Below are 69,875 nucleotides of genomic sequence, written 5' to 3' on the forward strand. Positions count from 1 at the left end.
AAAATTATAACTTTGTCTTTTGGCTTTAAATCTTAATTGCAACTAAGCATAAAAGACAAAAGAATAAGTGAAAATCTAAGATGTAGCTTTAATTTACAATCTATTTATTTTGACTTTTTGAGACATAGAGGTACTTTGTATAATAAATTTTTTCGAAACCTTATGTAATAAGTGTACTTTCACAATTATTTTTTAAAAAAATAAAAAATTAAAAGGCCAAGTTGTTAGTAAGTTAGATTAATTAGTTGTTAGTGAGCTAGATTAGCTAGATGTTGGTGAATAATTTTTCTTTAAACATAATAATTTAGAACTATATGCTTCCTTGGGACTTTCGGCTTGAAGATTTAGGTTAGTTGAGTGAAATATTAGCTATTAGGCAATAAGAATGTACAACTTGGGGAATATGATAGTGAGGTAAAACATACATCTGTATAATTTTTAGGAAAACGGTCAAATTGAATGGAAAAGGACTAAAAATTGTATGAAACGCTCAAGCGCACAATATATGTTTTGCATGTTTTGGTCAAACTTGGTCCATTAGGGTTCTTGCTATATAAACATGTCTATGCGTTAACAATGTTTTTCAAAACTATAATTCCACATTGTCATTATCCTACGAAGAAATCTTTAAATTCTAAATAACAAAATTCGTATTTGAAGAAGTTTGTGATGGTTGATTGCATCTCTATTAGAAGTTCCAGTATCCATTAGAGTATAAAGTGTTATGATGGTTTATAACTAGTTTTCCATGTATATCACATATTTATTAGTAATCCTCGTTCTTGGGCATCTATATTTATTAAAGAAAGACAATACCTATGAAAAAAAAAAAATCTAATTATGGAGCATGAACAATCTGACCACCTATTTACCCTCTTCTTCTAGTTAGTTTTATGAATCAAGAGAAACATACTTTTAATTGATATCAAAGCATGTTAAAATTAAAAATCAACTTCTTTTCCGATTCTAACTAATTTTCTTGATTCATAAAACTGCAATGAATGAAAGCATAGATTATTAATCCTTCTTGCTTTGATGGAAACAATTATTTCCATTAGAAAGTTCACCTATAGTTTTTATTTTTCTTTTTAAAATGTAAAGAGGAAAGAGTTTGAAATTCAGTTGGATTTTGATAGGGATGTAGATTAAAATTAGATGAAGCCGAAAGATCAATTAGTGAACTTAAGCCCAAATATAGGGACAAGCTTGACAATGAAAGTAGTAAAGTTAAAGTCATAGTTATAGCATCTTTAATGATATAAAACTTAAGATATTTAGCGAGGGATTGCAACTTATGATGTGTTAAAAAGGTGTGGGGCCTATAACATATGAAGGTACTTTTAAACTATAAAGTTGTCCAAAATCTAAATACTAATAACCAAGTTATAAAATATGATAATGCAAGAGCTAAAAATTGCTCTAACTTCTATGTTGAATTGAGTGACATTTTTAATTCATGCGTCAATTCATATGAGAAAATTCTTAAATCTAAGGTGGTTAAAAAGAATCTTTAGATCTCTTCTAAGAGATTTGAACTAAGGTAATTGTCATAGAGGAAAACAAAAACATTGAACATTATGTCACACTCAAGGATGAAAATATCGGTAATTACGGATATATCGGTATTTCGATTTTACGGATATATCGGAGATATATCGGCGGATATTTTGGAAAAAAATATCGGTAAGCTTAAAATTGTTAAAAACTCATGAAAATGTAAGGAAAACCTCATAATAATATAATTAGAAGTATAATAGACATTTTAAAGTTATTTTATTGAAAATTTTGATATATGTATAACATGATTTATCATATTTGATAATAATATCGTATGGATCGATAAAAATATGAATTTTATAAGTGTACATTTATTATTAAATTACACCTAATATTATGATATTTGATTATAATATGTCTAATTTTAAAATATATATTAGTATTAAAATATGATCCATTTAATTCAATTGTATTAAACAATATAAAATAAATAATATATATATATATATATATATATATAATTTTTTAATATTTAATTAATTATTAATGATATTAAAAACATTATAAAGAAAATTATATAATTTTTATATTTTTGGTAATTAATTAAAAGACTTTGTATTTAATTATAAAATAATTATAATTAATTTGCTCTTTAAAATATTCTTATATTTTTTTTATATAATGAATTTAAGTATATATATATTTGTTGCATATTATGTATCAAAGGGCAACTTAGCCCAGGTGGTAAGTCGCGATAAATCCCGAAATATCGCTACATTTTCTTCCTTAGTCACACTTAAAAAAAATAAAAAATAAAGTCTATAAAACTTGAATCGGATAACATGAAAAAAAAAAAAAAAAACCTGATTTGAACTACTGAAATATTTCATCTAAGGTCTAAAATTTTAATCTAGAAATTAATTGGCAATAAATATGTATTTGTCTATACAAGGTTGAGACTCCACAAGTGGACTTTTCACTTGCTTTGTAGTTGACTAGATCCATAATTTTACATTTATAGGATTTCTATGGGATTATTGAGGTAGCTTTTCTATACATCATGTGTTTATCGATGTGGTTGATTGATTATTCTCATTCTCATTCTTACACATCTAGAATGATTAAAGAAGAAGAAAACCTAAAAAAAAAAGGCTTAAGCAAGAAAACTATGTCTTGACACCCCCCTCTCTTAAGAAGTTCTGCAAATCAAAGATTATAATAGGTTTTCAAAAGTATTGAGTGACAATCCCCCTCAAGACTTTCTTAAGTACCTGTTAATGGCCCTCCTCAGCGACACGAGCTTTTTAGAAAGAGTGTTTAACCAAACAATTAAACTCTCATTCCACACATTTTCAAATAAGAAAGCTATTTTTGGCTGAATAACTTTGATGAAATAAGAGTACTCTCCCTCATTCCACTCAACTTATACCAATGATTTTAAAGAACATTACTTACAAAAGCTCTAGGACGATCAAAGACAACCTGAAAATTGATGCATGTCATTCAAGAAGATCAAAAAATTTCTGTGTTTTAACATGCTAGGCACTCAACAACCACGTCTACTTCCCAATTACATATCAACAATTTATCAATCAGCTATACATTTTTGCGTAAAATGAAAGAAATACAAACCCATGGCAGAACCATCTTTAATTCTCCTTTCCGGCCACCCCATGATCTATTGATCTCCGAATTACCACTCGAGTCCCCTGCCCGGGACTCGCATCACAGTGGACGAGAGGCACATCATTAGCATCGTCGGAGTCATCTTGGGTTTCAATATTGACGCAAGAGAAGCGCTCTAGAGACATGAAAAACAACGCAGCAACGCCATTTACGACGCGCTTTTTGCATGCAGGCACACAAGTGGTGCACGGTGTCTGGGCCTTGGGCTCGATCAACCTCTCTCTCTCGTTGCCAATAATGCCGCTGTAACTCTTCGAAGTATTCGCCCCATCCATGAATTAACTAGACGGGAAGGCTGATCTTGGCCACAGAAAAACTAAAGTTAAAAAGAGTATAGGCTTCTCTTACTTAGGAAATCCCAATAAATGATGCCAAAAAAACAAAAAAATACCAAGGAAGATTCTGACTTCTGTCTAGGATCAAATAAAAATGAATAGGACAGCATATTATATTATATAAGCTCGATACATTCTGTAAGTTTGATCTCAGTATCATGTGGTTAGGATTGTGCTGAATGGACCCACCGCCAAACAACGAGAATCCCGGAAAGGATAACTTAGAAAATAGTTTCACTTAAAGAATTTACATTCCTGGAATCTGTAACACTAAAAAATTGGGTTTGGGTGGAAGCTATGCTTTACCCATAGCTGAATTTAAGAATCGCTGCAAGACAAACGAATCATCATGTTATATTTTAGTTTATTATGTATAATGTACCTCCAAATTCAGAGCACGCAGTTCTTTGGATGTCATGGCAGTTTAGTATCTTCTTTGGATTAGATAAATGAATGAGACGAGTGTTACTGGTCAACCCGTGATTGTCCCAAAAATCAATGTGACTTGTAGTGACAGAAAAGCAATCACTCTCCTACTGCTTCAAAGTTTGGTAGGAAAGGATGGTTCATTTATAGAATGTGTCGAAACAAACATTTAAATAATACCAATTCATCATTTTTGTGAAACATAATCCAATTTTTTTATATTTAATTAGAAATCTTTATTCTTAAACAAGAAATTACTTTAGTCTTTTAATTCGGATATTCATTGCAGGCCTTAAGGAAGTGCCATTTGTTTAAGGATGCCCATTGGGCCGACATTAAAATCTCTCACCAGGTGGGCTTGAGGCCCATTCTCGGCCTGCATATCTCGACCCAAAGCAACATGATATGGAGTTTCATATCATACTTCCTTCTACTGTTCTACACAACTCAGTTTCGCAACACAGACAATAGAGTGAAAGATAAGAAAACGTAATGATGAGTTTTCATTCTTGGGTCCCTAGATTCAAAGGGAGATAAATATGAAGAGATTCTCTCAATTTTATTTTTTTTCATTAGTGATCGACAGTTGACTTGTGCTTAGAAAAGCGCAGGCAAGTGGATGGATATCCATGGCCATCATTGTCCTGTGGATGGATTGTAACACTTGGATGGTGAAGCACACTTTTTCAGATTTTCCCGTAGCAGAGCCCATCTCCTTAGTTGGCTCATCAGATCGTGGCCCCCGCTTTTCCTTTCCTTCTATTATTGATTATCATGTCTTACTTTAGAAGTCCTCAGAATTATTGGATTTTCATCATTTGCACCGTGTTGACCCCAACCCCAGCTAGATGGCATTTCTATCATTGTACGTTGAAGGTGTCATCTCCCTTCCTCCCCTTTGTACTGACACATGGGATCATGTTATTTGAAGGTGTCATCTCTTAGTCCAAGACGAGAATATACAGACAGTTTATCATCTAATAATTTAACCAATAATTCCAGGTCTTTAATAAAATTATAGCTTAGATTGGTATTGGAATTATCATTGATTAGGAATCTTGAGTTTGAGTCTCTATGGGGCCATATGCCATAAATGCCGATTGGATTAACAAGAGGTCGAACTCAATTCTACTTTGACATTTTCAAGCAATTTAAGTTTGAAAAAGTCTAAGTTTTCTAACTCAAAACACATGTTTAATATATTTTAGACAAAGAGAATTCTTTTTTTGAAAATATGTGATTTTTGATAATAATTCTAAAGTTTTTTTTAGCTATTTTGGTATAGTATTTTGAGTCATAAACTTCGATTGAAGAACTTGGAAAAATTTTCCTTTTATTTGAGTTTTCAAACAAAATTTTATTACTAAAAACCATTGAGAAGTGTTTTTAAAAACGCTTGAACTTTTGGATGAAATTGAAAATTTAACATATTCTTCAACTTGATATTTCATAATCTTGGTAATTATGATTATTATAAGTTCACGACCGAGACAAATAAGTGTCAATCCTACTAGGTGTTGCCTCTCTTTTTCTATGCTAATTGATAATATAGGTTTTCAATTTTCCCTTTGGTGTCGGTCGATAAATGTGGTGGGACTAGGGTACGAAAATCTGAAGCCACACAAACCCCACATAGCGTGTCTGGTTCTTACATATCCTTTTCGCCATTATGGTGCGCTGAGCTTTATAGCAAGAGTCACATAAGTTGATGCGTTTATTGCTCAATTCATGCTAACGATGTTCACATTCCATACGACACATTCAGTGCTCTCTTTTTGACTATTGACTCTAAATCTAAAATTAAATTTAGGTATCCAGTATCCTCAAATCTCCTTCACATCCAAGCCTCAATCATTCAACCCTCTCCCCGGCCCTCACCTCATTGCATGTTGATTGTCTCGCTCTCTGCTCTCTGATCATCGTGCCTTCCTCTTAACTCTGGGCCTTTCCTTGTCCTTTATGAGATGTAGCTTCTGATACGGACAAGGGCCAAACTCTTTTCTACAAATCAGCGCTCGAAAGCCATGTGCATGAAAATGAAACACTTGGATGACCACGTACTGGTACTGCCCTCTTCTAGATGAAATGTGGGAGAGAGACATATCCAACAGCTAGCTTATTAATTCATCATCATCTCTGTATGAACGAAGCCATCTTTTGTTCTTGTGTTTACACCCTACGGCCTACGGTCAAATTCCTTTTTGTCGCATTTATATGGAATTTCCTATAAAATTGGGTGGATAAGGTTAAACCCAAACGTTAGCTTAGCAATCGATTAGTCGTCCATATATTCTCCATGGAGTCCACCACAAATACTAAGTTTACGGGCAATGCGGAAGACCTTAACGTTTTGTGACCGAATTGATGTTCAGACAGGAAGCTTCAGACTTTCCTTAATTTGTGTGAAGCTTCCTCCTGACAAAATTAGTTAATTAATTAATGATTTATCATTTTTCAGAAAAACAAGAAACCCAGTCATACGAGCTTTCCATTTTCGCTTCAGTTGTGGGCATTTTTATAGAAATCTTTCCAAGTAGAGAAGCGGGCATACCTGATTGGTAAATGGTAACTTTCATATGAAGATTTGATCCCTTACCACCTGATTGGTAATTTTCATCAACAGACATGCCCTCGCCTACCTACAGCTCTGCCCGCTTTACCTACCGAAAGGGCTTCAACCGATGAAGCTTTTTGGCTTTTCATCGTGAGAAAACCCATTGCCGCAAACAATGTTTGATTCCCTGCAATTACTGCATTATTAAAGTCTCGTATTTCCTTCTTTTCTTCGCTTTTTCCTTAAACAAACATGCTTTTGGATCCTCTGTTGTCTTTGGTCAACCCCAGTAAAGAAATAAAAAGACCCGTTTCTTACATTAGTTGTGCCCCGGATGGGTTTAATCATCTGTATTCCACCTTGTGGGTTTTAAATTTATTTCTCATTCACATGTTTGTACTCGATTGTATTGTCTGTTCCACCGACCGACATTCATGCCGGCCTAATTGGAATCTAGAAGGTCACGAGTTGATGGTATAATGTACATAATTAAATAATTTTAGTTTATTACTACAATTCTAAGACTATTTAGAATCTACAGCGATCTTTGAATAATCTTTTCAATTACCAACTTGTACTTCCTAATAAACTTTGCTCTCACAATCACGATGCTGGCGATGAAGTTTCATTCTAAATTAGTGGCTAAAAAAAAGACAAAAATGCATTAATCAAACGTGATGGATTTGTCTTTCATTACATTTTTAATCATGGTGGTAGTTATAGCATGGTATAATAATCAAACATACATATGAATAAGAATTTTAGATGGTCCTGCATTCATGAACTCTATGTTACGGGATATGATACACATATTAAATTAAAATTTTATAAGTTTAAGCTTTTAAAAAAATTAATAGTTTAATACTCTAAATAGTTATAAATATGATATCAAAGAATAAAAAAGAATTTACATAATTCAATATCATGATCATATCTGTGATAAAAATGATTAAAATTAATTTAAATTCTTATAAAAAGGAGTTCCTTCGAAGAATAAATCATTTGCCAATATTGTTAATGATATCAATTACAACTAACTTTTATCAAAGTAACATTAAAAGAACAATTTTAATAATTTAACTTGTATGGTGTCAATTGATCTTTATGTGTTATAATCGATGAACAATGATAATTGATTTGATATCAATGTAGAATTAAACTTGATCGAGCATTATAGTAAGATGATAAAGAACATTTGAAGCTTTTAAATATATGTTACTGTAACGTTGGTATAGGACGATTCCAAATTTATAAACCAGTTCACCGAATTCAAATACATAGGATATATTATTTATGAATTATTTATTTTCTTCTAATTTCTTCCTCCACCGAAATGATGGTGCTACAGTTATTTGACCAAACCGAGAGTCCTGCACATACGGTGCAATGTCTCATGCTGACAGTTTTTTGCCACCATCATCAAGAAAATTCTTCATAGAGGCTTCCTAAGTCGCATTTTATTAGTGATCAAAGGGGAAGCAACAATGTCAATGAGCTGGAAGTTCGCAAATTCAATAAGGTCTCTAGTCTCTACCAGCACCCACGAGTTAGTAAGCCAGAATCCTACAATTCAACAGCTTCATTTTTTGATCATTGACGTGTCATGGTGAGTTGTAATCAAAGACAAGGTCTTGGTCCATGATTTAAGGCTCTAGCTATGACATTGTAGAATGTACATAAGCCGTTAAATGTTCTGATTTACCTACCACATCCAAGAATAGTATTATAAGTTTTTTTGTCATTCCTCTGTAATCTTGAAATTATGTATGGACTTGAAATTCTTACGTTCGACTTTCAATCTATTTAGTGAGGCGCACACCACCCACCCATTCCTCTGTATCAACTTGGCTAAGTCGTCACTATTTTTAACAAAGAAAACATGTCAAAAGAAATCTGCGGCGACGTCAACTAGAGATTCTTTGGCTTTGGGTGCAGTGGCCTTTTATGATCAAACTCCGTTTCTCTTTTGTTTTGTTTGTCTAAAGTGCAAGTTTCCTTTATGGCTTTTGTGGGGTATAAACAAAATAAATTATAGAGAGAATTAAATTAAATTTGAATTTGTATGGGTAATAAACTGACATAATAATAAAGTCTCCTCTCTCCTACCCAACAATTCACATTTCACACTCCCTATCGTCCTCATCGATCCCCTCTATAAATTCACCTCTTCAGTTTCTCTAGCCCATTCTCATCTCCACCAAACAAAGATGTCTCCCAAGGTTGCCACCTTCTTCATACTAGCTCTCTTCCTCTGCTCCACCCTGACCTACGCCGCCCGCCCACAGCCAGCCTCTCCCCACGATTTTCCTGGGAAAACTCAACACGGGGTTGGTTGAATTTCTGTGCTATTCATCTTGTTCGATTTTGTTAAACAGTTCTGTGATTTTGATTCATGGGTCTTTTGTTTTTGTCAGGGCGTTGAAGCTGAGCGTGCTGAGGTGGTGGATGGAAACTGCGAAGGTGTTGGAGAAGACGAGTGCTTGATGAGAAGAACCCTTGCAGCTCACATCGATTATATCTACACCCAGAAGGAGAAGCCATGAATTTGAGTTCAATTTCTTGATAATTAGCCATAGAACATATGATAGGCGACATGAGATTTTCCAATGATAAGTAACTACATATATAATTAATCTGTTTAAAGTGTTTGTTTCTCGGGAATTGGGGTTCACTAGATTTTTAATCTTTTGCTCCATCCTTGGTTTTCAATTTTATTTTGCTATGGGAAATTTGTCCAGTTGGAAATTAAATATATATGAATTATATTGGGCTTCTGTAAATTTCTTTATATTAATTTTTTTAACAACTACTTTTGAAACAGAGATTGAAATATTTTGAACATCACTCATGAATCTATCATATTGAAATATCAAAACAAACCAGGAACTAAGAAAAAGTGATGGGAAAACAAATGATAATATTCAGAGATCACAATTAATTGAAGGAAACTACTGAGTATTGAACTGCAAAAAACAGATTTGAGGTCAAAGTGGCATCATTGGAGTGTTCTTCTCCCGAAAATATGACCTCAGCAGTCAGTAACTCCAACTATGGAAGGGAGCGCCGGTTTCACTTGATTCCTTTCTTTCTGACGTTCTCACTAGTCTCCACTATTGTTTCAGTTTCATGTACGTAAAGAAAATAGAGAAACGACTGCATTTCTTCATGGTTTTAACTTTTATCTTCACCAATTCATCAATCATTGTACCCTAATTATGGAAATTGTGCTTTCTCCTGTGTTCGGAGTCATTCATTTATTCATTTGTCCTGCAACTGAAAACACTTGTGATAGTAATTTAGACCCCATTTTGCATTGGCCGGTGTGAAGCCTTGGTAAACACGGTAGTGAAGCATTGTCTTGAATGTGATGGCTGCTATTTCCCTTGATTCAAATGCTTTATTCAGTCAAATGTTAGTTCCCCTCATATAATGCAGATCACATAAAGCAACTGAACCAACTGATATCGTAATGAATGTGGCCAAATAATTTTGGTGAATAGGAGTAGCCTGTGGGACTCTCTTTTCCTTTTCAGAAATATTCAATGAAAACAACCACCAGTTTGATTTCAGTTGGGGAAGATGGGCTGATCTTATTGTTGGCAGTGGTTGATGGTTGAGTGATATATTGATTGTAAACCAGAGAATTGGTGGGCAAAAACACCTCAATGAAAGAAAAATGGACTGGGTAACTCAGATTTGATTGTTTTCACTGCCCAAGGCTCTAGAGCTTCTTCATGGATATTCCTGATCTCTGTTTGCTTTTGGGGTTCCTCAAAACGAATATTTGTGGTTCAGAATAATCAAGTAAGATGGGCCATTTCCACCAAAGACCACACACTACCACAATAGTTTTTCAAGAGATCTTTCTAGAATCGTTTTAGTACAGGCGTCTGGGCATCTTAATTTGCATTGACGTGAAGGTGGGTACACACACAGCTGAAACCGTTTATTGCATGTTTATTGCAGAAACCTAACCGAACACAATGGCGGGTTCTGGTTAGAATTCACAATCTCATAAATGCTTCACTTCAGTCTTGTTGCCTTTGCCTGCATCTTTGGATGTTGATACATGGTCAATTGGAATTAATCGAACCCATCACAGACCTAACAATTTTTCAAGAATCCATGCCATGCCAGAACAAACATATCTTGGCCCAACGATGGACCATAACCCTTACCCACCGCCCAGCTTTTGACTATCCATGCTGTCCACGCGCATGGATGCCCACAAGTTTAAGTGGTCCTCAGACTGGTCCAACTGAACATCATCATTATTGATCTTTTGATTGAATCAGTAACAAAAAGATCTAGCTACTTGATACAATATATATAGTCCATGTCCATGATTTGTTTTATGCTTCAGTATCTCATTCTACTTCACAACATTACCAACATGTCCCTTTTTGGAAGGTGGCAATGCCGATATTGTCATGATAAGACCATCCACAAAATATTAATTGAATACAAGTCCTAATGTTAGCTAGATTGCAACAAGATGGCATATATTGATGGTGGAAGGCCACTTTTGAAAGTTATTGTAGTGTGTTGCAGCCCAATCAATCAAGGGTAGTGTGAAAGGCCATATCCCATACACCAACCAGCTTCTCGTCAATGCTTTAAGATTGCTGCGACTTGGCAACTTGCCAGAGTGTTGTGCTATTTTTATTCGTATTACTTCGCTTCATCATACAGTGGGGCAAGCCGCCAGCCAAGGGTGCTGTCAGGGTGAAAACAGTGGGCAACAGCTCTTTCAAAAGTCCAAGGTTTCTAGTGTTCGATATGATTGCCATTTTAGAGGTTGTTATTGCTATTTCCGGTGTAGGGGTTGTTATTGTCTTCTTATTCACACTCGTAAAAGCTCATACGGTCAAATGTCCAACACCAAATCAGGAAATGTGCAGTTAAAAAGCCCTTTTGACCTCATCTCAGATAAGATCACGGCCGAGTGAACCAACGGGTCATTATAACCACAGACCCCGGATATGGGAGCATTGTAATTAATTAAAATATTTGATTAATAGAGATGAAATAAGGTATATTTAATAAAAATATTTTTTTAATAGTTTTATTTTTAAAATAAGTCTTTAATTGATATAGGGATGAAGAAAATTATTGAAGGATATTTTTATTAAAAAATATATTATATTTCATATGTTTAATCACAGAACCCTTTGTAATTCGTAATTAATATCATTTCAGGTCTTTGAAACCTCTGAAGTTGCAGAAGCTCATCATCTGAAAATTTTTCAGTCTAGGTGACGCTTTTCAGACGGGTTAATTAAGATAAGGTGGTCCTACTTTATTTATTTTAAGGGCCGGAGATCCTGGGCCGTCATGCTTTGTTGACATCTCTCAAATGGGCCCTTTGGTCTGGTCTCCGTAATGGGTTCGACCCAAAATTTCCCGGGTCAAGTCGCAGATGAAACCCTAAAACACAGGAGTTGAATTCTGAAGATCGAGAACACGAATCTCACAAATTACACCTCGATTTCGAAGGCTCCAAAATGTTTGGACGCAGAAGATTTCTATCTTTCCCTTTGGTGATCGGAGCAGTCGTGTTAGTTTCTCTTCCCTCAACTCTTACTCTCTTCTTTCTGTGGATTTAACATATTTAGCTAGGGAGCCAATTAGTGTGCAATTCGGAATTGGTTTACTAGATGTTTCTGTCTTTTCTGTGATCTAGTGAATAAATAATTTTATTGTCTAAAAAATTCTATTGTGTTTGAGGATGGTGTTGGTTGGCATATGAATCTGCTTGAACCTGGTGCGTGTTCTGCTAATATCGTGCCATTTCAATGAGGGGTTGATATTGTGCTATTTGTGTGCCTTAACATGGGCTTTAATAACTTCAGATGTAAAGAAATCTGCTTGTTGGTTTTTAATTTTGTGGAATGCTTGACCTGATCATGAGGTGATATGTTTTTCAAACAGTGAATGACTTTATATGGGTTCTGATGTCTTGTAGGATTGGAGTTGTTTCTGGGAAGGCAATATTTGGACCCCCACTTGATGAATACTGGAAAAAGAAGCTCCAGGAAGAGGCAGCAGCCAAGGAGACTGATGCAAGCTCCAGGTAGCAAATTTAGGTTGTTCAACATTTTTGGTTGTTTTAAAAAGTTGCAGAACAGGGATGATCGTATTCTTTCATCCCAGTATTCTTTCTAAAGAGGCTCTTATAGATTCATGTGTTTATTGTATCTGATGTTTTTCAGTATAAAAATTAGAATGGCGTGGAAGCCAATACTTGTGATTCTAAACTGAATTTTTTTTATTGGTAACATTGTGTCTCTATGAGACTCAGAACCTGGAATCTCCCGCAATGTCATCCTAATTCCTTATCACTTGAGCCCGGCCTTAAACCAGGGTTAAAGCATGCTAATTGAGTAGCACCTCTTGAATCAAATGAGGAAAGACCCATGACACTCCAAATGAGGAAAACATGAATGGTCACAAACTAGAAGCCTATTTGCAGTGAATGTGCTTTGTAAGCTCATTGTATTATTTACAGAGATAGCACTTACTATTCTTATTCCAACTGCTCTTTATGAGTCAATTGATGGTAAGGATTTTCATGCAGCTGCCTCCCAAACAAGAAAATGCACCTTGGATGGCCTCCAAAAATCTCTTCTGAGAAGTTTGAACAATTGCTCAAAATCAATGATTTCTAGTAAGATTTAATTAAGAGAGATCCTTTCTCAGAGACCTTCTCACTAGGAACAATCACCAGAGTCAGAGCTGGCAACAAGGACTCCACCAAAACCATCTCTTAATCCTGGAAGCTTCTTTTAAACTTCGGATTCTAACAATCATCCTTCCAGCAATCCAACCCCAAAACCTCTTTTTGAACTGCCAAATTAAACAGCAAAGGAAATTGTTCTTTTAAACAGATGCTCCCTGCACTAATTGTCTTCCCACAACAAGATCCATAGACCATAATCAGCTGAAAAACACATTCCTAGGCACAATCATCCCTTGCATTCCCATTGGCCTTCAATAAGCTCGACCTGTAGGCTTCTCCACCCTCTACAGATTGCCATCCCCCTTCTACCTCCCCTTATGTTTGTACAATTACCTTTCTCCAAAGTCTTTCATGCTGTGTCACAAATCTCTATTGAGAGCCTTAAGACTTCTAATGCCCAAGCGCCTAAAGTCATTTATGAATAAAAAGTTGACTCTTGTGAAGTGCATTTTTCTATCTAAAGGACCTCCTAAAGAAAGTTTCTTTGAATCTTTTCCAACTCTACACCTGATCTTCCTAGAAATAACAAAGATTGACAAAAACTAGCTCGGTAGGCTAGAAAGCCTGCTTCTTAATAGGGTAAACATACTGCCCTTAAACATTGTCTTATATTAGAAGCCAACATGCTTTTAAATCTCTCATGTGCCTTGCCCAAACAGAAGAGGACTTGAAAGCCACGCCCAATGGCCACCCTAATAACTTGGTGGTCTGCTTTACTCCCCTATCTGACTAGCCAAACCCCTTAATCTCCTCCACCCTTCCAATCCGAATAAGCTCACTCTTCTCTGAATTGATTTCTAAGCATGAAACTGCTTGAAAACACAACAAAATCCAGCTAGCATATAACAGCTTGTTAGCCTTACAAAACAACAGGATATTGTCAGCAAACAGAAGGTGCAAGATCTCCCCTTATTGCCTTCCACTTTTGAACCCACTAATAAGCCCCCTTCTACCACCCTTTGGTTAAATAACTTGACACCTCTATCACAAGGATAACACATAGGGAGAGAGAGATCTCCTCACCTTGGATTTCTTGAGCTACGGAAGCAATCAGTTGGAGAGCCATTGACCAACAGAAGAAAACTGGACCCTAGAAATACCAAATCAGATCCAATCAGTCCATTTATGCCCGAATGCCATATTGTGCAAGAAGTCCTGTCACTGAACCTTGCTTATGCATCATTGATATGCTCTTCAGCATTCTAGATTTGATAGGAAAGTTTTTAATGGAGGGAACTTCTGAAAAAAAAAGGAAGGCTAGAGTCCTTTTTACTTTGATAGTCAGGGAATCCTGTCTTATATTTATTTTTATTAAACTACAGCCTCTGCCAATCTCATTCTACCCGATGCTAATTGCCAGCCCAAAATAGCAATAGAACGTAGTTCTTCTGGACGAAGGTAAACTAATGGTGTGGTCTTGAAATATGGCATTTTTGTTTTTGGCCAAAATGGTTTCCCATTTTAAAATTCCTGAAAAGGGGAAAAGGAATTTTTATTTTTATTTTTTTTATTTTATAATTTTAGGGTCACATAAATTAAGTTGAAAAATATGGCCATTTTTAGGTACACAAGGCAACCAACTTCTGGGCAAAAAGGACTCGTTTCTCCATCAGCACAACAGCTTGAGAATTCTTTCAATTTGACTTCAAAACTGGGAGAGGCTGATAATTCCCATGATTTTATGAAAATCAAAATCAATTTGTGAAACAAAATAAAGGGCATAGTATATTTTATACCAATTAACAGGGGAGACAAATGATAGAAGGATCCAAAATGGTTGATGAATTACTCCTACATTAAGACAAAATGAAAATGAAAGAAAAAAAGAATACTTCAATTTCTTTAATGTGAAGTTTGTTTCCAGCTTTTTCTCATTTTCTTTAATCGTCCAGTCATCATGATCTAGAGGAATGATAAGAGAATCATGAAATGGTGATAATACTACATCACTGGAAGTTCTGATCCACCCACAAGGAAGGCAACCAAATGAAGACAATCATTTCATCAAAGAGAAGGCTGGGGAAATATTTCTATAGAAATAACCATTATTTAATGATCAAAGTAGCTACTTTTGGATTATACAGACATTTCAAAGACTGATCAATCCAGATATACAAAGACAACACACATACAGGGAACTTCCCAGTACAGGTTTATATAAAGAATTTGGTGAGCCTCCACTCACTTTAGAAGAATATAGTAGGCCACCCAGCTCCACCTAGTATATGCAAACAGAAGGAGATACATACGGTGACAACGGAGCACTTTGCAGAAACATATCTCACCACTTGGAGCCCCCCATCAACAAGTGTCTCACGAACAGCATTAACGCTTTTCTTCAATCCATCATATAGTTTCTCCAGCAAAAGCTCCAAGAAAGATTGGACTGTTTCCAATGTGATTGTCAGTGTCATACTGATGATGAACTTTCTATAGCTCGGTACAGCCAAGGTAGACAACAGTTTCCCCAACCACCCACCCTTCTCAATCTCATCATACAACTCCTCTCCTTTCAATTCAGCTGATAATGCTTCTTGCCCGAAAATTCCATTTCCAAATGAACCTTGGCCTTGATCTTTGCCGAGGTAGGAAGAACCTGAACTGGAACTTGTCAGCACCTGGTAGGATGTTTTGACAAGAGTTTCCACGGCTCCATTGCAGACTGATAACAGCAAGTCTCTCACCTCCTTCTCATGCTTAGGGTTAGTCAGTCCCGACAAGATCTCATCATAGGTGTTGATATCCTTCGTCTTCTCTAGGTAAACCGCAACGGCTGTGCTGACAAACAGCTGGATGCAGTCACCTATGAGCTCTTTGCACTTTTCGCTGCATATCACATTGACCAATCCTGGAATACAAGTGACCTGGGAACCAGTATCATCCACACAAGACTGCCCTTCTGAAAACAAAGCCATCACCATGTTCTTAGCAAAGCTTCCAACAACAGCTGAAGCAAAGCCAGACCCAGCAGGAGTAAGGAGCTTGTCCACAACTCGGTCCAGAAAACTAGAAACGTCGCTCATTTCGTTGGATGTTGATCCATAACCGTTCAGAAATCCCACCGTTACAGCTTGTGTAACACCAGTCATGGACTCCGAAAACTCCTTGGAACTCATTATTTTAGAGAGCTGCTTCAAACTCTTCGGGATCTGATCGGAATCCGATTCAAGGAACGCTTTGAGATCCCTTGAGACAAGCCCCACCGTCTGGGCTGAATCAGAGCTCGCTTCAACAATGGACGCCAGGGCTTCCAGAAGCTTACAGAGCTTGTTCCTCTTATCCACCAGGGAAGGCGATTGATAAACCCTATAGACACCATAACTGGTGAAACCAAAAGCTGCTAGTACAACAGCCAACTTCCTCTTCTGGAAAAAATCCAATCCTTCGTTCAAAAGTTGCAGATCCATAGAACAAAGTACAGCAGAAACAGGAAGTGAAAACAAGAACAAAAGAACAAAATAATTCAGAATCTGAAAGGTGAAAGACTAGGCTCTCTCAACAGTGGAATCAGGCCGGCCCAATGGGTTGGAGGCCTTTTGTGCCATGAAAAATCATATTTTGCTAGCCATCTAGCTACTATTTCCCAAGAACCAAACATTGACTTATTTAGGGTTTGAATCATCCCAAGAGTCGGTGAGACATTAATGTGGAGGAGGGATTGAAAGAAATGAGAGAAGTGACGTCAAAGCCGTTTCAGTGAAGGTGGGAAAGGGATGAGAACGGTAGAACTCAGCCTCATCCATTAGAAGAAAAAGTGAAGATAATTGATGTCAGACTGGTGACATTGAGGTGGTAATGTGGTATAAGTCTTCCAGAAATATGTCATGTACATGTTGCTTCCACGGCTGACCGAATAACTTCATTGGATTTTTCACACGTGACAATCCGAAGCTGTTTTTTCCCAGCCCGTAATTTTCCCATTTTTCCACGTTACATTCACCACTCGCCTTTTTACATGCAATATTAAAACCTTTTATTTTATTGTTCTTGAACTTTTTGAAATTTGTCCAGTATTAATATGTTCTGTTCTTTTTATTACAAGTGGCAAAAATTAAGATCTCGGAAGAAATCATGGACTTTTGGGCCTGCACCCACCTATAATCTGGAACTATATCTGGGCTTTCAGGTTCCCAAACAGGCCCATTAATATACCCTGTTGAAGCCCAAGTCTCGATTTTGAAAACACATGGTTTGACAGCAGCGAAAGCGAGCCGCCGCCGCCGCAAATCGAAGATGATGATGGGGGATACCAGAGGAAGCGGCCACGTAGGTGGTTGAAAGCATACGTGGCAGAATCTCAAGGAAAGATTCCCATTGCTCCTAACTCCTCACGCGCACCCATCAGTCCCCCATCAGCCCTTTGCAGAAAGAGAGAGAAAGGGACAGATAAAGATTGAGGCGGTGTGGTGAGTCTAGGTATCTCAATTTGCAAATCTGGCCACGAAATAAGGGAGTAGAAGAGAAGGGTGTCCAGCCCTGTCCTGTACAAGGTATATTGATTCCATGTATTTCGGGTGTCCGTTGAATACGACTCTATGGCAGACCCCAACAATGCGCTCCGCTCCTAAATTTTTCTTCCACCTTTCTTTCCTTCCACGCCCCTCCTCGTCTTCTCCTATTGAGCTTCTCTGTCCACTGATTTGCTTCTTTCCTCTATGGGTGAGTGATTAGGGCTATGCGTTTGAGATGGGAGTTTGTGTTGATTCCTGTTTCTCTTTTGACTTTCTAGGGTTTTACAACGGTTACGATTTCTCAAGGGTCTCTTTCTTTCCTTCATTTCTGTACCATAGCTGAGGTCTCTCTTTTTATCACGGGAAGTTCGTTTCATTGGAGATCTTTTCTTTAGAAAATCCAGGCCATATAAACCTTTTTTTTTTCCTCGTCCACGCATTGATTGACTTTCTTTTGTTTTTCGCATTCCAAGCATGTATAGCTGTTTCTTTAAACTAGTAGTACACAAAAGTCATCAATGGTTTATCTGAATCTGAGTTGGAGACAGTTTTCTCCCTAGGATAGACCAGAAGAAGAAGTAGAAGAAAGTTCGTGGCAGAAGTTCTAGGATAATAGTCTTGAGAAGCAAGCAAGACGCGCCAGCTTATCTCTTGCATATTGTTGGTTTACGGTTTACTTACGTCTTATTGTATTTTTGTATTGAATATTCTAAAACTCTACTCTATATATATATAAACGCAGGCGTTGCCGCCATAGACTTCATTCCAAGAAGCAACTCAAGGCAAAGTTCAGAGGATGGAGAACTTCTACAAGCCTTATTTTGATCCAGACTATGAATCACTCATTGAAAGAATACATCCCCCAAGGTATCTAACTTGGATCATTCTCAGTTTAGTTTCCTCCATTGATTTAATTCTTTTAATGTTTGATAGCAAATAGCATTGGTACTGTTGCAGGGTCTGTATCGATAACGACGCATGCCAAGACTGCACACTTGTTAAGGTTAGAAACACTATTAAACTACGAAGTACATATGTGTCTGGGACTTTTTGTTGTTTAGATGACCAGAGATAGGAGAAGTTTATGTGAATATTGATGTCTAAGTATTATAATTGAGAATGGCCACTGCTGTGGAAGATTCCACGTATGAAAACAGTAGCAGAGATGCCATTAACAGAGATGGTGGATGCTATAATAATATACTTAGTTTATATATCCGCATTAGCATTAATTAATCTGCAGGTTCTAATCTTTGATTAAAGTTACAGGGTGTAAAGGGTATTCTGAGGCACCGAATGGAGAGCCTCTAGGAAATCAGAAAGGAAAAAAGATGGGTATGATTATATGTACATTTTTTCACTTTAAATTTGTCAGGGTAACAGTCACGACTTAGTTGGTTATGTGAAGGACAAGACTCCCCAGGATCTTATGGTAAACAACCCAGATGACGTAATTCTAGTTTTGTATGGGAGCCATGAGAAAAAGAGCAGTATAGTCTAGAAAACCCTTTTATCTTTAGTAACCTGCAGGGTTCCAAAGTTTTTCGTTATGAATGAAAAGTAGTAAGAAAATGACATGACCTGTTAAGAGGAAGAAGCTTTATTTCACATAAGGGTTGATGTCCACAGGTTGATAGCGCTAACAAGCACGGGATCCTGCTGGAGATGGTCCAAGTTCTAACGGATCTTGAACTAGTTATTTCCAAATCTTACATCTGCTCCGATGGTGGATGGTTCATGGACGGTCAGTGTCTCCCATCATCTTCTCATGTCGTTTGCTCCATAAATCCATTTTATTTATTTATTTATTTATTTTGTTTTATTGAACCTTCTCTATCCCATATATATATATGTATGTATATATGTATGTATGTATAGATGAGTCATCCCACTGACAGTTGCGGTGGTTCACTCATGTGGGGTTGTTTTGATTGCATGGCGTGCAGTGTTCCACGTGACGGATCAGCTTGGGAACAAACTCACTGACGAAAGCCTCATACTTTACATTCAGCAGGTTCTCTCTTAGTGTCCACGCTCTCCATTCTCCCTCTAATAATTCTAATACTAGTCAAAATAAATGACTGATAATAATTTACAGGCGTTATGTGCGAATAGGAAGCAGGGAATTTCCAAGGAGTTGCAAGCCCGCCTTGGAAGAGAGATGAATCCACGACATGTTTCAACAGAGCACACAGCCTTTGAGATAACCGGAACAGATAGACCTGGTCTCATGTCCGAGATATCAGCAGTTCTGGCTGAGTTGTCATGCCATGTCACTGCCGCCGTGGCATGGACCCACAACTCCCGAGTTGCTTGCATTATCTGCCTGGAAGATGAATTGAAAGGTGGACCTATCAGGGACCCGGAGCGCCTGGCCCATGTGGAAGAGCAGCTTGAGAATGTGGTGGAGGCCCGCCACCAGAGTGGGGAGAGGAGGAAAGTGAGGTTAACCGCCCCTGTTGCTGGGCGAACCCACACTGATCGTAGGCTGCATCAGTTGATGTTTGCTGATAAGGATTACGAGAGGTGCTGTGGTGGGTGCGACGGTAGCAGTGATAGGATTCAAGTGTCCATAGAAAATTGTAAGGAGAAAGGGTATTCAGTGGTGAATGTGAAGAGCAGAGACCGTCCCAAGCTGCTGTTTGACACTGTGTGCACCCTCACGGACATGCAGTATGTGGTGTTCCATGCAGCTGTGAGCTCTAAGGGCTCCATTGCTGTTCAGGTAGATTCACACATTTTACCACTCAACTAAAATCCATGTGGAACCATGAGAAATTGTGTTTATGTTTGTTTTGCTTGTAAAAATTGCAGGAGTATTTTATCCGGCAAATGGATGGATGTACTTTGGGTACACAGAGCGAGAGGAATAGAGTTGCCCAATGCTTGATTGCTGCAATAGAGCGGAGGGTCACCCATGTATGTCCCTGAAAACTATTACTATCATGATGTCTATCATTAATCAATAAAAAAAATGACATATGGAGTCATGATTTAATCCTTGTGCAGGGATTGAGGCTAGATATACGCATTAAGAACAGGTTGGGACTGCTCTCAGATATCACACGGGTGTTTCGAGAGAACGGGCTGTCGATAAGGATGGCTGAAATTGGGATACACGGCGAGAGAGCCAGTGGATCATTCTATGTAACAGACGTTTCGGGACGCGATGTAAGTCCCAACACAGTAGAGTTGATCAGGAAAGAGATCGGGGGAACAATTATGGCAGTTAATAAGTCCTCCGTCCCACCTTCCCTGCCTGCCTCACCCAGCAGAGACAGAAGCACGGCAAGCAGCGTAGAAAACAGGCCAAGATTCTCATTAGGAACCTTGTGGTCTCAGATTGAGCGCTTCTCAAGCAATTTCGGTCCTATAGGGATGTGAGGCTTCAAATTCTTGCCAGCCGCTGCCTCGGGCTGCTGTAAATAGTAGTTGCATTTGTAAATACATAGGGTGTGTTGTTCTCTCATAATAGCTGTTTGGTGCCCAAATCTAGTGAACTGTATATACAAGGTTATTGGTACGGTAAGCATTCAATACAATACATGTCTAGCAAGCTTATCTGCACACGATTTGTCCTTCGGTACATATGTTACAACATGTCACACATATACCACGGTAGCTCATTGATATGGTATTTGCGCATCAAAATCTGTACAAATAATGTCATTTAAACCTAAAAAGAAACCCAGAAGAAATCCAAATACGTTTCTAATTCTATCTTTGCTTTCATTTATGCTTATAAAGAACCCGACCTATCCAACCATTTACCATCTCAGCCATGCTAAAGAGCTTCGCAAAACACATCCTCTCGGCCATTGCTCCCCTGCCCTTCAGTATTTCTTTGTTGGAAGGGTCCAAGGTCAATATCAACTTCTCCTTCAGAATGGTATCCCCCAGTAGTTCCCACTTAAGCCTCTTTCTATGGTGAGGCCAACTCCATGACTGCCAAGGTATGGGACAGCGAATGGTGACCATTCAGTCTCCTTTGATTTAGCACTTCCTACCTCTCAGGATCGCTAATCAGATGAACAACAAAGACAATGCTTGGTAACCCTTAGTGCACATATACAGCAACAACATTCCACATAAACAGCTTTACAGTATTGATGATGATCTCAAGAAATCATCTCAAGTCGTGTTAGCCACAAAAGAATTCTCTATGACTTTGTGCATCAAAACAGAGCACTGAAGCTCGGATTCCTTCCTTTTTACTTGGAATATTTTTCCTTCTTTTGTCTACTTTGCCTACTCCCTCAGAAGCTAAACTGCAAATGGCAAACTTTTCTGAAGGGGGTTTCATCCGAGGTAGAGGCAAACTCTAAGCTAAGCTGTAGTATTGTGCTCAATGAGATTGAAGCAAATTCAGGACCCAAAAGAGGGAAAAAAAAAAAAGGTTGGTGCTTCGGGTCACGGTTAAAGGGGACAAGTTTTCAACTCGTGTACTGATAAATGCCAATGGACAGGGGACTTGAACAACCATGATAAGATGGATATTGGCTAAAAGCTTTGGGACATGAACAAACATGAAAAGATGGATATTGGCTAAAAGCCTTGGGACATGAACAAACATGATAAGATGGATATTGCCTAAAAGATTCCACCACACCCACATCTACGGATGAAACTAGTTGAAATCAAGAACCACTACCCCAGGCTGACCTTGATTAGTGCAAGGTCTTTTACGACCTGTGTAAAACTGGTTCTATCTGGGTCCAGAAAACAAGGTCATTCTCTATTACAAATTAGTTTGTAGTAGACCAACATGGACCTAGTCTGGTATTTGATAAAATCATGATGCAACCATGCATCATGCTGTAAAATTACCCATGTACTATGACAAATTGTAAAGATATATGCACAAAATATAAGATGCAACTTACAATAACACGGACCTAGTCTGACATTATATGGGTCATCAGATGTGTAACAAAGACTTGGCCATGCTTTGACTGCCAGTACATGTGTAGGGGTCCAGTCTGCCAAACTTCCACGAGTCAGGAAGCCTAGATAATGGTAAATTGTTTTAGCTGTTCAATTATTTTTCATCCATATTCTGGAGGGAAAGAAGTTTCAAGCATAAAGCTCTACTACATGGAAACTTCACTTGCATTCACATATTCATGCAGTACTATTATTTGATGACCGGTTGGGTACATGTTGGACAGCAAGCACGTTCTAAATAACAATCTGTCATGTCTAACATAAGCGTTTTACATGCTGTGAAGAAGAAGACAATAAACAACAGTTTCAATCCACTCAAGTTCAGCATCAACACAACCAATATTTGACCTTTTAAAATCTAATAGTAGCTCTGGGTAATATCCCATAATAAAACATAAGTCTGCTGTTTTTTTAATCCATGAATAAAATACCCAGGCGTCTATGAGGTTTAAAAATTTTCTCTCAAAGCTTTCCCTTTACAAAAGAACCAAATTTCAATGATAGCATCTAAACTACAAAATCTTAGACACATTGACAACATTCTGCTAATATGACACATAAAATAGTTATTCCATACTTAAACCATCAACATCAGGACAACCAAATAATTTCATTAATACAGCTCCCAAATCCAATGACTGATGATGGTTTATTGGATGGTTCTCGATTCGCATTTTCTGTTGTCAACATTGCTACACATAAAATTCCCTTTTTCATATCCAGCTCAGACACAGCTTTATGCACAAAGATAGGGTTTCCAAAGCCTAATGTAGAGTAAGGAAATCATATACAGGTTATCCACAATATAAGATAGACAAAACGTCATCATACTATTAACATGCAACACCCAAATCAGATTATTATGATGACGGTTTATTGGATGGTTCTCAATTTTCACTTTTTTCTGTCATCAACGTGTCTCACATAAAATTACATTTTTCATATGCAAATAAACATCCAGAGGGCTTTATGTACACAGATAGGGTTTCCAAAGCCTAATGTAGACAAAGGAAACCTACACAAGTTATCCACAAGATGAAGAAAAAAAAGTGGAGGATAAATCACATTAGCCAGAAATTTTTAAGGCTTTCACAAGTGCCATCAAACAACATCAATATCATCAACATCGAGCCAATCATTGGATTCCTTGGTCTCAGTGTTATGAGCACTTACCTTCTCAGATCCAGTAGCATCCTTAGCTGAGTCAGCAGAGCTGCTACTAAGTTGAACCCAATCTCGCGAGTCTTTGGTTGAGGAATCCGAGCCATATGTTACTTTCTTGTAACTTGTAGGCGCATCTCCATCATCCTCCTCAAGATCACTGAATGATACATCCTCTTCGTTAACAAGAGGCATGGTAGCTTTGCCAGCACCAACTATTTCTGAACTTTCCTCCTTCAGCCAGTCATCACCATCATCCTCATATTTCTCATCCAATATTCGAGAGGAAGAACCAGATAGTGAATCTTGATTTTTGATCTCTTTTACTGGTCCTTCCTCAACAACAGACTTGTCAACAATCTGAACTTTAGTACTTAGGACTGTATGTTTCTCAGTCGGAAAATCAGATGCAACTATGGAAGTAGCTGATTCAATGGAAGATGTCTTCAATGGTAATGATTCAGATTGAGAACTAGATGGCACAGAAGGATGCTCTTCATGAGGTGGATTAGTTGTTTCTTTCAAATAAGTGCCCCTCTCAGACTCTGGTTCTGGCTTTGCCTTAGTTCGGTTCTGTAACTCCTGTGTCAGCTTTGCTCTTGCCTTCACTATCTGCATGCAGAACACAAGCCATGATGTTACAATAATGATGGTTAGCAGCTCAACTACTTGGAACAAAACTACAAATATTTGAAAGTTCAAATATATAAATGTGCTAATGGCCATACTGCCACACTTCTAAGAGTTGACAATTGTTTTCTGCTTCCTATAGTGGAAGAGGAACCTTAACAAATTTAAATTAGTGTAGTGAATGAAACCTTTTCCATCAAGCATGCTTTTATTAGGAATAAAAAGGCACAAATGCCAGCCTCCTAATCCCAACTATGGGATTCAGAAGCATGTCCAACAAATTTAAATTAGTGAAATGAATGAAACCTTTTTCACCAAACATGCTTTTGTTAGGAATAAAAGGCACAAATGCCATAAGCGTCCTAACCCCAACCATGGGATTCAATGGTATGTCCATTTCATGTGGGTATGGGGTTTTGGGAACATGACAATGAGGCCTGAAAGCGGGGTCTTAAGATTAACGTAGGCTTATCTAGATTAGAAATTTGACATAGCATAGTATGTAAAAGGCACACTTGTATATCAATATACTGCAACAAGGGCACAATAAATTTATTTATTGTTTTAGGATAGTTGTGGTACCTTTATTCTTGCTGGTCAAGTCATAAAACATGACGGTTATGTTTGATATATGTATATCATTGAATTCTAAATTTTATTATTGATGGCCTTGACAATTTTTTTTAGGAATTGTTAGTAAGAACCTTTGCTTTTCACTTAGATGATTTTTGGATAAATAGATAGAGATGTTGCCATGGAGATTCTACCTTATTTTGGGGAATAGCAGAAATTTGAAAAATTATTCAAGTTGGATTTACTTTGATAATGCCCTAACTCAAACTTATGGTTATCATGAAAATGATTACGAGAGAGTGGATTCTTATTTTTAAGGTACACACTTCTGTTAGCAGGTGGACAGATTATGAAAATACTAATAGGCTACGGTTGTTAGGGGTTGGAAAGAAGAAGGCAATAGGAAAACTCCTTCAATGTAAACAAAGCAAGGAAGAATCAAGACCCTTAAGTTTATGTAATTGGAAGCAAAAAGAAACATGTAATCAATATATAAACAGTATATCATATATGTTTATATCTGTACACTTCGTGTGTACATTGATGTGCCTTTTGCACTTTTAATATATTCACTTATTTATCTATCCAAAAAAAAATATGTTTATATCTTACAAGTGAGTATTAGGATATTTATATGATAAATCTGATTTAGATAAAAAAAAAAAAATGAAAGGTTATGATATTGGATTTGAAGTTTTTAAGCCTGGGAATCATATCTCTCTCTATATATATATTTTCCGCACCAGTGTTGGGTATGGGTTTAATTGTTTAATCTTTCACATGTCAGGATTTAGGATATAGGGGTTTGACTGAAAAATGATTTTAAATGGTACTTAGATATGACATTAAAAAAAAAAAAAAAAACTAAGAGCTTGGGTAGTAGAAGTTTAGGCAATTAGTAGCTGGAAATGACATATATTAGGCTTGTGCCCACTTCACCAGCATGTGTTAGCTTGTGAGGACATGTGAGTGGCCCTTTTGGGTTAGTCTTCCACCAACACAGGCATCTTGAAATACACCACTAAGTGGACTCATCTTGGGTCTATTGATTTAAATAATAAATTATATTTATTATCAATTAAAAGTGCTTAAAATTCATAATAAATAAATATGCATCCAAAATTACAATGTCAAAGATAGTAATCCTAAAAATCATCCTTCACAAATTGGTGATGATGGTGAGTTAATTGTTGAAACCAAAATTTGTTTTCTTCATCTTTTGTCTCTGTTATTTAGGGTAGAATGGCATTTATTTTGCTTTGGGATTCTCCATTTCACTTTTAGCTTTCCAATCAAAGGTAGGGAAGCATAGTATAGCCTTGAAGCGAGGTAGATGTTGGTTTAGTGTTGATTAAAATGTTAAAGGCAAAGTGATTGGTAAGGTGTTGTAGAGGGGACATGATTTCTCAAGTTCTAGAGGGAAGGAAAAAGGGGTTTCAAGTTGAATTTTCATTACAATAACGCAGAGAGATTTCCAAAATGTTCCTCTTCTTTATTGGAAGATAAAAGATCCACTCTAATTTTCTCAAAAGGCAAGGATCTTCCAAGGGGATGGAAGGTTCTAGTTTCGAAGTTAAGGAGCTTAAGGGTGGTTCCTCTTCATAGGTTTGAGCAAAAGGATCAAATGGTCAATTCACAACTGTGGGGGAAAGGCAAGGGACCCCAAGTAAGGGGGTTTTCAGCTTCCTTTGTAGAGATGGTAAGCAATGACCATGGCAGAGTGAGTGAAGCATTATGGATTCAAATGGGAAGGGAGGAAATAACAATATTATGGCAAGGCTTCAAAGGTGCCTTATAGGTAGATGGGGTGATTCTTCTAATAAGTTTTCGGACTTGTTCTCACTAAAAACTTGGGTAGTGTACAATTGACATTTGAAAGGGAACCTTTGTTTGGCTTTCCTTAGTGGCTCCCTTGTATTGTTTGAGTTCGAGGAAGGTGTGGAAGCTGAAAGGGTATTGCAGATGAGATTGAGATTTTTCGCAGGAAAAGGGCTAAATTTGTTTAGATGGTCCCTAGAAGAAGGATTTTTAGACATGGAGTTGGTGCCCAAAAAGTGTGGGTGAGATTAATAGGGTTGCCACTTCATCTATGGATAAAGGAGATTTTTAAAAAGGTAGGAAACTCCTGTAGGGGCTTCATAGCCATTGATGAGAACACAATGTATTGAGATGAATTGTAATGGGTGAGGATCCTTGTTCATTCCAATGGGGGGAAGGTCCCATGTAATTTGCAAGTGGTGATAAGGCTTTCTTGTTGAATTCAACTTTGGTGGGAGATTCTGCCATGGATGATTACAGTAGTACCAAAGCAAGGTTGCAATAGGTTGGAAGTTGGGGAAAGAATGGAGGTGTCTTCAAGAGTTGGTGGGAGCGTAGGGAGGAATGATGTGTTGCGTGAAAATATGGGAGAAAGCATATCCATCAAGGGGCCAAAGAAGTTTGAAGCAGGAGTAAGGGGCCTAACTTCCTTAGAGGCTGATAGACAAAAAGGGGCAAGGTCTGGTAACAAGGTGGGTTCATCTCCTCTAGTGGATCATTTTGGGCATAGCCTAGGTGAAGCTATCTTGCAAGTCAGATGGGCCTTAGCACTATACAAGTAAGGGATCAGGCTATGTTGGCAAGAGGAAGTAGGTTTTAAGGCTTCCTTTTTGCCTTCAGCCTATGACAGTTCTTTGGTGGAAGCCCCTCTCGTAGGCTAAGCACAAGCTAGATGTAGCTTCTTACAACCCATCATCTTTTCCTTTTAAAGTGGGATGGGCCAAAGGTCAAAAAGCTAAGCCTAAGGCCGGTTCTAAAAGCAAAGAGAACAGAGTTCTGCTCCATAGTGCGTAGGAGGGCAGTGAGTCACCTACAATTGAACCCTGCATGCTAGAGTTGATCCAAAACTCAAGGGGAAGGTTTTTTTGGCACCAAAGAAGCTTTCTTACTCGAAGCTTCTAGATTAGAAGATCTTTGTGACTCGATTAAGGTGCAGACTCTCATCTTCCTCTTCTCCTTCTAAGGATGGACATTTTGTTCTGAACCTAGTCCCCATTAGGGTTTTTTTTAGGGAGTCAATAGCGGGAATTGTCAATAGGCCCTTTGGAGTTGAAAGTTGGTCATTGTTTCAACCTCCAATTGACTATCTTATGCAACTGTTGAAAGAGGGGACTTCTATTGGAGCTCAAGGGGCTAAATGTGGTCCCTTAAGGATGGTATTCCAAGACGACACGTCATTGGTGTTTTCGGAAAATTGTTCAAGTGAGTTGGGGTGCCCAGAGGCCCAGGAGAGGCAGAGGGAGAGGGAAGTGGACGAGGTGATCCCCAAAAGCGTTTTCCGTAAGCTGGTAGTTTTTAGTAGTTTTATGGGAATGCCAATTGAGGGTTTTGAAAAGGAGGTTATCTCTCTATTGAGGAAGACACAAGCAAGGAAAGGGTGCAATAATTCATCTTTGGGGGAGAAGAGGAAGTTGACCTCAACAACCTGCTTTAAGGACCTTTGAAAGTTGGAATTCTAAGTCAATTATAAAGCTCATGAGGAAAAGGAAAAAAGGTCTATGGGAGTGGCAAGGAACAGGTTATCTTGTTGTATAATGAAGATAGAAATCAATTCTTGGAATGTTAGAGGGGTTAATGATAGGGAAAAGAAGAAGTTAATAATCGTTGATAAGATCTAAAGGGGTTGATTTAGTTTGTCTTCAAGAAACAAAGGTGGCGCAGCCACTTAGATGACCATGCAATTGGTGAGGAGTTTAGGAGTGGGAACATAAAAGGGGGAATAATGAAAGATAATGGGTTAGCAAGAGAAATCCCAATTCAACGAAGTGTTGGAACTGATTTGTATGGAGGTAGGAGTGTTCTTTATGTTCCGTTAGATCAAAAACTGTGCAGGTGAGTTTATCTGAGTGTTCTCAGGGGTTTATGGTCTAGACGTAAGAACCAATTTACATGATCGTATGTCTTCTTAATATTAGGTGAGATGGATTAAATGGTAAATTTCTATAGTCAAATTCTCTATTCTAGTCAATGGAACCCCATTGGTTTAAAACTCCAAGGGTTTGAGGCAAGGAGATCAACTATGTCCCAACCTTTTCATCTTGGTGATAGAGTCTCTTAGTAGGATTTTTTTTTTTTTTTTGATACATAGAGGCTCTTATTAGGATTCTAATGAGGGCAAGGAAAGAGGGCTTCATCTTAGGCTTTAGAGTAGGTGGGAGAGAATGGAAGTATCCCACTTGTTATTTGTTGATGACACTAATTTTTTTGAAAATGTAAATCAAGAGAAATTAGAGTATCTAAGCAAGAAATTCATGTGGTTTGAGATTATATTAGGCTTTAAAAATAAAATGGAAAAACATCAGTTAATACCAATAAGCAAAGTTGCAATGCGGAGGGTCTTACTTTGGTGTTAGGTTGTAAGGTTAGAATCCTACCCACTACTTCCTTGGACCTCCCCTTGGGAGCTCCTTACAAATCAGTGAGGGTGTGAGATGTGATGGAGAAATTTTAGAGAAGGCTTGCTTTGTGGAGGAGACAATACCTTTCAAAAGGAGGAAAACTAACCTTCATTGAAAGCACATTCTCAAGTCTTCCTATTTATCTTATGTCTTCTTTTTCAATTTCAAGAAAAGTGAGCTTAAGGTTAGAAGTTAGAACATATGCAAAGCGATTTCCTTTAGGGAGGCCAAGCAAAAGTCCCATTTGATTAATTGATCTATGGTTCACTTAGACAAAAAGAATGATGGCATCAAAAGTCTTCATTTTTCTAAACAAGACTCTCCTTGGTAAATGGAGTTGGAATTATGCTCCAGAGAGAGAATCCATTTCAAAGCAGATCATAGTTGGAAATTTGAGGCTAATGAAGAGGGATGGAGTATGAGGGTTGAGAAGAATAGCTATGAGGTGGGGTTGTGGAAGTCTATAAGAAATGGATCGAAGATCTTCAAAAGTAAATGCTACTTCATAGAGGGTAATAAAAGAAGGGTAAATTTTTGGAAAGATGATGTGGTGAAATTTCATTGGAAGAATCCTTTCCGATGTTATTCTCTATAACTGTTGATAAAGATGTTCAAGTATAAAGATGTAAGAGCAAGTTAGGGAAGAGGGTTAGTGAAACCCTCAGTTTCACAAACAATTTCAAAGACTACAAATAGCCTCAATTAGAAAGGATGAAAAGGATAGACTAATTTGGAAGGAATCCAAGTGAAGCGAATTCTTGGTGAAATCTTTCTCAACCTCATTAACCTAAGGAAGAAGCAAGCCTTTCCTTGCATGCATGGCATGAAACCCTTTAGTTCCCATGAAGAAAAGTTTCTTTGCTTAGGAAGCTCTATGGGGAAGGATTTTAATACTTAATCAACTCAAAAGGAGATGATGGACTATACCAAACAGATACTACATGTGTAAGGAAAAGGAGTTAAGCTAACAAAAAACTTGTTCACTATCCCAATGAGAGAATTATGCGGCAATTAGTTTTTCTCTTTTTGAAGTGGCTTAAGTGATGCATTCTTCAGTAAGAGGAAACCTCCTAAGTTAGCATGATGCTTTTATCAGAAAGAACTACAAAAAAAAAAAAAAAAACATGAAAGGCCACCCCTTTGTGCTTTTTTTGAACATTATGGATTGAAAGAATAGGATTCGATGATACAGAATAGTTGAATCAAACAATCAAATCTTCCTTTATGCTTCAAACTGAATTAAGTGTACAAAGATGACAGCCCCCTAACCATGAAAGGCTTTGTAGAAATTATATGGAATTAAACGTGTTTCACACTTCCTTTATTGGAAATGCCCACTAGTATGTTGTGTCATATATGACACCGAAACTTTATACCAATGTTTTCAGAACTCAATCAATCATTGAATTGAAAATATTACTAGTTTACAGTTCATTGGTTGAACCAGCAGTTCATTGGTTGAACCAGCAGTTCAACCGCGATCGAACGGATGATATCATAAATTTATAATTTATATATTATATAAAATTAAAAATAATTATAATAAATTATATATATATATATATATATATATATATATATATATAATTAAAATTTTAATAATATTTCATTTTTTATATTTAATATGTGAAATTAAACAATAAAAATAAATATAAATGTATTAATATTTTAAATTTTATTAAACATAACATGTATAATATTTAAGTATGAAAATGTATTTAAGATGAAATAAAAATTATAATATTTTATTTTTATCTTCATGTCTTTGTATTTTATTATTTTAAAATTTTAAAATTATCACATTTATCATAATTATCATTACATATTTATTATTAAAATAAATGTGAACATAAATATTTATATTTGTTCAACGGTTTTATATAACAAAAGTTTGAAAAAAAAATATTAATATTTTGATAATCGAGAAACCTTCCATGGCCAAGCTCTTAAGACTCTCAATGGGAACCCAAACCTGGGGGTGTTGATCACCCCGCAACAACTAGCACCAGGTAAATTCAGGAGGTTGTATAGCACAATGGTCTAACCATCACTTTTACAATGGGAGGTTTGTAACTGAAGTCCTCTAGCATGCAAAGTTAAAGTTTTTTTTCCATACCTATAATTAGTCTCATGTCGGAAGAACATCAATTGTATGTAAAGTATAAATACCTCGCAACAACCATTGCTTTCCAAGCGCATTAGTGGGTTGGGCCATAAGTAGTCTAGGGCTTGATGACATGGGAGCCCATTATACCCTACAACCTTTGCAAGCTTGATGATGTGGCAGAGTATCATTTTGGGCTTAACTAGTTCTCCATTCAATTCGACAACCCAACCGATTCAATACTAGTTCAACAAATAAACAGTTCACTTGGGCCACCTGAACTAGAGAGGTTAAAAAGTCAACCGACAACCTTTCTAATCCAATCAGTCGGACTGTCGACTGGCAACCTTTTCAATTTGGTTTGCACCAATGAACCATTTTATTATTGAACCGACATTAAACTATTCGAACTAGCAATTGGGTTGTCAAACCAAAGAAACTATTCAACTTCCTACGAACTGGTCAAGCCCAAAATACTTATGGGTTTCCACTTCATAATGAACCTTACATTACTAATAGCCCAATTCTCCACCAAGCCCAATCCACCAACAAGCTTGCATGACAAAGTTTATTGCAAGGTATTTGTAGAGCACATACAATTGATGCTTTTTTAATATGAGACTGATTACAGGATTACAGATAAGGAAAAGAAACATTTGCATGTGGGACGACTTGACCCATGGACCTCCAATTATAAACCTAAGGGTTGGACCACTGAGCTTTGCAACATTTTTGTTTTATATCAATGTAAAATAAAATATATAGCAATATTGATTTTTTTTTTTTTTTCAAAATGTTATCATATAAAGCCTTTGAACAAATGTAAGTATTTATGTTTATTTTTTTAATAATTATTAAAATAATATAACAATTTTAAAATAATAAAATACAAAAACATGGAGATAAAATTAAATATTATAATTTTATTTTCATTTTAAACACATCTTCATTCGTAAATATTACATGTATTCCATTTAATAAAATTTAAAATATTAATATATTTATATTTATATTTATCATTTATTTGATATATCAAATATAAAAATGAAACATTATTAAAAAAATTAATTATATATATTTTTAACTTCTTATAATTATTTTTTATTTTATATAATATATAAATTATATTTTTATGACATTATTGTTCAACCGTAATTCAACCACCAATCCAACCAGTGAATGTGAATTAATAACTTTTTTTCATTCAATGATTGGTCTAGTTCTGAAAACATTGTTTATAACCCAAAGAACAAGTGGAAAAAATATGAAAACCAAAGAAATTGACTGTTAATGATGCATGAAACCAACGTACTTGGGGAGTAGATAGAAGTTCAGCATCATGTTTACTGAGTCTTGGATGCAAAAGCACAAAGTATATCTTCCAAAAGCAATCCTCAGTTAGACAGCCTGGGCAAAGTTCAATCCTCAGCGCAGCTAATCTTGGTGCAAGACGTTCAACAGCCAAAGCATGCTCTTGTTGAGCATCGGACATATCAAAATCTGAAAATGTATATCCCAAGATGCTTGAAATCAGCATGAAAACATATTAAAAAAAAAAAAATCCAACCACTGGGGAAAATTCAACCAACAAAACTTTCCACAATGGCATCCATGGGGATACTTTCAATTTTAAACTAAATTGACAGAAAAAGGAACCACAATAAAACTTTTCAGACTACATCTTAAATGATTGGCATCATATAACACCTACACATCAAAGCCTCAGCATATTATCCTGACAGAATTTCTGATAAGCATATGAAACTAGAGTATCCAGACCTAGAAAAATATACATTTATGTCTTATACAAGAATAAATTGTCCCCAAAATTCAATTACTATGGCTCTTGGGATTTGACAACAGGATCGTGCCCATAAGGGTGTTGTTATTCATAGCGATTACTTAAGAACTTAGCTCAAATGGGTAGATTTATTCAGAAAAGAAGTACAGAATTGATTTTAGTCCATATATAGCTCCTATGTCACCACAAAAGAGTAATCAGAGACAATTAATCCTTCAAAATAAGATCCGAGAACAATCTTGAAGCCCTTCAACAGTTCATATATGAATTTTAATGACAAGAGTCATAAATAACCTTAAAAATGTAAACGGAACTTCATTTACATCAAGCTAAACTTAACAAAACTCACAGCAAAAAGGGGTACATTCTTACCATAAGACTAAATCGAGAGCAAGGACGCATGCACAATAAGATAGTTCCAATTCAACAAACAACTGACACAAATACGACACACGCAAAAAAAGCATTGAAGGTAAAGCCAATACTACATACCATCTGAATCTTCATCATCAACCAGAGGAAAATCCAACCACGTTTCTGGATGCATTGCTATATTCCTCACGAAAGCCATCACTTCCTCGGTAACGCCGACAGCACCTCCGACCAAATTATAGTCCACCGTTTCATGTTCCGATCCAAATTGGAGGAAATTCGAAGCAATCTTGGTAATCTCCGAAACAGCCATGTTATTCGACAGCTTGGAGATTCCAGTCTTAAATTTCCCCCCAATCTCCGATAAATCGCTGCGTATTCCCGCAATTCCCACTGGATCGGAAGATTCTTCCGGCGAGGATTCATCGAACGGAGCCTCATCGGACGGTTCCCGGCTGTTGGAATCAGAGATCTGATCATGCCGAGGGGAGGTGGGAGGAGGAGCGAGGAAGGAGGCCACGCCCCAAAACTGGCGGGTTAGGGTTTTGGTGAGCTCTGATAGATCTTCTTTGACACCTCGCCCAGTAGGAGTTTCTGGATCGATCTGCTGTTGCTCATCATCCGATATTCTATCGGACAGTGATTCTTTATCGGTGACATTACTGGTGGCACCGTCGTCATCATCGTCGAGCTTCAGAGAGTTCGCCAGGGATCTAGCCAACCATGACATTTCGATCAGGATGCAAGCCCAGTACAGTTGCGACTCGCGAAGTTTCACCACTAGGTCGGTGATAACTGATAACCCAAGACAAACAGTCGTGACCCGGTGTTGGGTTTTCAAGAAACGACACCGTTTTAATTAAGTTGATTTATTAAGAAACGACGTCGTTTACTGAAAACCCGGGCCTGCTGGACTATGTTTCATAAGGTTTTGCGTGCGGCTTCCAACAAAGCGAAACACTGCAAAGATGTTGCTGCTGAGGAATCGTGGTTTGTTGAGTCTCCAAGTCACTTCTCTCTTATCGTCCTCTTCTTCTTCATCATCTCAAGCAACTCCACCTTTCTTTCTCTGCTTTAAAAACACTCTCTTTCACTCTACTCACCAAAACCCTAGCCCTAAACCCAAACCCAAGCCCCAAACCCAACACCATGTCTCTGCTTCAAAGACTGAAAAACAAGCCATTTCGGACACTGCCCGGTTCGCGCAAACCTTCCTCTTCGTACCGCCAGGGGTCGATCCCGAGGAGGTGACGGACGACATGGTTCTACCCGGTTCCAACATCGTGCTTGGTCCCTATGCGGGTCACGCCCAGATAAAGGAGGTGGAGTTCGTGAAAAGCAGTAGTAGGCCAAAGGATTGCCCCAAGGATGATCGCCCTGAGTTTGCCATTCTTGGTCGGTCCAATGTCGGTAAATCTTCGCTTATCAATGCCCTTGTTCGCAAGAAAGAAGTAGCCCTTACATCTAAAAAACCAGGTTTTGATAGCTATTTCTTTATTTCTTAATTGGAATTTGGATCCCTGTTATTGCCTTGTTATTTTGGTGTTAAACTTCTGTGCAATTTATGCAGGGAAAACTCAACTTATTAATCATTTCTTAGTGAACAAGAGCTGGTATATCGTGGATCTGCCTGGTTATGGGTAAACCCTGCATTCTCTGTTTTTCAATATTTGCAATTCCACATTCTGCTTCATAGCTCTTTGCCACCTTATTGTCTTGAAATCAAGCAGAGGCATGTAAAGCATTCAAGCACAAAGGTTAGTTTTGAGGAGTGAGGAACTCATCCCCTAGGATAATTGCATTCACTGTGACTTTTATAGGATTATGCTGACTGTGTTGAATATGTTTGGACTTCTTTACAGTTTTTAAATTTGTAGTGTGGGTATGTCTCATGTGACCACCTAGATTGGGAAGGCACCTTGATTTATGATTACAAGGAGCTTAATATATGATAACAATTTAAAGGCACTCTCAATGGCTGACAGGGTTTTAAATTGTCAGGTTTACAAACTGCTGAAAAAAGTCTGAATTTGGTGGAGCTGGTACCATGCTCTAGTTGGCTTGAGCCTTATTATAATGGAAAATTTATGTTAGGTGTTCTTTTTAACCCAAATCATTTTGCTTAAGTTTTGGAAAAACATGGAGATGTTCTCATAATGACTAGGAACTTTTGATTTCAGTGAGTTATTTCCTACTCAGGTACTGAGGCTTAACTGATGGATCAATTTGGAAAAAATATACAGAGACCACATATCTGCAATATTAACTTTTATCTAAACAGAGCCGATATCATCTTCATATTCTGATACTCTTAGTTTCTTACTACAAAAGATGAGATACTCAGTATGTTTGACCATATCATCCTGCATTGTTAAGTTCAATTTATCTTGACATTTTATTGAAGCACAAAACTAAGAAAAGTGAACTTTTTACACTGCTCGGCAGAGCTACTATGTTATAGAAGTTGATGTTGCATATACGTGGTTGACATGTTTTTGTGCTTTTTGGACATTGCCAATTGATATTTACCAAATTGAAGAGCCTAATATTCCCTAGTGATTACCTCAAGAGGCACCTACTCTAGCAGTGTTGTAACTTTAGTTTCATGTGGAGTGGGCCTGCAGGGAATAAAACGATTAAGCATTCAATTCACTGTCTTGTTTGTTATCCTAGAAAAACTACTGTGTAAAGGTGACATTGTTCAACACAAAGAAAACGTTGAAAAAGGCTAGACTGATTTTTAAATTCCAATGTTTTGGACTGAAGTAATCATATCTTTCTAGTAAATTTTTAACTATGCAAATTTAATGATAGACCATTTGCCCTATGTAATAACTTGTATTTCATTGTCTGCTGTGTAACTTAATTGTTTAAAATATCATGGCTTAGTATTCTGTGAGATTGTTGTTAATCACAGGGTTATGATAACCTGATATGTAGATCAAGGTTTCAGCCAATCAAGAGAAGCCTAACAATTATAGTGTCTAGGTCTGCACAGGGTGGGCCATTTCTAATTATCTCGAGATTGCTATTGGACCATGACTTTGATGATGTACATGTGGCCTATCAATCATCTTCCATGATTATCCTATTCCTGGGGCCACTTCAGTAGTAGTCACAGCTTTTTGTCGTAACTTATTTCAAATTAACATAACTGATCTTAGTTTATGTTGTGGAATATCAGGACATGGAAGTTCATCTGTTTTGGATTTTGTCCATGTTAGCAGTTGAGCTTCAGATGCTAGGCTTGCTGGTAGTGTATAACACAAATTGCACAACTGGGTCTGTTCTGGAATTAAAGACAGTATAGGGCATTACCCTTCTTTTCTTTCTTGGAACTTGGGATGAGGTTTTAGGACATTCGATAGAATTTTTATATACTTTTGCTCTCCTTTTGAACTCATTCTTTGGAATGTGCACAGACTTTTCTTCAGTTTCTGGTTGATTATCTTTTGGCCATAGAAATCAATTTTGATCATGAATTGATTGGTTTGATAGTTCATGAAGGTTAAAAGTGTCCAGATCAGGTAAATAGAATTTTTTATGTACATTCTCTTTTGGTGCATTTGGAAAGAGAGATAGAATAATTTGTGAGTGCTGATTGTAAAATATGAGTAAATTATATTGAAAAAGGTTTATCTATGGGTGTTTGAGAAGGCATAAGGAAGGGAATCACACCCATAATTTTTAGTGTTTTCTAAGCTTATGTCTTTGTTTTAGGTTTTTAGTTCTGGTTCATAGATTTAATATCAGATAGCTAATAAATAATACCTTTTGCATCACTTCGCATAATCCCTTTGATGAGAGTTTTCAATAAATTTTCATCAATACATCTTGAATAAATAAATAACAGAACTTCTTCTGCTGGTGACTACCTTTAAATATCTCATTTGCTGTCTCTAATTCCACGGGTTTGATAGTGGTGCCTTGTGAAATCATGAAATACAGGTTGTCAATGCAATGCTTAACAGTGCAAGTAAGCTCAATTTTTGCTGAAGTTAGCTTTGTTTTCAGGTTTGCTAAGGCCCCAGAATCTGCCCGGATGGATTGGTCTGCCTTCACCAAAGGTTACTTCTTAAACAGAGCAACTCTGGTTGCTGTCCTCCTACTCATTGATGCAAGTGTTCCACCACAAAAGATTGACCTTGACTGTGCTAATTGGCTTGGTCGCAACAATGTATGGTACTCCCAATTAGAAACTGTCTGATAGTCTTTCTGTCAACTACTTCTAGTTGCAAAATGCTAAATCCTGTACCGCCTCATTTTTCTTAAGCCTTCCATTATGAATTTCAGATACCAATGACTTTTGTTTTCACAAAGTGCGACAAAATGAAGGGGGGGAAAGGAAAAAGGCCAGATGAGAACATAAAAAATTTCCAAGTGATGATGGGACAAAACTATGGAAAACATCCCCCATGGATCATGACTAGCAGTGTTACTGGTTTGGGCAGAGATGAGCTTCTTCTGCATATGTCTCAACTGAGGAACTACTGGGATAACTAGGAGCCAAGTTGAAAGTTAAAACATCTCCCACATGTGACTCTCCATAAGAGGTACACCAGAATATAGTATTTTGACCGAGTTGCCAATAAATTATGTATTGTTTTCATATCAAATTTTCCAAGGAAATCTGATTTAATGTAACCAACTGTTGTCTGTAAATTTGTTCTGATCTGTGGAATGTTACTTCATCTGTATATATATATATATATATAGCTACACTCTGCAGTCATTAGTCAATACTGGTACTCTACTCTTTGGAACTTAAATTTTGTAGAACCATTCTACTGCAGGCTAACTTTAAAGTGGAGAATCTGTTTGGCTGTGAAAGGTATAAAAACATTGTGTTTTAAGAGAACAACTGAAACCCTTTTTTCAAAACAGGAGGAGATTTTCTCAAGCCAGATGATCTCTTGGATTTTTTATGTTTATAAAACTGGGTTGTATTTTGTCAAGAGTTTGATCACAAAATGATCGAGTCATTAGATCTGTGCTTTTCAGATGTATAATGAGTTTTCTTTTCCTGGACATTGTTTGTTGTGGTTTTTTTGAAAAATGTTGGGGTTTTTTAGCACTGAGATGACACTTTTGTGGGTTTGAGAGGGGTTTCTCAGTTTTCATCAAGGTTAGTGTTGTTTCAGGCTTCAGCCAAAGTGATTTTGAGCAATGGATTGGTTTTGTTAGAGTCCAAAAAAGGTTTGTGGAGGTAGTAAAGGGAGTTCCCAAAATAAGATATGCCTGACTGCCAGTTGATGCAATGGTGTGGCCTCGGTTATTCTTAGTGACTGAACCAAAGTTGTTGCCAAGATTATTGGGAAAACCTAAGTTTGTTGGGTCCTTTTTCACTTCACACCCATCTTGTGCTTTTGCTCCTTATTCATTTTCTGCTTGTTTCTTCATGGGTTTTGTTTGCCTTTGTAGTAGGTATTACCCATCTGATGATATTACTCTTTGGTACTTGGTTGTTTATTCAATTATAGTATTCGTTGTGAAATTTTGATACAGTTTTAGTTTGCTTTAAATGTCATGTTTGCCTGATTTAATTTGAACTAACAGGAAATCTTTGGGCATGCTCACTAATTCAGACATGGTAGATCCAAGTGCCCAAAGATGGATTGGTGCATAATGGAGCTACCTCAATCATCCTTACGCCCTCTTGCTGAATTCAGTCCCCAACTATGGATCCACGAGCTCCATTAAATTTCTTGTTTGTCACAAAGCAAAGGCCTGAAAAATGCAAAAAAATAAAATAAAAATCCTCATTTGGTTTATATTTCATATTTTTCTTCACAGCAAAAACTCCAAAATTATACACGTCTGCTTTAGAGGTTAAATAACCCCACAATGCAGACTCTCATCCATGTATTCTCTGCAATATGAAGATCATCGTATGGCTTTGTTTCCCTAATAAGCTTTTATGAAGAAAAAAATCCGAAATATCGCTCATATTTTAGGTACAAAATTGCAAATCTTACTTTTATGCAATTTGCATGCATCCCTGCAATAAGAAGGCTAAAAATGTTTGTTAAAATATAAGCAGTCTTATTGATGCAATGTGGATAAAAATTCCTTAAACATCTAAGCTTTAAGAACACATAGAAGTAAGAAAATTATTTTCTAATATTTAGTTGTCCGATAAAAAATATCAAAAAATTAAATATAATTAAAATTAATTCAAATTATTTAATCTTTCTATGGAAAAATTAAAATAAATTAAATGAGCACATAAAATATAGTGGTCATACTTAGGATGATATGGTCTTGCCTATTGCATGAGTTAAAAGAAGTTGTGTGTATACATATGGCAACTATAGGTAACAAGTATCGAGAATGGAGGAATGTCAAGTATTAATATAAAGAAGATATTTATTAACGTAATGAGAACAAAAGTTATCAAAGGTAGCATAGAGAATACTATGTTCAATAGGTCAACTTGAAAAAGGATGTTACTTGAACAAAAATTTAATAGACTATGTACAAATCAAATTGAATTGATCTTTTAAACAATATTGGATTTCGTTGGGATACTAAAAATAACATAATACATGCTTTAGAGAAGACTAATCATTCTTTGATTCAAATATTCCATCACCATGTGATTCTTTCTATGTTGATGTAAAGTGCATTGATTCTTTAGGGGTTATAAAGGCAAGAAGGAGACAATACTATATATATCTAATGTGTGTTGTTTTGAAAGCTTGTGTTGAGGCATATAAGGCTATATATGAGGTATCTAAGGCCAAAATTGACACTCTTGGCTAGAGCTAAAGGGTTTGAGAGTGGAACTAATGCTAAGACTATGAACTAGTTCTCTAAATTAACACTTACGAATTCAACATGATATCTTCAGACACAATTAGATGGCTTGCAAATGACAAATATTTGAACGTGTTAACAAATTCAAGTCTCCAAGAGAGATTTTTATGAACATGCTTGATAAAAAGAAAAAATATGAATTAATAAATTTTAGATATGATAGTCACATCTTAATGGATTATTATTAGATTAACACTATATTATGTACAATTTAATTTTTGTTTAGAGTCTTTAGACTACTTTTATTATGTTGTTTAGTTTTTGCATGGATTCAATTTAGACTTATAAAACTTAAATAATATCTATTTTAATATTTGTTGAATGTTATTTTATTTTGTGTAGTAAGATAAGTAACGATTCACATACAAATGATAACACGTACAAATGAAATATTTATTGCTCACATAATAAAAAAAGTATAAAAATAAAACAATCATTTTTAAGCAAGACATCTTGAAGAACATTTATGGCAAGTGACGCTCACTTTATAATATATATATATATATATATATATATATATATATATATATATATATATAGACGGTCAACCTCAAATATGTTATGAACTTATTAAAATAAATAAATAAACAAACTCTTGTTAATCTTTATGATCATCTTAAGAAATATAAAACTTAATGAATACATGATGAATAATCCTGAAGAGGTAGTAGTTATATTCTTACTAATAGTAGGATTGAATGTAAGAATAAAAGTTGTAGTAGAATTATAGTCAATTGTTTTCAATACTCAACAAAGACTATTGATCATCAATTTAAAGAAGTTAAACAAACATTATGTTAACAAGCCAAAATCCTTATGTATCTTGATAATATAACTAATTAATGAGGTGACTTCATATATCTTTAATAACCTAAGTATTTTTCATGATCCAAAGCGAGATTCTATACATAGTATTTAACTATTTGAAGCTACATCCTATCAATGCATGAGTTTCAATCGATATTAAAGCTAATTTTAAAGGTAGAAAATTAGTTTTAATACAAAATGTTTCATAAATGTTACGTTGATATGTGATTTTAATATTATCTTTACTTTTGGTTATATTAGTTAGGAAGAAGCAGAAACATTTTATTTTTTTAGAAAAAAAACAAAATGTTTTTACTACTTTTAAGAACCCAAAATTTTAGGGGTCAAAAACATAATTCTTATTTCCTAAAATAGAAAATTGTTTTTAAAAATTAAGTTTCTAAACAATACTTTATTCATGACAATAGAGCAAATCTAATTTTAAGAACGGCTCTAAAGTAACGATCTTTTTGCTTTTATTTTTATTTTTTAACTGTTACCAAAAAAAGTTTCCATACAAGTCAAAAATTTTGACCAGTTTCTTCCACGTTCCTAGAATCCATATCTTATAATTGTCGGCCACACAGTGGAAAATTAATCATGCATCTAATCTTCTTGATTCCCCATAAGATTTTGACCCAACGAGATCATTACTTGTTTCTATTTCTTTATACTTTCACTGGTCAGGCTTTTTACTAGTAGCGGTTTCAAAACTGACCAAGATTTTGAGACGTCTTGGATCCCCAAGTGGCACCTTTTTTTTTTCTCCCATAAAATACATACGTCACCTTCAGTGGTTCTGTTTTCTTCCTTCTCGATTCTTTGAACTTAATTCTATTGGTCCAATCCAAGTATGGATTTCTATTAACAATTTTTAAGTTCATAAGACTGATAGAGTGCATTCTCTTCCCGCCTTGGTGCAATGGATTCCCATTTTTTATTAAGTATGCTGCATGGAGTCATAGGTTTTTCCTCTGATGCTTCTTCAAACTCTCTATCAGTCCAACTGCGGATTTCCATTAACAGGCTCTCTCTTTCAGTATTATTAGGTGCATGCCATGGCTCCCATCTTCCTAATTACATTTCTTCGTAGGGCACCATGTCGTTCCGTCATAATATTGCAAGACTTACCCATTGTATAACTCTCTACCGAATGTTTAATCGGTTGGCCATTTTTTCTAATATTAAAGGTATCTGTGTATCCTCATCGAAAACATGAATACCAAGACCAGAGCTTTACCAGAAAAAGTCAAAGCAAAGCCCGTCATGCCCATGGGAGATATCCTTTAATTTACGATCTCGTTCTCAGGGAGATCATGAACAAAAAAGGTTTGACTAATTCCAATGCATATACAATGGCAGTCAAATGTAGACGGTTGTACATTTGTTGTTCATCACATCATGATTTCAATATAATTTATTTCTTTAGCATTTAATACTTTTGGAGAGGTTAATTTGATGCATATTCTTCATAGAGAATGCATCTCCTAGTCTGCAATCACAGAGTGACAGGCAAGAATATTGCAATTTCCCGTGAAAAGGTTAGAGAATGACATTAATGGCACATATATAATCTTTAAAAGTTGCCGCTGTTTGGTGTGCATTTTCGTACTAATATTAGAAATATAAAGCAAGCCATTGAAACCCATTCATTTGAAAATAACGATAATTTACATAAAGTAGTAACCCTGACTGTAACTTTAATTTCCTCTACAATTTTCTCGCATGATTGTAATAACCTAATGACCAACATAGACCTTGAATCTGATAATAAAAGAAAAAATGTGGCAACCGTTCATCCTTGAGCTCCATGGTATCTCAAGTGAAAAAGGAAAAGAACTTGTAATTTAAATTGAGAGAAATGCTGCAGAGGACTATTGGGATGGTGGACAGCCCAAATCACGGAAAGTAAACCTAAAGAACTGTGCTTTGCTCCAAGGCGGATAGAGTTCCTGGACTCAGAAGAGGGAAAGAGCACCACGGATAAGAAGATGGAGAGAAGGCGAACCCCAACGGACTTGATATCGATAGATTGTCACATAGTTTCGGAGCTGCTCTTGTCTCCAATGTGTCATTCATCAAGTCTTTGTAGAGGGCAGACAATGGTGTCTTCTCCGGAGAAGAAAACAGCTGCAGCGGCGCCGCAGGGCCAGTGGAGTCCACCAATGGGGCTGCGGGACTAAGATTAAGCGGGGGAGGTGCCACGCTCTGGAGGCGCCGAGACTGGAACTCTGGTGAACCTGTGAGCTGTTGGACCACTTCCCTGAAGTTTGCGGACTCTACCTTGTAAACCCTAGGCGGGGTGGGCGGCAGTGGCGCTATCGGCTTCTTCCAGGGCTTCATCTGCTGCTTACGAACGGAATGGAGCGAGGATTGAGAAGGGTAGGGCTGTTTCATCCTCTTTGTTTCTTGGGAGTTCAGAGACAAGTAAGTGGAGATGGAGGAGGAAGAGGAAGAAGAAGAAGAATAAGCTTCCATATATTCGCTGTGGTACGGTTTCCAGAAAATAAAGGAAGGAAATGCTGAATGGTGTGAGAGAAAACAAGAGAGGAGATTTTGATCAAAAGCGTACTTTGATTCTATATATATAGACTTTTATATGCATTAGGTGTCTAAAACAATAGGGAAAATTGAATATGAGAGATAAGAGCACTGTGGATACGAAGAAAATAGAAGGAACAACAACGAAGAGGTAAAGCCGTTGGAGATGGGGAGTCATCACATCCTGAAACGGATATTCAAACGTTGTTTTGTCGTCAGCCGTCGGCTCGGTGTGCGGCACTACAGTATGTTCAAAGGACGACGTTTGACCAGTCATTCCAGAATTAAAAAATTAATTTCCCTCCATTATTGTTTCTTTCTTGGGTTGATTTTACGGGTGTAGATTAGAGAAAGAGAGAAGGTGGGGTTACATGATGGAGGAGGAAGACGAGGAGGTGGCAAGTGGTGGGACCGTGGGAGGCAGGAGAGTGAATTGTTTATATGGACTAGGTGGCTTCCGGTGGAGGCGGACACGCAGCCAGCCGCCTCCAGCCTACACCCAGTCGTCACCCACATAAGCTTCCAAAAAATATATATAATAAAAAAAATAACGTCACACGTGCTGATGCGGGACCCATTTTCTCTATGTATGACTTTGACTATAGAATTATTACCCCTGGTGATCCTGATAGTTAGTGCCCTAGTGCCCTCTCATCCCTCTAATTCTTCCGTCTCTTTGTTCTAAAATTGGCATCATGCGATGTGCTGAAACTAGGGATAAAAAGCACAAGCATCATCCACTCACGTCATCTAATTTTTATTTTTTATTTTTTTTTATAAGAATGATGAAAAAAAAAAGAATTTTTTAAAATAATTATTATTAAAATAAATATAAAAACATAACATTTTTTTACCACTTACTTTGTTTTTACACTACTATTTTTTTTTTCTAAAGGTGATCTCATAAAAAAAATGAATTCTCTTATATAAACATGCTTTAATATTTTGATTATTTATATACAAATTTTAAAAATAAAAATCAATTTTACATTAAAAAAAAATATTAGTTAATTAGTCAAGCAAATACAAATGTGTGATTTCACATTATTATATTTTACACACTTGAAAGCACACATTGGCTTTTAATCCTTAAATTTTTTATATTTAAGTTATTTTTTAAAATATTAGTTTATATTTTTCATACTAAACCCGTTTTTCTAAAAGAAAATTTTTTAAATATAATAATTTTACAATTAAAATTTATTAGGTGATTTTATAAAAATAAAATAAAATTACCCTAGGCCAAAGGCCAGGAACAATGGATCTCCGGGCATAGGCCGGAAGGAAACAAAGAGGGACACTCTCAATTGTCCGTAAATCCAGCGACAGACACCAATTATTCAATGATTGTGGGCTTTTCTAGGTGTAGAGTAGAACAATAATTGGGCATTAGAACAGGACTTTAAGCGTACATAGTACAACTTAACAAGATAGGTTCATTGTATTACTTCTTTTTTAAGTAAATAGGGTGACATGGATGGATAGGAAACATATGTATTAATATTGGTTCTTGGTTTTTATTTTTATTTTTTGAAGAATTTTTTATATTTCAAAAGTGGAATGGAGATAATGACTGGAGGATAAAAAATTATGATAGAGAAATTCCATTGTCGAGCAAGTTGGGAAATTTCAAACCACGTTATTATGGGTCACAGGTGGTTCCAAGTTCCAACCACTCATGGATCGGATCTTGTAAAGAAAGATTTTTTATTAGTAAGCACTGACGTCAAGGTTTTAATATTCTACTCAATAATCTTGTCCTATTTCTCACATTTGCTCCTTTCAGAGAGGGCCCCACTCATCAATTAATAATTTCTCTTAATTTCCGCGGCTTTGAGGTGTGCCATGCTGGACTGGACATGCCCACGAGGCAACAATCCCATGACCCAATCATGGAAACACGTGAGTCGCACAATGAGACTCCACGGCCCCGTGAGCCAATCACGGGTCACGAGCGCTTCTGGAAATTGCTCTCTGGGACCAATTTCTTCACCAGATCTTTTTTTTTAACGTCCCGAACGCCTTCTCTTAATTGTGTATATAAAACTCAGGCGGTCTTGTTTTTCAGGCCAGAGCATATCTAAAAGTCACTGTCGGTTGCCGTTATTCATCATGGTTGTGTTCACAATGGTGGAAATGGCTATTAGTTTTAGCCTTACGGGAGATACGTATGTTAGTGAATTAGATTAGCGTACGTAGGCATTCCATTTCGCCTCAAAACATTCTTGGATTTAACTTAATGTATTCCTTGGATTTTGCATTGGCTTTGCAAGCACAGCGGAATTATCAACTTATAGACAAAGTTATTCAAGTATGAATAATGACATTTTAGATGATGATCGGCTTAAATGAATGATAAATTTGATTTTCAATTGAAAAAAATTGAAAGTATAAAAAGCATTAAAGCGTTATCCAAGAGAGGTCAAGCACCTTTTTAAAGTTAGGTGAGCATAACAAAATTTGCATCATTGTGGTTTTTTATTATCATATATTTTGATTTTAATTATTATTCTCGACTCATCCATTAGGGTGTTTACAATTATAAATATATTATATTGTTGTGATTTTGAGACACGTATCCTAAAGTATCATTATTGTTGTTCTTTCTACATTCCCAATATTTATAAAATCTTCACTTTGCTCGACATTATTTATAATGATTGATCACTAAAAAATTCACTAAGAAACACATGTATGTTGGATTGTGCATGCGCAAATGAATATAAATACTATTCAATTTAACAACCTTATGATAAGATATAAGGTTATGGTAAAGGAAAAATTATATATTTGATCTTTCAAATTAACGAATACACTTTGCAATCAATTGACTCATGATTTTTATATTTATTGAATTTCTAGGAGACTCTATAGATGATTTTCCACGTTCATCATATGTTAATCGTCCATAAATTACATATCTTCAAACCTATAATGAAAGTCATCACTTGTAAAATTGAAGAAAAAAAATAAAATAAAATAAAACTTATATAGAAAAAAAATACTTAATATGCCAAAAGTAATTTTTATTATTTCTGAGATAATGTCTCCACATGATAATTTATTGCATGGTATCTAGATTTTTAGTCCAAAATAATGTCTCCACATATTCAATCTACAATATATACATTAAGAAACATGTTGATCACCTCGATATTAGCTATAGTTATTAGATGTTATCATTGTTATATTATGTTAAATCTTGAAATATATTAGTCTTTGATTTGCAATTAATATGTTGCTATGGATAATTTGTGTGAAAATTTTGCATGATGTGAATTCATTTTCTTGTTTTATATGAATTATTTATGATTATCATAATTTAGTATTGACAATGAATTTTCTAAGTATAGAAATCATGTGACCTTATAAATTTTTATCCTAGTTAATTTATTTGGTTTTTTGTATCATTTTGGAGTGGATTTACATTAAAGCGAACATTTCATATACTCAAAGAAGTGCTAGAATGACCCTTAAGTGGTACATATCGAATATCCTTTCAGTCTTAGAGCATCCTTAGTGATTATTATTTTTAACGTTCATGTGCCCCTTTTAGAAATACTCACAATTTTTATCATTTTTCTCATTTTCACATTCTTTCGAAGTTCAACTAGTTTTTCCTATGTCATTTTTTTTAACCTTTATACAATTTACTTGATCCATTTATTTTCATATCTAACTTTGTAGGGTCGTTCTCACAATTTTTCAAATCTCATTGAACATTCAATTCTCATTCTTTCGAGGTTCAACTAGTCCTTCTTATGCCATTTTTTTTTTAACATTTATATAATTTACTTAACCCATTTATTTTCATATTTGACTTTGTAGGGTCGTTTTCACAATCTTTCAAGTCTTATTGAACATTCAATTTCTTAGGTCTATGAGATATCATCACCACATACTTGTCATAGAGATCTCTTCCTATATTTTTCCTAATTAGAATATTATATTATATATATATATATATATAAGAAATTAATTATCAAGAAATTCATTGTTCTAATTATCAAGATGCGAAAATTTCACAATAAAATTTTTTTGGAAGTATATTTTTTATAAATGTTTTTCAAAGAGCAATATATGATTTTTCTTCACAAATATATATAAATATAAAATCACGATCAAACAAACTTTTAAGTGATAGCATGATAATCATAGCGAGGGATCAACATAACCCCTAGGTGTGCACATCCTTGCTGAAAATTCTAAACAAAGCCAACCAAAAGGGGAATGAGCATTGGTGTCACCAATGGAAATGTAAAGAGGCCTATCACATTTGATTTTGTTCGTCCACATAAATCGGTCATTCTTTACCCTATACAGAGATCGTGGCTCCACCACCGGCGGCCAACATTTGTATTAGAAATGGGGTTTGAAGTACTTGATGTATGGATAATGTGTTTCTTAAAAGCAGTTCAGAGTTCACATGCATGTATCTGCTTTTAAAACCAATATGCCACTTTCCTTTGACTTAGATTATCGAAGGACTTGAGAGCTTCGTACCAATGATATCTCCATCACCACTTTTATAGTTGGGTTAGTAATTTAGTGGGTTAGATAGTGGTGTTAAAAAGTAATTTGAGGTTTTGATTTAGACACACGCATGGGATCGAGTCAGTATTCGGTACATACAGTCGCCCTCAAACTCAACCGTCATATTCTTATATCATTAGTTAGACTAAGTATTTCTTATGGCTGATTTTTGTGGGGATGATTATGCTGAAAGGATATAATATGGGGTTGGTAGTGCTGATGATGGTTTAGAAATAAAAATCAGGTGGAATAATCGAATCACATTCTTCTTCAACCCATTGAACACGACTAAAGCCCCATTACGAATTGCTTCTTCTTCTTCTTCTTCTTCCTCTTCTCATTTTCTCCCTTTTAAAACCCTAGTATTTTCTCATCCCACTTCAACTTCGCTGAGAAAAAAATGGACAAAAAAAACCAAATAAAAGTTAAAGCACCATGACCAGTTCCATCAACCATGCCCAACTACAAGGATTGCCGCCTTGTTTGGAATTGATTTTAGCAACTTTAAGTCTAGTTCTGCAATAATTTTCTTATATTAGTGCCTTGGTGGAACAAATAAAAAGTGAGTTTGTTGCCAAAATAAGCTTTTCTTTAAGAAAAAAAAAAGATTAATTTAGATTTGCTTTCAAAATATTCGTTAGGGTAATGTGTTCATGCCATGTCAACGTCTATACATTATTATTTTTTTTTTTCATGATAACTACAATTATTGACTATAGTTTTAACTTTAATATTAAAACCGTAGTCATCATTAATGGTTTTAAAAATTGTAGTTGTTAATTGTGGTTTTAATCTTAAAGATAAAACCATAGTTTGATGATTGTGGTATTATTAATATTTTCATAATCGATGATTGAAGCATAATCAAATCGATAACATTATAAATATATAATTTATATATTGTTAAAATTAAAATAATAATAATAATAATTTATATATTATTTAAAAATTAAAATTTTATTTGAAAATCATTTGAAAAATAAAAAATTAGTTTCAAATTTAAAATAAATAAATAAATAACTTATTTTAAAATCTTAAATTTATTTAAAATTATAATGTTTTCATTAATTTAAATTAAAATCACAAGTTTTATATATATATATATATATATATATATATATATATATATATATATATATATATATAATAAAATAAATAATAATGGAGATGGACTTATAAGGTAATAAAAATAAATAAATATAAAAAAAATATGGAAATGAAGGGGAAGGGGAGGCAACCGGAAAAGGAAGGGGGCCATAAATAAATTAAATAATAATAGGGATGGACTAATATTTAAAAAACCATTGAAAAGGAAGGTGGAAGAGGTGGCAACGGGAAAAGGAATGGGAGGCGGAGACACCACCAACGGTGGCAGTGGGAGCTGGAGGAGGGCGCCCCGGTAAATAAAAAGTCTTTTATACGAAGTAAAACGAAGTTGTTTTGATGGGGAAATAAAAATAAAAGGGTTAAATAGTTATGTTCGAAGGGAATCAGTCCATTCATCCTATTCGTCGATTTGATCATCAATTCACCCGATTCAACCCCATTTCAACTTATGATTGGCTCAATTAATTGGATCAAACCGAAAATGTGGCCAGTCGGTCCAATCCGATTTTTAAAATTATGAGTTTTACTAAAAAAATAATAATAAAATGAAAATTAAAGGGGCTAAGAAATTAATTTGGTAAATATTTTGAAAAGTAATCTAAATGTGATTTAAAAAAAAAAAAACTTTTCTCATAAACTCCATCATATAAAAGACTTGTTGAACTTAAGGTGAATTAGCAAAAAAAAAAAAAAAAGTAAATTAAGAAATGTTAAATGATATAGGTATTTTTTTTCCCAAAAAATAAATAAATTAAGAAATGTTAAATTGTTACTAGTTTCATTTTCATTTTTTTTCTTTTTATCTCCCTTTGCTAACTCTTTTCCTTTTTATAGACAAACAAGAATATAAAAGATGTGGATCAAATAGAGGGGACATATCCCAAGAATACGGGAGGGATATAAAATATTAGAAAATAAAAAATAGAAACACCTAACTCAATGATGAGGTGCTTACATCACTATCTTCATGAACGCATTTGTTCAAGACAAAGAAAATTTGATTTCCAATGCCTATCATCTACGATTAAAAGGAATATGTTTTTTTTTTTTTTATTTTTACATTCAACAACAAAAGGAGAAAATCATAGGACGAAACATACATTTCAAATAATATTCATATCAATTTAATAATTGATTTATTTTTAAATTTTCTAAATATTTTAATTTTTTTTATTTTTTTATTATATAGCAAAACAAATCAAAATGGGGAGGAGTACCGAGACAAGAAGAGCAAGATTAATAATCAAAGTTGTATGAATTTTTAGGATCATGATTTGTACAATGAGAAAAAAAATTAGAATATGTCTGATAGTAATTTTACTAAACGTTTTTAATTTTTTAAAAATTGTTTTTAAAAAACATTAGAGTATGTTTGATAATGATTATAGAAAACGTTTTTTATCTTTTTAATATTTCAATGATAAATTTTTTCAAATATTAAAAAAGTTAAAAACGTTTTCTAAAATCATTTTCAAACGGGCTTATTGTTCATGATAAGTGTTTTTTAAAGACATATTTGATAGATGATTTTAAAAAAATCACTTTGAGTAAAAATACCGTGAAATATGTACAATCAAAAAGCGAGACTCTCTTCGGATGGCCGTGAAAAAAAAAAAACGGAGAATCCTACTACATGGATTGCATCGTCAAACCATTCTCACTGTTTCAGTTTAATACAAGTGGGCTTACAAAATAATACCAAGTGGGCTTGTGAAGAGTGAAGACTTAAGACCAAAATCCATCAAAATCAAACTAAAAGTCCAAACTCACAACGCCGGCTAAATAAAGTACATATATTTACATAACTGTCACGAGGATGATAGCTGGCATTGGGATCTAGATTTTGAACATACACAGTCGTTGCTTTTATATGAAAAAAAAAAAAGAGGACTCGGTCTAAAAGCTGGAGAATTATTGGGTCAAGGCAGTACCAATGCATTGTGTGTTTCAAGCCAAAAAATGTCTATTAGGCTTATATGGCATAGGATAATGTTTTTAAAAAGCATTTTTAATCATAAAATTGTTTTAGTAGAAAAATCGCGTATTCGATCAAATTTAGAAAATGCTTTAAAAAAATTTAAAAATCATTTATAATATTTTATAGAAAAATATTTAGAGTGATTTTAAAAAATATTTCTAATATTTAAATAATAAAAAATTTTAAGTATTAAAAAAATATTAAAAGCGTATCCTAAAATCACTATTAAACGGCTCTTGATACATAACTTTGCTAAAAACACTTGAACTAAAAAGATTTCAATATATATATATCATCAAACACAATTTTAGAATGAGTGTGTTTGTAGTGACTATATGAAGCGTCTTTAGTCCTTCTAATGGTTGAAAAAAAAAACTAAAGAGGCTAAGAGTGATTAATAATGATTTTAAGAAGTATTTTTAATCTTTCTAACATTTAAAAATTTTTATCTTTTAAGTTTTAAAAATATACTAAAAACACTTTCTAAAATCATTACCAAACACATTCTAAGAAGTGTTTTTCAAACAGACTTATATTTGACAATGATTATTCTAAAAAGCGTTTTTAACATATGTGACACTTGAAATATTTTTTATACAAAGTTGCTTCTAGTGCTAAAAAGTTCAAAAATGATTTCTAAAGTAGCCATTTATAAAAATATCCTCATTATAGTAATGTGAAACAATACCTAGTAATCATGTTCTCAAAAACATGAATCAAAATGTGTTCTTGAGAACACGAATTAAACATTGTGTTATCAAAAACACAAACTAAGTGTCGTGTTCTCAAGAACATGAACACTTATAACCGAAAGAGAATCATTTTTGTTATAACCAATAACTATAATAGGATTATCTCTGATATAAGAAGTTATTATTTGTTTCAATCGGGAAACAATATATGGACTCTTAATAAATATAAATATCAAAGAACACTTAAAAAAAATGATAACTTAAAATTAGTGTATTTACACTTTCTAAATTTATTGTCAAATAAGCTCTTAAAATATGTTTGGCAATGGTTTGAAGAGTTTTCCTGTCAATTTTTTTTTTTTAAAAAAAAAACCACTTTCAAAATTTTGAAAAATCACTTCAAGTAATTTGTAGGCAATTAATTCATAAGTGATTCCTCTTAAAATTATTTTTATGCTATATAATGCATTATTAAAAGAACTATTAAAAACTTTTATTTTATATCAATTATTAAATGATCCTCTTTAATAATGTGTCTAATAGGAGTGTTATTAATAAAAGCTTTACAAATAAAAACATTTTAATGAGAAGCACTTCCACACGGGCTCTTGATTATGAGAGAAGTCAAGGCCCACATGGGAAGTTTATTATGTTGGAAATCCCTGTGTATCCCCAGAACTTAAAGTTGGATTTTTAGAAAGATCATGCTACAAAAGAGGGTACATAGGGGTAATTGTAATTGGAGATGAACTCATCCCAACTATGGTGAGCCGTGACTGTGAACTCAATTCCACTCAACTCATGCGGGATTGGGTCTCAAAAGAAAAATACAAGCATTATGCCCTCGAAGAATAATTTAATCATGTCCAAACATAGGACGTCTTCCTGAATCATGTGGAAAGAGCTTTAACAATTACTGAAATTATGGCAGGAATTCTTTACTTCAATTTCATGGTTTCGAAATGGACTAATCACTGTGCTACCTGGGTCCACTGGATCTGACTTTTGGCTTGAGCCCACAATGATACGCTTAGCTTTAAATATAGATAGATATAAATAAGCAAATACAAAACAGAATTGTAAAGGCAAGAAGGAAGGCCCCACAGAAAACCAGAGGGAGAAATGGGTGAGGGTCACTAAAACATCTGCAACAGAAAAAAGTGTGGAGGGCTTCTTCTATAATAAATAGCTTTTCCATGATTTTGGGTTAACTGTTCTAAGATGCCAATGCCTAGGGACTACTCATTCACTAAGGGCCTTTGCAAAGGCAAGCAAGGTTTTTGTGGGGGGTCCAGGCTTGCTTTTTTTGACGTTGAGAAAGAGAAGGAAATGGGTTGATGAAAAAGAAAAGCAGTACAAGCCAAAAGTATCAAAAGTGCAACTATAGTTTTTGTCTCCACTATGGGGAGACTGGAAAACCCCACTTAACATCAGAGACCAAGGAGCTCCAAAGGAGTACAGGAGCAAAAGACTAATCAATACTTGTTCATTCAAGAAATACAGTAAAAACAAAAGAGAAAAAACAAAGATCTTCAACGTATATATAGATTTGGTTGGGAAAACCATATTGATTTTATTTTATTTTTGAATCTGATAGACTTCTCACATGTTGGTGCAGAGGCATTAGTTGCAGTGGTGGGTGGTGAGTCTGGTGACTGAGTTTCTAAGATTTGGACCTACTGTTGATCGCAAATACCAATTCAAATAAGTGAAAGCTTTCAGCTTTCTTTTCTTTCTTTTCAGTCCAGCAGTGATTGAGTGAGAGGTCATAATAGGTCCTGTCCTCAACTCCTCCTTCAAAAGGATAAAAGAAAGTACACAACGTTCACCTGGGTGTCACAGGTCATCCCGAAAAATAGAAGCAACTCTACATGCAGTGAAACTGGGTGTCACATGCAGTGAAACTTTAACTGAGGCAATCAATCATCTCTCTGTCTCTCTCTCTCTCTCCACTCTCTGTATGTAATCTGACACCCAGACAAATCCAATATTTGGAAGAAAAGAAAGGAAAAGAAAAGAAAAGAAAAAACTGAGTTCACATGCTCCAAAATGGCTCAGTGCAAAATAAGAGCAAGTGAAAGATAAAAGTAATTTCATTGTACACATTGAATAATATTGAAGGCCAAGAGGCCCCTGATCTCTACATTTGTGGGGTCAAAACAAAACTCCCACTGAACTAAGAGGAAAATCCAGGCCTTGAGACCCCTGCGGGAGAACTAGATAAAAAAGAGATGGCATGGAGCAGAGCAAGTCCTCACCAATTACAATTACGGTTGCAAGCTCCAAATAGCTGCCTAGAATTCCATCTTAAAATGAGAACCTTCATCCAGTAGCAGTTTGATCTCTTCTCACATAATTTGACCACAACACATGGTGTACTGCACTTGGGCTGTTGCCAGGATTTATTTGAAGAACTTCAGGAGTCAGGAGGCTAGGGTAAGCAAGGTCTGTTGATGCCCATCTTATGGTTCTTCATGTATATTGAATCAATTGCCTGAATTGAAGTACTTGATGTATTTACAGCAGAACGAAGTCTTACCTCGGAAGCACCATTTCATAATTGTTGCTTTGCATGGTTGATTTGAGATTCATTGTCTCGGACCAGGTGGATAATTCAAGTCCATCTCCACAACAACAAAGGGATAATGCATGATAGCAAATAATTTATGCCTTTCATTGGATTGTTTTTGTAAGCTTACACTTGGAAATGAAGGTGGTATCTGTATAATTGAGACTGCACAGTTTCAAGAGCTCTGCAGATCTTTGCTTCAAGACAGGATTGCAACCACTCTGGATGACGAGAAGGAGCTTTGCTGCAAGACCAGCCTCCACAGCAATTGATGAACATTCCTCAGGAGCCAGTTTGCATACAGACCATAAGATTGCTAAAGCATATTGAGTACAGCTCTCCGAAACCCTCATCAATAGCCTCACCATATTCGGTATAGTGTTCAGACAATCCCTCAAAGCCAACCTTCCCTCTGGTAGAGATGACAAGGTATCCAAGATGAAAAGGGCTGATTCCAAGCAATCAGGATTCAAGGCAGGCAACAATTCTACCAGTTGAGGAATGGCCCCAATGCTCACAAACAAGTTCCTGACTTGTTTATGTAAGCATATTGTTCTTAGGAGAGTAAGCCCAGGCAAGTTTCCATTGGGATGCCTCTTATCCTTCACTAGCCTCATTAATCCAACCAAAAGACTATGACTAGAAACAATTTCTGAACGAAAATCCTTCTCCTCCATCAACATTTCTATCAATCGAGTAGAGTTGATCTTTGTCTCGATCGATCCCTCGTTTAACAGGTCCACCATTAAAGAGATCTTTGCTGGTTGCATCAAATTTGCTTTGGATTCTGAATCAAGTGTCAAGTTAACAAGTACCCCAATTACTTCAGAACCAACAGCATGGGAGGTAAAGGGGCCCAATAAAGCTGAAATCAGAGCAACTCCACCTTCTTCCACTGTCTTCCTTGCAGTAGCATGGGCCGCCACAACCTGATGAAGCTCCTTAAGAGCTTGAACTCTGGCCTGACCCTTCACCTTCTTTAGCGTCTCCAGAAGCTCTGATGCCCGTCCCTGTACATCTTCTGATCTCTTCTTCATAAGCAAATACTTCTGTGAAAACCAACTGTAAATTAGATGGTAAAGGGTCTTATTCGGCGTAACCGAATCATCCCAGAGCTCTTGCATCGTTGTGGGGCAAGTGAGGTGCCCCAAACTGAACCATTTGAGAATGTTAGACCTCTCATAGGTTTGGCCTGTGCAAAGGGTTACAGGGTCCTGCATTGGTTCAAGAGAGATTGGGCAAATAAACACTGAAGGAATTTCCGACAAGTCAAGCTCTTCAATCATCCTCTTCAGATCCAGTTTCTCAGCAATACCTCCAACCACCCCACCACCACCGCCGCCCAAAACTCCATCTTTAACGGCAGTGTCCAGATCTAGAACATGCCCATCACCACCACCGTCAAACCCCACAAGCCCATCCTTCTGATAATGCTGAAACATCGGCATTTCTGAAACCCCTTTAGACCAAACTCCCCCCAAACCTCAGAAACCCCCAAAAAGGAGAACCCTCAAAATCAGCATTCAAGCCACATTACATCTACCCTGCACATGAGATGTGTGAAAAAAAGATAAAGAAGAATGAAAGCAATCAAGTTCTCTCTCGTTCACAACACAGCCAACAATACTCTCTTTATTGTACGCATCCTTTATTTTTTTAGCTTTATCCGATCTCTTTCCGTGGTCAAAAGACTCATCACCATCATAACAAACATCATAACCACATAATCAACCTTCTTATCTTCCCCAACACTAAAGCTCACTCACTATTCATAGCTTGAAAACGGTTGCATCATCAACCCAACAACACAACAGCAAAAAGATCAAAAAGAAACCAAAGAAAAACTTATTCCACTCAACAGACCAACACCACACTACAAATAAATCAAAAGGCCTTGGAATCAGAGAAACGTTTGAGAAATTGAAAACAAAATATAATAACAACAATAATGAACCCAGATCATTAGAACCTGAGATAAGTCTGAGTACTCAAGGGAAGTTGAAGGCCATACCACCACACAGAGAGGAGAGAGAAGACAGAGAGGACATGCCCTACAAAGGCTCCTCTGCTGCCCTTCTTTTGGTACAGCCGCTGAAAAACTCCTCATGGAAAAATGTAAATTAATAAATAAATAAACTCTAGAAAAACAAAATTAATTAAAACAATTGTTTGTTTTTGCTGAAAATATCGGTTTACCGGGAACCATGGGCTGCAGCCGGTTATTAGGTCCCTCGGCCCGCGCACCACACGTGCAGTCATATCACCTGCCGTAAATCTCCCGGTTCCCAGGTTCTTCATTCCGGTAAATCAGAAAGAAGAAGGTTTTAATATTTTGATTATTCTTAGTAATTTTTCAATCTTATTTTCCCAATAATTTGGCATTTATTTATTTTACCCGAATAAAATTAAATTTATTTAAAATAATAAAATTGATATAAATATTATTTTAATCGAAATAACACCTTATATAAATTATTTATAAGGGCAATTTTTAATAGTTTTTTTACTGTCGTTAAATAAGTCATAAAGGATAAAATCGTCTTTTTAGTTTTGTAAAAAAAAAAAGGCCGCACGAGTTAAAAAGCAGCCCCCACGTGAGACAAGCGACTGGGTACGCGCCACGAAGGGCTTCGACTTTGCAGAAACCCATTTTTCTTTTCCTCCGAATAATAAAAAGAAAATGAAAGTTATTTTAAAAGGAATTTTTTGAAAAAAAGGATGGTGTGGGGCCCTGCATCGGGGGCCTTTTTAATAATAGAAATATTAAAATAAAGAAAAAGTGCCAGCAAAGCAAATTGACCATGACAGTTTTTGCTTTGACTGTACGCCTCGGGGGGGCTTATCCGGTCTTTGCTTTGACTGCTTTGCGTGTGCACACTACCAGACCCACCTCTCTCACCCAATCACTTTCTGCCACGTCACTCTGTTGCTCTGGTTTCTGTTTTTCTTTTTTCTTCTTTCTAAAGTAATGCTGCCCATAAATATTAAAAAAATTGGATGATGTCATTCAACACACCCAATTCACTATTAGAATTATAAAAATAATTATTTTATTTATTTAATTTTTATGAGTATTATTAATAAAATCACATGACTTAGAGACCTGTGTGAGTCTTTGTGGGGTAGCTTTTGCTTTTTTACTTTAATTAAAAGATAAAGTTGAACTGAAAATTATAATTTTGAAATAATAACATTCATATAATAAAAAAAGGTTTTTATTTTTAATTTTTATATTAATATTATAATTAAAAAAGAGTTTTAGGACTTGTTTGAAAAAAATTATTTTAAATAATTTTCTATTCTTAAAAATAAAAAATAAAGAATTTTTTAAAAATATATTTTTATTATTTTCACTTATTTTATAAAGACTATTTTAAAATATTACATATAAAAATTATTTTTAAAATATATTTTAAAATATTAAAGATAGGTTAAAAATATTTTAAATTTTTAAAAACTTTTGTTTTACAAAAATAAGAGAATTTTTTCAAAGCTATTTTTTAGAATTTACTAAACAGGTACTTTAACTTTCTCAAAACAGATGGAAACAGACTCTACATCCAAGAAAATTGCAACTTTGCAAGACTCCTTCTCAACATTTAGCCCAATGAATGAATATAGCTTGGGCCTCGCTAAAATCCTTACCTTCTTGGGCTGAGCCAAAGCCCGGTAAAACCAGAATTCTAAACAAAGACTCCATCCAACTCGTTAAACATTGGCCACCTCCAAGACTGGATTATGAATCTGTGGCTTAAGCCAATGGCTACCCCAGGTTCAGATTATTGGTATCTTTGCAGACCATGTGGAAGCCCTGGGTTAAAACCCTTTTAGACATCTGCCGAGCCAGGACCAAGCATGTTTTTCGGGTTGGTCATGGCCCAGTGAGGTTAAACTTATTCATTCTCAGCTTCTATTTCACTCATTTCATCAGCTGTGATTTCCAAATTGCAATGTCGCAGGGTGCTTTTTGTCAACGAACCCAAGTAATGGTTGGAATTTGGGCCTCAAGACTCAAAAGTCAAGCTGTGGGATCTTCTCGTTGAAACTAATATGTTGCTTGTGAACGGGGTAGACATGATAAGACTGGACCGTTTGTAAATGTACGAACCTTAGCTTGAAGTGTTTGCATTGGCCTGAGCTGTATTTGGATAACCATTAAAGTTTCCTGATTTCTTTCTTTTGAAGTGTTGACCACTCCTCACGGTTTGCCACCTCACATTGATATCACGATGGGCCATTTACGCTTTCTGGTTCCAGCTTTCCCTGAAAATTTGAACCAATTTTCTTCCCTCCTTGACGAATTCAAAGTGCTGTGGGGGGACGCATTAAATTTTTTGCCTTTCAAAACGCAAAGGTAGATGTATGACCATGGTTGCATGACACCATACACCATATCTCCGATTGTTGATTCAACCCTATAATTTTTTTTTTTATTTCTTCTGCTGCCTTCCGACCACCCGTAATGGAATCAATTGGTAACATGGAGCAGGGCAGTGTGGTGATGCAACATGAAGGATCAGGAGCAGAGGGAAAAGTTAAAACAAGTAGAGAGGGTTAATGTATGTTGTCATCTGATTCAGACATTTCCCTGCGCGTGCGCATGGGCCATGCTCCCACTTGATCAATGGGCACAGCCCAATTCACTACTTTCCTCCGGCGTGAACCTCAAGCAAATTCTTCACTTTTCTGTTTAATTTTTTGGGATGGTCCATCCCTTCACAGACGCCTTTCATGCATGAACCAAGTAAAAGCATGACTCTCCAAGCATCGATTACTTTGGTCCCCTGTTTCCTGTTGACTTTATCCCACAGCTGGTGGGTGGTGGTCAACATTCTCCATTAAAACACATTCCAAAACTCGGCTGCATTTTATTTTAAACGTTCTTTTGAGGGACATCTGTAAAATTGTTAAATGAAGGAGAGATGCTGATGCAGTTCCTCCCTCCCTTTCCAAGTCTAATTTAAACTAACCATTCTCTGTAGGGGAATAATTCTTCATCCACTCACAGTTGACTTGGCACCGCCATTCGAATTCATTGGTCAGCCGCCTTTAATAAGATTTTAGAGCAGCAGGGCAGTTGAAATTTGGATTGAATTGGGTGAGTTAAGAATGGTTAAAAAAAAAAACAAAGAAGAAGAAGAAGAAGAAGATGAACCCGATCCATTCTTCTTGGAGACCAAATAATTTGGAATCTCGAAAAAAATATATTTTTAAATTATTTTCCAAAATAGTTGAATGATATTATCATTTAGAATAAAAATATACCTTTTATAGGTAATATTTTATTTTTAATTATTCTTTATATTTATATAATTATTTTTTTTAAAAAAAATCCAAAACAATTAAAATATTTTATAATTTTTTTTAAAAAAATATGAAATTATTTTTAAAAAATAGTTATCAAAACATACTCTTTAACTTTTGTTTAACTTCAATCAATTGTAACATTTTCACTTAATTCCAATGGAACAAAAACTTTCTTCAAATAAATTGAGCAAAGAATCAAAGATGAGACTCCCAATTGGTCAATATCTTGGTCATGGGAATTTTTTGCAGACTAATTAGACAAGTGGATGGTTCCATGTTTCGGGCTGTCCACATATGAATTTCATTGATTCTCTAAATTTTTAAGATTAAGGTCTGTTTCATTGTTTGGAATTCATTAAATCTGTACAGAACATGACAGTATATGAACAGCTCCTTTTTCAATTAAGTATTAACTGGAGGCAGACTTTGAATATTACTTGTTAGTCAATTCATCATATTTATGAATTTTTTTCCTTTTCCTTTTCCTTCTTTCCAAACAGACCCCCTGAGCCCAGCTGATACAAAATTTTGCCGTGAGGGCCACTGAAAAACTAAATTCTCAGAACTACACCTATTGAAGGCTGTCATTTATTTGCATTAAAAACAAAACCAGTACAGCAAAATGACTTCCAAAAAGGCAACAACACGGTCTACCAGTGGGGCAAGCAATTTTGTGGATCATACTCCACAAACTCCACATACCATAGAAAAAATATCAGGAAATTTTCCCATAATTTTCACCCTCCAGTGAAGTCAAATGACAAGATGATTGATTAAAGATAGCAAGGTTGGTCTGGACTAAAGATGTTAATTCACGGGTTCCTGCTCAAAGTTCTTCAATGGTGATCATTGTGACACTTTCAAAGTTAACTGAACAAACATTATCCACACCCGACAATTCCGCACAACTGGCTTGCGCGATTACTGAGCCATTAAGTAGCAAATATGAAAGAAAGTAGGCACATCATTTGACCGTGACAACAATGACTATCTAATAAGATTATCAAATCTGTCGCGGGTTTGTCCCTGTGATTATTGAAAGCTCATTCTTCTTTATAAAAAGGAAAAAAAAAATGAATGCGAGGAATATGATGTATATACCTGATTAGTAAGGGATCAGGTCAATGTTAAAGGTTCGCCAATTTAGCTAAGTCTTCTGCTCGACTACTCTAGTTTGTTCATATTATTTAAAATCAAACAAACTTGGGTTCATGAGATGAGGACACATATGTTAGAGACATTTTTTAATATAATTTTGACGTCAATCTCACATAGGGTGGCCCTTGACTCGGTGATACCTATGAGTTTTGTTAAATTATGATGAAGTAATCCATATTGTGAGGAGGCCAGAGAGGACGGCATCCTGATATTCTTTACTGTTACTGTCCTTTTATTCTCTTTTTTGGGAACACTGTTTTTGTTTTAGGATAGTGATTTTCTTCATGTTGGTTCTTTTAACGTCTTTCCTAGTTCAGGCAAATACCTTTATACCAGTCCTGCTTTCCGTTGAAATGGTCTCCACACGTACAGCCAGCAATTGAGTCCTTAACTGCCCTTGGACCCTACCACGAAGAAAACCGTTCATCTCTCTTTCTCTCCATCACTTTCAAAACCCCATGATTTTCAAGTCATCGACCTAAACCAGTATTTTGTATACCACTGATATCAATATATAAGAAGCACCATCTCTCTATCTCCACAATGATTACCTTCTAATAAGCCATAAATTCTCCATTTGTGAATTGTGAGTGTGCGTATTTATGCTGTATTGACTCAGCCTTCTTTCTGCTCAAGCTCTCCCTTGTGTAAATCTTCCTTGAGTTTGAATTAGCCCCATCAACAGAAGGGTGCAGCAAGCAGTGCAACATGAGCAAGAAGGCTAACAAGGGAAGCAAACTGAGCCGGTGCATGAAGGCACCCTTCAAAATCCTGGCCTGCGTCAGGGATTTGTACATCCGCAGCATGACGGAGTTTGCCGGACGGGTGAGTTATGGCTCTGCCATGGGTTGTCCTACAGCCCAAGTCTCCAGTTTGCCTAAGAGCTTCAGTGTCAGCTCCTCCAAGTCAAGTGGAGATCAAGATCTTTCTGAGCTGATCAAGGTTGCTTCTGCTAGGAGTCTGAGCAATAAGATTGAGTTGGATCTTCTCCGGCGACAGCCGTCCTCGAAATCTCCGGTGACCGGCACAAATGTGGTTCCTCGGAGTATGAGTGTTGGAATTGGAAGGATTGATGAAGACAAGCCTTGTGAATTTGGAGAAGATATCAAGGTGAACACCGATGCGTTTCCAAGAAGCAGAAGCTATGCTGTCTCCAAAAAAACTGGGATATTCTGAGGAATTTTCAAAGGGAAGCGAATGAAGGGCAAGAAGGACCAGAAAGACGGCGAATCTCTCTCAAATTCAACTGTTTAGTTTGTTTCATTCCCCCTCGTTTTTCTCATTCTGGTGTTTGAGCTATAAAAGTGTGATAATATTGTTGATAAATGGTAGGGTTGTTTGGTTATACATCTGTTTCCTTCATAGAACACTCGAGCAATAGAATCCACTACAATCACATATGTGCAAATCTGTATAAACCCATATGTTATTGAGTGTGGAATTGCTTCTGTTAGAACTCAAGATCACATGACTGATGAAGTCGAGGTGAGTTCTCAACATCTTTCCTTTTCCGTTTCCTTTTCCTTTTCCTAATAATGTTCAAGGGCGTTACCAACCAGTAGTCCACTAGCCGGCCATTGCCTTTTTCCCCAGCCAATCTCCAAATGTGAAAATAATGATTCGGCCTTTGCATATTGGCAAACTCTGCCCCCTGATCGTATCTGTGCCTCCATGCCAGAATGGTCTTTCATTGGAACTTGACTGGGCAGAGGATGAGAGTCATCTTCCATTGTCAACACCGTGTTCTTCTGATTCCCGCAGGCTAACGATTCTAATTACCCTCTAGAAGAGGGAATCCTATAAAGGATGAAAAGGAATTAACTCCTGTGAGATAACGCTCTACATATTCCTAATCTCTTAGCACTCCACCAGCCTGTGAATGACCCACCCAACACACAAGGTGTCTCTCCAATTTTGTTTTACGTCAGTGAATCATCCTCACCATCCAAATCTGGTTGAACCCACTATTGGTAGGGTCTAATTTCATGTTGAGCCATCCTTTCTTGTTAACCCAAAGCAAATGAAAAAGCTTCTGTTAGGTTTGATACGTGAATTCTTTCTCTGGCAGGACCCACCTTGTAAAGCCAAATTGGTGTTCACATATGTGGCTGGTGGACAAAATGTATTATTGATTATAATAGTGGGCATTTCTATTATCGTTTAGTGCTGATGCTTTAGTTCTAAAATTCAGAGTCCCCTCTTAGATTGCAGGCTTTTTTAGTACAAAAGCTTGATTAAAAGGGACCCTTCTTATCAACAAGTAATGATGGTGATTAAGGCCACTAAATGATTAATAAACAACTTGGAGCTTCCGAACACATATATTATCTGCTACCTTTACTTGTTCCAATCTATTATCTACTGTTTGCGCATGATATCGTGGCCATACCATTCCTTTCGAATCCAATGACGAATGCAATCTGATTAATCATAATTTTATTTGATTTGAAACAGTCTAATGTATCTTGAGTGCAAGGAATCAGCTTTTGCAATGCTCCCATGTAAAGATTCAATCTTGAAAATTTAGAATTTTGTAATTTAATATCTCCATTGAGTTAAGTTGACATCGAGGAGCTGGGGTTGCTTGATACCATTGTGTAATTGGCTAATCTTCCTTCTTTTTTTAATGTGTGAAGAAGGAAGGGGACTAGGGCACAAAAGATTCAAGTAGTGATCAATGAGTAAACAATGGAAATGGGTTAGATGAGTCATCCAAGGCATAGTTTTATCTTGAAGGGTTACGTATGTATTAGGCATATTGCATTGATCTCGGTATCATGAAAGTTACAATATTGGATGTTGACTTGGCAAGTCTTGATATTATGAACGTTACAGTATTGGATGTTAACTTAGCAATTCTCTTGGCAATTCTCAATATTATGACTTGACAATTCTCGATATTATGAAAGTTACGGTATTGATCTTGGTATCTTGGCAATTTTCTTGGCAATTCTCAATATTATGACTTGGCAATTCTCGATATTATGAAAGTTACGGTATTGATCTCGGTATCATGAAAGTTATAATATTGGATGTTGACTTGGCAAGTCTTGATATTATGAACGTTACAGTTGGCAATTCTCTTGGCAATTCTCGATATTATGACTTGGCAATTCTCAATATTATGAAAGTTACGGTATTGATCCTGGTATCTAGAATCGTATCAAGTAATACATATAATATTTTGACATGATCTAAATAATTATAAAACTATACCTTTCTTAGAATTAGTTTATGATAATGTTAAGCATCAAATCTTAATAATGATATATCTTAAAAATAAAAAATAAAAATGATAAAGAGTAAATGACAAAAATAATTATTTTAAAAATAAATAAATTTTTCTATTTTATAACTCTGACTTGTATTATGAGTTAACCCAATAATTCATATTTAAGTTGAAACCGAGTGATCGTTGAATTGACAATACCAACTTGAATACTAGGCTTGCTGCTTTCATGACCATGATAGATAAACCTAGCTTGTACATACCATTCCTTGCTATGAGACTCGATAATTGAATTCTCTCTTTACGGTGTTTTAACCAACTATCAAGGACTACTAATTACTTCAATTGTAATGTAAACAAGTGCATTAGTCTGTTAAGAGGACTATTGTTCAAGAATTCCTTTCATTAGATAGCTTCAATCATGGAATCAATAAGGCTACTGTACTCAATACATATTTTGCTTATGGCCGGCCTGTAGGGAATGTGTACCCATAGACACATTCTTAAGTGGCATTGATTGAAATGAACCACAGACCTTTTTCTATGAGTCAATTAGCCCAACAGAAGGAAAAATGAAAAAAAAACGATAATTGAGATTAGGGAGGGATCCACCACTTATTCTTCATACTTTATATTGTTGAGGTGGAATCATTTAGTTTAAAGCAAAAATAGAAAGGACGGGCCATCACTGACCACTAGGACAGTAGAGAAAAATAATTGGCATCTTTCTTATAGATGAGAACTAGTAAATTTTGAGGTGGGGTTCATTCTCCTTTACAGCCATCTCCTCAACTGTCGTAGAAGATCGAAATTGAAGTTGGATCCATAGCATCTCAAGGATTCGTCCATACCAATCCAAAAGATTTTTAGGAGTAATTAAGCTTGCCAGATTTCAATACTCCCAAAACCATTGGAATATTAGTTAGCCGGTCCCTACATTTAGGCTGCATATTAGCATGTGAAGACTTGATGCTTTAGAATATTCAGGGTTGACAGTATGGAAAACATATTTTTCCTACATAAACAATAGAGAACAATGTCACATGTCTGGAGAGGCCGCCTCCTTTTCCCTTTTTTTTCTTAAGTGCAGGCCATGGTTTTTTAATTTTCTCCGATCAACAAACCAGAAAGAGCTGGAGTTCGAGTCCCACATATTCACCTTGTGGTAAAATAACACAGAAGTATATGCTAGAGCAATTGAATCACAGAGATATTTGGAATAAGGGTCTTGGGACATGGTTAAATACAACTTCTATATAATAATACCAACATATCTATGGTTAGGTAAAGACATGTGATAATATCTGATACAATCTTCCTAAAATTCAAAGTCAGATTGACTATCTTTTAAATTGAATGATACCATGGATCCATCATCCAAGTGAGACCCACAAGCGCATCCCTCAAACCCAGAAAACAAGGCAAGTTAGTGGAGGATTGGGTCATCGCAGCTTTGGATACGACCCAAAAAAAGAAAAAGAGAAAGAAAAAAAAAGGGCAAAAAACAAAATTAACCGATGTGATCGTCCAAGACAGATGTAACATTTTGTAGTCTCTTTTGGGCACTTCAAAAAGCCCTTCACACTCCAAATCTGACACCAAGAGCGCTTCAGACTCAGTGCCCAGGTGGGTCTTCCCAAACATCAGGTCAGGTCCCTACCCTTTAAACTTCAAACCAGGTGAATCAACTAATCACTGATACTGATTACCATACCTTCATTTTAATTTCTAACAGTTATTGAAAGTACTCATACGTCTCCAAAAATAATCAGCATACAGGAATTATTGAATCATGTGGGACAAGGTTGGGCTTGTTTTGTTTTCAATGTTGGATCTATTCATGAATAGGATTAGGCCGGTCCCTTCACCGAAGCTATTGGACCGTATTTTAAATTCAACGTTTGTCAGGTAACTACTTTGATCAATTTCTTAAGAGATCCTTGGATTCATGTCACAATCAGGATTTTGAAAATTCAATAAATATCATTGTATACTTGGATTTCAAAGATCCCAATGCCAGTTAAGCAGATCAATGGAAATCTGTGATAATATTTTGATAGGGGAAAGACTTAGAGAGTGTGAGAAACTAGAAATAAAATGGATTCTTGGAACTATTCTCTTTAACTTACCCTATAGGAATAATAATGGAGGGTGTAATATTTTAAACAATAAAACAAAGAAATGGGCGATTGTGAACCCTAAATGGCTTTTCTTAATACATGAATCCTAAAAGGGTTTACAAGTTTGTATGCAACTTTCATAGAATATGTTAAAGTTTGATGACCTGACTTTTTCCTCGTCTAACCCATAAAGCTCACAGTAGGACACATGTGGTGAGATAAAATTATGAATTTTTTTTTTAGTTTATGGTAATAGTAAAAGGATGGGACACTTAATCCTATAACCCACCGATTCTATTGAGGCTGTGGGGTATATATATATATATATATATATATAATGTATAATTTTAAGGTTATGATAATAATTATATTTCTACTGTAATAGTTTACAACTCATCACTCTTATACCAAATTTTTAATATAATGAATCTTCTTCTCTTTTACCTATGATTTTTTCCTACTAAAATTTTTCACGTAAATCTATATATTTTTATTCGTAACAAAATATTATAAATATCTATTTATTTGAGAAAAGAGAAAAATAAAATAAAATGAAAAGGGCATCATCATCTAATCACTAACAGCAAATGATTGAACAGAGGGGTGGTTTATTTGTCTGACTAATCCTAAATTGTTGTGCTGCATATCTAGTAGTCTTGCCACTAGGATCTAATGATGGTTTCTTATCACAAAATGAACTCAATATGGAATGTGACTGATTCTATGTCTTGGAGCATCTTTGTTACTAGTTTGTATACTCCATTGTAATTCAAAATCTGTGACTTCTAGTACAGTGGTTGATCAGTCATCCTTAATTCATCCCTAATCCACTTGATATTGCTGGTGACACGTATTCTGGCATGATTGTTCCATTCATTGTTCAAGAATGATCAAATGGTAATGGCAAATATGCTAATCCTTGAACTTCGCTTGTAAGATTTTGTTCATCATCACAACTCCTTTCCAGGTTCATTATGATGCTGCAGGTACTGAAGCAATGCACAAGCCTCCTATTATTTTCCCAGATTCCAGAAATTTCTACAATTTAAACTTATGGTCTTAGATTTAATTTTTTGCTAATGTGCCAAGAAATTGTTCCAGGGGTATTTGCTTGGGAACCCAGCAACAGATTCACAGTTTGACAACAATCCAAAGATCAGATTTGCACATTGTATAGCACTCATTTCTGATGAGCTGTATGAGGCGATTGGTGTGACAGCAGGGAACAATAGGGATATGGAAAAGGTGCAACAGGGGCTTACCTTACATAAAAGATATCCAAACTACTGTAGACTATGATCAAAATCTCAGTAACTAACAAAGGTTACATCACTTTCCGGTCTTTGCTTCTATGTCTTACTTGCAAGAGACCCAAAATTTCAGCCATTGTGAAGAGCATGTATGAGTCATATGACTGATGGTCTGATACTTCGACTATGGATTGCCTTCAAATTGTTGAATCCATTGTTTCTGTGTTTGTTGGGTGAACATGATTTCTTCTATTAACATTGCTCATTGCTCATTGTTCATATTGACTGCAGTGGTGACAATGCCATGGCTATTCCATCCTTGGTGGAACCCTCTTCTGGCCATTGTTGATTACTGGTGACCATGGTTGGTTGACTGTCAAATTGGCGGATAGGCTTAAGACTGATCAATATGTTCTACATTTGTATTTTTAATTTTTTTTCAAAATAAAAAGTTTCCTAGACAGAATTTAAAGATCATATGAGAGCTGGCTGCTATTGTTCTTGTGTAGGTAGTCACTCTTGAGTCTTATGAAATATTCAAGCCACAATTTAAATGGCCCAATGGGCTCATGGAGCTCAATTAGGGCTTTTATGAAACAAACACAAGACAAGAGAGAATAGAGTTTTACATTTGCAGCGATCGGAATTGGGCTTAATCAGCAATGCGCCGGGATGAGAGACGGCGAAGGTTCCATGACGGCCTTCTCAAGATGCTTTACCCATCTCCACCCCCTCCGTCTCAGGTACTTTCTCGCGCTTTCTCTTATTTTCTTCCCTTCACCATTCTTATACTACCAAAAATACAGCAAGAAGACGGGGACAAACTGCTCGACATATCGCCGAAAGGCTTGGATGATGTGGATCCTGAACCAGGTTTTTTCTTGTTCTTTTAATCATATCGAGTTGCCTTAGAAATTGAGTTCCAAGATTCATCGAATTGTTCCAGTAATTTATGGGAAAACACATATATTTACGGATTCGAGATTCAGATGCAGATGATTTGAAGGAGAATAGTTCCTCAGCAAGCGACGACGACGATGAATGTGCGCCTCAGAAGCTCACTAGAGCCCAGAGGAAGAGACTTCGTCAGAAAAAGTTGAAGGAAACCGCTTCCTGCCGCCGGAAAATTATTGGGCCGCAGTTACCTTCACCAAGTGGCGGTGATCTTGAAGATAAACCTCCAAAAATTCCACATAGTGCGGCTGATGAACTCGTTGGTGCAATGGGAAAACCTGGTAATGTTTTCAAATTTCTATCGGTTTCTCTTTCCTGCCTGTTGGTCACATTACAGTCTGCTGAATTTATGGGTATCAATGTATTTAAATCATTTAGCACTCTACAAAATTAAACCTACTTGAACCTCACCCCACTTGAACTTGAGCTAAATGGTATTCAACAACGTGAGAGCTAGGATTCTTTAACCAAGTTACTAATACAAGAAACTTGTGTTTCGTCAGGCAACACCCCTACACGTAGAAACCAGACCAAACTAAAGCTGAGGAGGATGGCTAAAAAGCTGGCCAGGGAAAGGGAGAAGTCCTCCAACATGGAGAATTGCAATGAGGATGGCTGCCCCCATAGTACAGATGGAAGTCTCACCTGAAACAACTTTGATACCATGGCAACAGTTTCTCCGGTTGTGTAATCTCAGAGGGACGTGGAGGCTAAAGGAAACCACCAGTAGAGTTTTCCGAATGATACAAGTGGAGTGACTGAAGTGGGAACCGCTAAATGCCTCAGTTTGTAAAATGGTAATCATGGGGCCAGCCTGCTGCTGATGATGATGCCTCGGAAGAATTACAAGAAAGTAGAGTGTAACTTGAAGAGATTGTTGTGCCACTGGAGAATCATCAATTTCTTTATGAATTACTGGAGAGTCTATTGAAGTTTCAAACATCATTTATGTAAGTTATGAAACAAATGCCTGGTAAGCTTTATTGCAAATACCTATCAACAGCTGCAATAATTGCTATTCCGGAAGAACTGCAAGACTTCCAGGAAAAGCTATTGGTTTCTAATCACCCAAATTGTACATCTATGCTCAGATCAGAGGCCTTGT

The 69,875-nt window shown here is 35.9% G+C and overlaps 9 protein-coding genes and 1 long non-coding RNA gene across 17 annotated transcripts in view; 6 read left to right on the forward strand and 4 right to left on the reverse strand.

Moving 5' to 3' along the window:
* The first annotated feature begins 8,350 nt into the window (after positions 1 to 8,350).
* Positions 8,351 to 9,278, forward strand: LOC100265993 (phytosulfokines 3). Its single transcript, XM_002271301.4, has 2 exons — positions 8,351 to 8,825; positions 8,913 to 9,278. The coding sequence occupies exons 1-2, from the start codon at positions 8,706 to 8,708 to the stop codon at positions 9,039 to 9,041; spliced, it is 249 nt and encodes an 82-aa protein (XP_002271337.1). The 5' UTR covers positions 8,351 to 8,705; the 3' UTR covers positions 9,042 to 9,278.
* Positions 9,279 to 11,739: 2,461 nt separating this feature from the next.
* Positions 11,740 to 12,755, forward strand: LOC100855047 (uncharacterized). Its single transcript, XR_785359.3, has 2 exons — positions 11,740 to 12,055; positions 12,464 to 12,755. It is a non-coding gene; the product is annotated as an uncharacterized LOC100855047 (long non-coding RNA).
* Positions 12,756 to 15,423: 2,668 nt separating this feature from the next.
* Positions 15,424 to 16,644, reverse strand: LOC100852791 (protein PHLOEM PROTEIN 2-LIKE A10). The gene has a single exon (XM_003635462.3). The coding sequence runs from the start codon at positions 16,642 to 16,644 to the stop codon at positions 15,424 to 15,426; it is 1,221 nt and encodes a 406-aa protein (XP_003635510.1).
* Positions 16,645 to 17,389: 745 nt separating this feature from the next.
* LOC100264704 (ACT domain-containing protein ACR1) lies at positions 17,390 to 21,255 on the forward strand. 5 transcript variants are annotated; one of them, XM_010648776.3, is made up of 8 exons: positions 17,390 to 17,896; positions 18,431 to 18,555; positions 18,646 to 18,691; positions 19,318 to 19,432; positions 19,635 to 19,702; positions 19,787 to 20,413; positions 20,503 to 20,607; positions 20,698 to 21,255. In XM_010648776.3, exons 2-8 carry the CDS (start codon positions 18,485 to 18,487, stop codon positions 21,070 to 21,072), a joined length of 1,407 nt encoding a protein of 468 aa, XP_010647078.1. In that variant the 5' UTR covers positions 17,390 to 17,896; positions 18,431 to 18,484; the 3' UTR covers positions 21,073 to 21,255. The 5 variants fall into 5 exon arrangements, with proteins under 5 accessions (XP_010647078.1, XP_010647077.1, XP_010647079.1 ...); XM_010648775.3 differs by having other exon boundaries at positions 17,390 to 17,727; XM_010648777.3 differs by lacking the exon at positions 17,390 to 17,896 and adding an exon at positions 17,974 to 18,348.
* Positions 21,256 to 23,443: 2,188 nt separating this feature from the next.
* LOC100853925 (uncharacterized) lies at positions 23,444 to 34,610 on the reverse strand. The gene is made up of 3 exons (XM_059738631.1): positions 33,830 to 34,610; positions 32,849 to 33,036; positions 23,444 to 24,405 (listed from the first exon to the last, which is right to left on the reverse strand). The coding sequence occupies exons 1-3, from the start codon at positions 34,437 to 34,439 to the stop codon at positions 23,734 to 23,736; spliced, it is 1,470 nt and encodes a 489-aa protein (XP_059594614.1). The 5' UTR covers positions 34,440 to 34,610; the 3' UTR covers positions 23,444 to 23,733.
* Positions 34,611 to 34,677: 67 nt separating this feature from the next.
* LOC100242421 (GTP-binding protein At2g22870) lies at positions 34,678 to 39,480 on the forward strand. 2 transcript variants are annotated; one of them, XR_009466239.1, is made up of 5 exons: positions 34,678 to 35,185; positions 35,280 to 35,349; positions 37,724 to 37,886; positions 38,003 to 38,262; positions 39,266 to 39,480. XR_009466239.1 is itself a non-coding variant. In XM_059738634.1 (4 exons), exons 1-4 carry the CDS (start codon positions 34,678 to 34,680, stop codon positions 38,210 to 38,212), a joined length of 951 nt encoding a protein of 316 aa, XP_059594617.1. In that variant the 3' UTR covers positions 38,213 to 38,449. The 2 variants fall into 2 exon arrangements, 1 of the variants encoding a protein (XP_059594617.1); XM_059738634.1 differs by lacking the exon at positions 39,266 to 39,480 and having other exon boundaries at positions 38,003 to 38,449.
* A 3,478-nt stretch (positions 39,481 to 42,958) lies between these two features.
* LOC104878418 (uncharacterized) lies at positions 42,959 to 43,896 on the reverse strand. The gene has a single exon (XM_010648772.3). The coding sequence runs from the start codon at positions 43,808 to 43,810 to the stop codon at positions 43,247 to 43,249; it is 564 nt and encodes a 187-aa protein (XP_010647074.1). The 5' UTR covers positions 43,811 to 43,896; the 3' UTR covers positions 42,959 to 43,246.
* A 10,362-nt stretch (positions 43,897 to 54,258) lies between these two features.
* On the reverse strand, positions 54,259 to 56,864 carry LOC100252523 (U-box domain-containing protein 30). 2 transcript variants are annotated; one of them, XM_010648771.3, is made up of 2 exons: positions 56,764 to 56,864; positions 54,259 to 56,296 (listed from the first exon to the last, which is right to left on the reverse strand). In XM_010648771.3, exon 2 carries the CDS (start codon positions 56,198 to 56,200, stop codon positions 54,857 to 54,859), a length of 1,344 nt encoding a protein of 447 aa, XP_010647073.1. In that variant the 5' UTR covers positions 56,201 to 56,296; positions 56,764 to 56,864; the 3' UTR covers positions 54,259 to 54,856. The 2 variants fall into 2 exon arrangements, with proteins under 2 accessions (XP_010647073.1, XP_002267145.2); XM_002267109.5 differs by having other exon boundaries at positions 56,722 to 56,860.
* Positions 56,865 to 61,484: 4,620 nt separating this feature from the next.
* Positions 61,485 to 62,562, forward strand: LOC104878482 (uncharacterized). The gene has a single exon (XM_010648985.3). It carries the CDS (start codon positions 61,926 to 61,928, stop codon positions 62,391 to 62,393), a length of 468 nt encoding a protein of 155 aa, XP_010647287.2. The 5' UTR covers positions 61,485 to 61,925; the 3' UTR covers positions 62,394 to 62,562.
* A 5,797-nt stretch (positions 62,563 to 68,359) lies between these two features.
* Positions 68,360 to 69,875, forward strand: part of LOC100262923 (uncharacterized) — a 1,530-nt gene continuing 14 nt past the window's right edge. The window contains exons 1-4 of one of the 2 annotated variants that reach the window (XM_010648983.3): positions 68,360 to 68,559; positions 68,623 to 68,689; positions 68,812 to 69,051; positions 69,274 to 69,875. The exon at positions 69,274 to 69,875 is cut by the window's right edge and continues 14 nt beyond it. In XM_010648983.3, coding sequence (XP_010647285.1) covers positions 68,479 to 68,559; positions 68,623 to 68,689; positions 68,812 to 69,051; positions 69,274 to 69,419 — 534 coding nt within the window. In that variant the 5' untranslated portion in view covers positions 68,360 to 68,478 and the 3' untranslated portion in view covers positions 69,420 to 69,875. Of the gene's footprint in view, positions 68,560 to 68,622; positions 68,690 to 68,805; positions 69,052 to 69,273 lie in introns of both variants that reach the window. The other variant, XM_002264769.5, reaches the window with a different exon arrangement.

The sequence above is a fragment of the Vitis vinifera genome, chromosome 7 (genome assembly GCF_030704535.1).
Source record: "Vitis vinifera cultivar Pinot Noir 40024 chromosome 7, ASM3070453v1".
Classification (NCBI taxonomy): domain Eukaryota; kingdom Viridiplantae; phylum Streptophyta; class Magnoliopsida; order Vitales; family Vitaceae; genus Vitis; species Vitis vinifera.

Excerpts from the sequence above, each read along its gene's own strand:
- LOC100265993 (XM_002271301.4), top strand. The coding sequence starts at position 8,706 with ATGTCTCCCAAGGTTGCCACCTTCTTCATACTAGCTCTCTTCCTCTGC. Across the intron at positions 8,826-8,912 it reads CTGGGAAAACTCAACACGGG|GGCGTTGAAGCTGAGCGTGC; the intron begins GTTGGTTGAATT and ends TGTTTTTGTCAG.
- LOC100852791 (XM_003635462.3), bottom strand. The coding sequence starts at position 16,644 with ATGGATCTGCAACTTTTGAACGAAGGATTGGATTTTTTCCAGAAGAGG.
- LOC100264704 (XM_010648776.3), top strand. The coding sequence starts at position 18,485 with ATGGAGAACTTCTACAAGCCTTATTTTGATCCAGACTATGAATCACTC. Across the intron at positions 18,556-18,645 it reads GAAAGAATACATCCCCCAAG|GGTCTGTATCGATAACGACG; the intron begins GTATCTAACTTG and ends GTACTGTTGCAG. Across the intron at positions 20,414-20,502 it reads AGGGCTCCATTGCTGTTCAG|GAGTATTTTATCCGGCAAAT; the intron begins GTAGATTCACAC and ends TAAAAATTGCAG.
- LOC100853925 (XM_059738631.1), bottom strand. The coding sequence starts at position 34,439 with ATGTCATGGTTGGCTAGATCCCTGGCGAACTCTCTGAAGCTCGACGAT. Across the intron at positions 33,037-33,829 it reads TGATGATGAAGATTCAGATG|ATTTTGATATGTCCGATGCT; the intron begins GTATGTAGTATT and ends ATACATTTTCAG. Across the intron at positions 24,406-32,848 it reads AACTTCTATCTACTCCCCAA|ATAGTGAAGGCAAGAGCAAA; the intron begins GTACGTTGGTTT and ends TTCTGCATGCAG.
- LOC100242421 (XM_059738634.1), top strand. The coding sequence starts at position 34,678 with ATGTTGCTGCTGAGGAATCGTGGTTTGTTGAGTCTCCAAGTCACTTCT. Across the intron at positions 35,186-35,279 it reads CCTTACATCTAAAAAACCAG|GGAAAACTCAACTTATTAAT; the intron begins GTTTTGATAGCT and ends CAATTTATGCAG. Across the intron at positions 37,887-38,002 it reads ATTGGCTTGGTCGCAACAAT|ATACCAATGACTTTTGTTTT; the intron begins GTATGGTACTCC and ends TATGAATTTCAG.
- LOC104878418 (XM_010648772.3), bottom strand. The coding sequence starts at position 43,810 with ATGGAAGCTTATTCTTCTTCTTCTTCCTCTTCCTCCTCCATCTCCACT.
- LOC100252523 (XM_010648771.3), bottom strand. The coding sequence starts at position 56,200 with ATGCCGATGTTTCAGCATTATCAGAAGGATGGGCTTGTGGGGTTTGAC.
- LOC104878482 (XM_010648985.3), top strand. The coding sequence starts at position 61,926 with ATGAGCAAGAAGGCTAACAAGGGAAGCAAACTGAGCCGGTGCATGAAG.